Raw genomic sequence first — 72,089 nt, 5'->3', positions numbered from 1 at the left:
TTTTTAAGAATGATTTTAAGACTTTTGTTCTTTTTTTTTTAAAGACTAGCCAAAGGATGAGCAAGCAATGAGACTGACATCCCCTACAAATTAGAATTCTCCATTTGAGTCTAGAAACAGATGACAAGAAGAAATATATTTTTAATTCTCCCTGTTTTCACTAATTCCAATTGTCCCAGCATTGCCTCCACAATAAACCAACAAAGGCTACGTTTTAGGAACTTTGTATCTATCAATAATCAATCAACTGCTTACTATTTACTTGTTAGTATACCAAGCATTTTGCTAGTCAAGTCAATTAAAGTGTAATTGAGAAATTTTATGTACATACATATGTGTATATAAAATTTCTCAAGATTCTCAGTATTCTCAAGAATACTGTAATGGATTGCCTTTCCATTCTCCAGGGGTCTTCCTGACCCAGGGATCAAATCCATGTCTCCTGCATTGCAGGCAGACTCTTTACCATCTGAGATAGCAGGGAAACCCAATATTATATATATATATATGTATATATATGTATGTATTACATATATAAAATCAGACACTAATCTAAGAGCTTTCATATACTTGTTTTTTATAATCTTACCTCCCATTTTTGGTGTAACCATATGATTTACTATCTAAAGACGCTGTCAAAGACACTCTGACAGTAAAAGGGGGCACCATTAATAATTAATAATAACTAGTGAAAAGGAGCACCATTAATAATACTAGGACAACAAATATTAGCCAAGACTAGTGGGGATGTATGGTCATGCTATCTGTATTGCAGATGAGGAAACTGAAGTACAAAAAAGTTACGCCACTTACACAAAGACACAAGAGCTAGCAGATGGCAGACAAGTTGTGAACTCACTGTATTCGCCCGCAGCCACCACTCTACACCACGCTGAATTTGCCCTGTCTTCTGGGACCGAATCACAGGAACAAAGAGCCACCTGAATGTGTCCTTCAGCCACAGATGTGCCATCAGTACGGGCAGGTCCAGGCGTCCCAGACCTAAGAGGAATCGAGAGGATGCTCTCTGGTCCTGTTACACAGAGCCATGGTAGAAGAGGAGAGACCTATATTATAGTCCCAATCTGCCGTTCAGTCACTGCGTCCAGGGGACAAGTCACTTCCCCCCACTTTATCCTGGACCTTTACAGTCTGCAGTTAAGCCAACGCGCCTGCAGCACCGCCCACGTGACCCCAACAGTAACCATATATCCAGGATCTCACACACACAAAAATGATGGGAGTGGGATCCTCTGTTGCCTATGGATGGGCTCTAGAGTTCTTCTGTGGCTCCTGATTGAGGTGGTTTGGGTGACCTGTGGTGATCCTGGCCTGTAAGTATGTGAGAAGCCATAGGTGGGCAATCTTTCCAACAGAGAGTGGGGATAATCTGAGCCACAGCTACATTCTGGGCTCTTCACTAGTTCTGAAATCAGGTCCTGACCCCCTCATTAGACCGAGGTCCTGGTGCCCTCATCCCCTCCCCAGGACCACCTACAGGCCCTCACCTTGTACCCCAGCCTGTCCCCGCAGGTCTGACTCTGGATAGGCTGCACCAAGCTTGAGTTGCCTCAGTCTCCTTAGATCTGGCTCTTGGACGTCTGGCTTTACCGCACCCTTACCCTGACTATCCCTCTGTCTGGGTAGCTCTGTCTAGCTTTGACCTACAGGTGGCCTCAGTGGGTCCTTCCTCCCCATGTGAGTTTTCAGCATGGTTCATGGTCAGGGCTGACCAGCTACGACCACCCCCACATCCCCTGAGTTACCAAGTCCTGCTGAATTTACTTCCCAAGTAACCTAGATCCCATACCTCTCGTCTTCCCCTTAACGTGAGCTATACTTCTCAGCTAGTCTTCTAGCTCAAATCTCTTCTGTGCTTTGACTCTCATCCCCTTCATGAATTCCCCTGGCTCACCATGTCAAGAGTATGATTCTAAACCTATGTGTGAGTCCATCATCCTCTATGTGTGAACCTTCATTGTATTCCCAGCATAAAGACCAAATGCCCTAGCACCGTTTCAAGGCTTGCACTGACCAAGGGCCAACCTGCTTTAGAACCTTCTCACACTTTTGAATCCTCTCACACCCCTCCCTCCTGCTTTCTCAAAGTACCCCCTGGTGTTCCAGGTATGTGTAGTATTAAGCCCTGCTCCCCAAACACAGCATGCCTTCAACACCTCTCCTTTTTCAGGGCTGAGAATGCCAACCCTCCCTGTGATAAACTCAGAATCCTTCTAGCCCGTTGGGCATGCCTCAGATAGCGCAGATAAACAGTCCTCCTCACTCCCAGCCCCCATTAGAGCCTGTCCCTCACTGCCAAAGGATCCCAGTACTCTCTGATAAAGCTTATTTCACTGCTTTCGCAAACTGGCTGAGAGTGCAGTTCTGACAGTGCTTATCTGTCTCCCCAGAGAGGAAAGCTTTCCACATTTGCATCTCCCACAACACCCAGCCCCATGTACACCCCCTTAAAGGGGCTCTGTATGCATGCATAGGTTTGACCTTTAAGCCAGAACGAAAAACATCTTCGTACCTGGCCCCCTCCCCTCCTGATGAGCCCTGAGCCCTGGTAGCAACATGGTCCATCTGTGGGATTGGAACCTGAAGCAGCAGATGCAGCCAGCAGCAGGCACCTGGGAAGACTCATCAGATTTACTGAAGAAACCTGCTTAGAGATTTCCCTGGTGCCCCAGTGGTTAAGAACCCATCGGCCAATGCAGGGTACACCAGTTCAATCCCTGGTCCGGGAAGATCCCATATGTTGTGGGGCAACTAAACCTGTGTGCTACACTGCTGAAGCCCGCAGGCCTGGGAGCCAGTGCTCCACAAGAGAAGCCGCCTCAAGGAATAGCCCCTGCACCACAACTGGAGAGCAGCCCTGCTAACTGCAACTAGAGAAAGCCCACTCACAGCAACAGAGACCCAGTGAAGCCAAAAATAATAGATAAATAAGTAGAATTTTTTAAAAAAAGAAACCTGCTTAGAGGGGAGCCCTGGATGCTAATCAACCCCAAGACAGGGAAAGGAAGAATAAGAAAGACTCGCCTTGCTCTATGCGTGTGCCCCACTCCTTTGAAAGCTTTTCCCTGCCAGCAGCCAACCGAGGGAGTGGGAGTCTTGGCTGCTCAGTAGGTGTTGGAAGGTCCAGAGTTTTTCTCCATCTCCTCCCTCTCTCCAAAGCCCTGGCCCTCTTATATTTGTTGCAGTTTGGCTGCTAAGCCTTTTTCAAAGACATAGCATTAATTCTGCTTGCAGCACAAGTGGGATCAGGCATTTGGAAAAGAAAAGAAATATGGAATTCAGGAGCTGAGGCTGCCACACACAAAGACCATCGGGGAAGGCAAACCAAAGGGAGCCTTTATTTTTCTGTTGTTTCATTTTTCAACAGACCTAAGGTCACTGCAAGCAGTAGCCATTAGCCTAATTAGACCCCGGGAATGAGAAAACGGAGGGAGCACTCCAATGGGGGAACAGAGGGGAGGGGCAAAGACAGTAATTGAAGCCAAATAATGAATATTAAACTCTTGTAAGTAATGTTTAATTAAGTTATTCTACAATTGAGGCTTTTTGCAAATATTACCATGGGATTCAAAGGAGTACATTAAGTGCCTGGAAAAATCACTGAACAGAGAACACAGGCTGCCTTCTTTGCCTCTAGTCTGTGGCTCTGCTTAATCTGCACAGAAGTTCCATGAGCTAAAGGCTAAAGGAAGTCACATAAACACATGTCCCCAACTCCTTACTTTTGCCCATACACAGTTTCCACACCATCACATGGCCCTGCAGCTTATCACCATATTACAGTTGAAAACTTCTATTTGTCAAAAGATTGTATCAAAAGTGAAAAGGACAAGCCAAAACTTGAGAGGATTTTGCAAGCCACATCACCAAATTCAAGTTACATTTTTGAAAATATATAATGGTCTACTTACCCAACGGAAACATGGCAAAAGATATGAACAGGCAATTCACAGAAGAAAAAGATCTAGTTAAAATACAAAAAAAAAAAAAAAAATGTCAAGCTCACTTGACATCAGAAAAATGCACAATCTGAGATGCTACCATGTCATATCCATCAGATTAATGACAACAGAGAATTATTGTCTCATAATGCTAAGTGTTGGTGAGGATACGGAGAGATAGGAATGTGTGACTAACACACACTGGTATAGTTACACTAGAGAGCAATTTGGCACCCAACAGCAAAGCTGGTCGGTAGGCTATGATCTATAGGGTTGCAAAGAACCAGACACAACTGAAGTGAGTTTGCACACACGCACAGCAAAGTTTAAGATGTGTGTACTTAAAACCCAGGAGATCAATTAAAAGTGTATACTAGATTGTTAGAGAGATGTACAAAAATATTCAATGCAGCATTATTTATACAGCAGAAACTGGAAACAAACTCACGCCCATAAACAAGATAACGGGCATATAAATTGAGGAATCTTCACATAATGAAAAACTACTTAGGAGTGAAAGAAAATTAATATATGATATGAATAAATCTCTTAAACATAATTTTAAGTAAAACTCAAAACCTAAACAAAGTTTTTTAAAGTGGCAGAAGAATATAATACATTATGGTACAATTCAGGTAAAATTTAAAATCTACAGACCATAATATTTAGAGACACAAATACACATATGCTGAAGAATTGATGCCTTTTAACTGTGGTGCTGGAGAAGACTCTTGAAACTCCCTTGGACAGCAAAGAGATCAAACCAGACAACCTCAAGAGAGATCAACAGTGAGTATTCACTGCAAGGACTGATGCTGAAGCTGAAGCTCCGGTATTTTGGTCATCTGATATGAACAGACGACTCATTGGAAAAGCCCCCTATGCTGGGAAAGATTGAGGGCAGAAGGAGAAGAGGGCATCAGAAGATGAGATGGCTGGATGGCGTCACCAATGCAATGAATATGAACTTGGGCAAATTTTGGAAGATGGTGAGAGACAGGGAGTGCTGCAGTCCATGACGTGCAAAGAGTAGGACAAAACTGGGCTACCGAACAACAATAGCAATACATTCCTATGCCTTCAGTTATTTCATGATATTTTTAATTGGTAATGATCATATTTTTAAACAGGCCTCAACAAGATCCTATGCTCCTGGAAGAAGAGACTTGAAAATTCACCCGAGAATGGACGAGCAGGTATGATCAGGGAATAAAATGCAAGACACATTTGGGACACAATCCAGGTGAGGGAACTGAGGGCCATGAAATGTTGTTCTTTCTGAAATCTCTACCCAGAGAAGCACTTGAAGTTCAAGTGGACTGAAAGCCATTTGATCCTGGAGCAGGCACAAATCGGACAAGGAAAGTCAGCATGGTGCCCAACTCAGCCCTGCTAAGTAAGAGGACTTGAGGGTGGGAGACGGAATCCAGTGCCCAAGAAGGATCAGTTAGGTTTTTCTTGCCAACTGAATAGAGGCAAAACTCTAACTTTTCTGTACATTCAGAATTTAACCGATACATCCAGATTCAGCTGCCGCGAGTATGGCAGTATTTTCTGAGCGCCTACAGAGACCTCACTTTCTTATTAGAGCTTGAGAATTCCTAGCAAACATTAGTCTTGAAGATTCTCACCATTGGCCAGAAGAGATGCTGCAGACACAAAAATTGCCAACAGAAATATTTGAACCTCTTTTAGTTGGATTTACTAGATGAAGTCTTTGGGAGGAATTGCAATAAATTTATATTTTTTATAAAGGATAGCCATGATAAATACATCTTTAGCTGGACTTTAAAAATTCAGAGGATGGTATTATTATCCATAGAGGAATACCTACTGTCCTATTTATTTACTGAAAAAAAGAAGTAAAGAAAGCAGGCAGAAATTATAGTATTAGCTGACCTTGACTTTGCATAGCCCTCTCTCTATCCAAGCATGAACAATCCCAATTCTATAATTAGGGGACTGGTCTAGACCACAGGTCAGCTAAACTTGATCCATCACCTATTTCTCTATGACTTGCAAGAGAAGAATGCCTTTTGTATTTATAAATAATTTAAAAAATCAAAGGCAGAATATTTTGTGAGACATGAAAAGTATACATATATGTCAGTGTCCATAATACAGTTTGCTGTTGTTGTTTGCTAATATACACAATTTTAAGTGATTTTTATTCAAGTATAGTTGATTTACAATGTTGTATTAGTTTCTTCTGTACAGCAAAGTAAATCATATACATATATCAGTTCAGTTCAGTCATTCAGTCGGGTCCAACTCCATGCGACCCCATGAACCGCAGCACACAAGGCCTCCCTGTCCATCACCAACTCCCAGAGTCCACCCAAACCTATGTCCATCGAGTCGGTGATGCCATCCAAACATTTCATCCTCTGTCTTCCCCTTCTCCTCCTGCCCCCAGTCTTTCCCAGCATCAGGGTCTTTTCCAATGAGTCAGCTCTTCACATCAGGTGGCCAGTGTATTGAAGTTTCAGCTTCAGCATCAGTCCTTCCAATGAATATTCAGGACTGATTTCCTTTATGATGGACTGGTTGGATCTCCTTGCAGTCCAAGGGACTCTCAAGAGTCTTCTCCAACACCACAGTTCAAAGCATCAGTACTTTGATGCTCAGCTTTCTTTATAGTCCAACTCTCACATCCATACATGATCACTGGAAAAACCATTGCCTTGACTAAATAGACTTTGGTGACAAAGTAATGTCTCTGCTGTTTAATATGCTGTCTAGACTGGTCATAACTTTCCTTCAAAGAATAACAGTCTTTTAATTTCACGGCTGCAATCGCCATCTGCAGTGGTTTTGGAGCCCCCCAAAATAAAGTCTGACACTGTTTCCACTGTTTCCCCATCTATTTCCCATGAGGTGATGGGACCAGATGCCATGATCTTAGTTTTCTGAATGTTGAGTTTTAAGCCAGCTTTTTCACTCTCCTCTTTCACTTTCATCAAGAGGCATTTTAGTTCTTTTCACTTTCTGACATATGGGTGGTGTCACCTGCATATCTGAGGTTATTGATATTTCTCCCAGCAATCTTGATTCCAGCTTGTGCTTCCTCCAGCCCAGTGTTTCTCATGATGTACTCAGCATAGAAGTTAAATAAGCAGGGTGACAATATACAGCCTTGATGTAATCCTTTTCCTATTTGGAAGCAGTCTGTTGTTCCATGTCCAGTTCTAACTGTTGCTTCCTGACCTGCATACAGGTTTCTCAAGAGGCAGGTCAGGTGGTCTGGTATTCCCATCTCCTGAAGAATTTTCCATAGTTTATTGTGATCCACACAGTCAAAGGCTTTGGCATAGTCAGTAAAGCAGAAATAGATGTTTCCTGGAAATCTCTTGCTTTTTCGGTGATCCAGATAATGTTGGCAATTTGATCTCTGGTTCCTCTGCCTTTTCTAAATCCAGCTTGGAAGTTCACAGTTCACGTATTGATGAAGCCTGGCTTGGAGAATTTTGAGCATGACTTTACTAGCATGTGAGATGAGTGCAATTGTGCAGTAGTTTGAGCATTCTTTGGGATTACCTTTCTTTGGGATTGGAATGAAAACTGACCTTTTCCAGTCCTGTGGCCACTGCTGAGTTTTCCAAATTTGCTGGCATATTGAGTGCAGAACTTTCACAGCATCATCTTTTAGGATTTGAAATAGCTCAACTGGAATTCCATCACCTCCACTAGCTTTGTTCATAGTGATGCTTCCTAAGGCCCACCTGACTTCACATTCCAGGATGTCTGGCTCTAGGTGAGTGATCACACCATCGTGATTATCTGGGTCATGAAGATCTTTTTTGTACAGTTCTTCTGTGTATTCTTGCCAGCTCTTCTTAATATCTTCTGCTTCTGTTAGGTCCATAACATTTCTGTCCTTTATTGAGCCCATCTTTGCATGAAATGTTTCCTCAGTATCTCTAATTTTCTTGAAGAGATCTCTAGTATTTCCCATTCTATTGTTTTCCTCTATTTCTTTGCATTGATCACTGAGGAAGGCTTTCTTATCTCTCCTTGCTATTCTTTGGAACTCTGTATTCAAATGGGTATATCTTTCCTTTTCCCCTTTGCTTTTCATTTCCCTTCTTTTCACAGCTATCTGTAAGGTCTCCTCAGACAGCCATTTTGCTTTTTTGCATTTCTTTTCCATGGGGATGGTCTTGATCCCTGTCTCCTGTACAGTGTCACGAACTTCCATCCATAGTTCATCAGGTACTCTGTCTATCAGATCTAGTCCCTTCAATCTATTTCTCACTTCCACTGTATAGTCATAAGGGATTTGATTTAGGTCATACCTGAATGGTCTAGTAGTTTTCCCCACTTTCTTCAATTTAAGTCTAAATTTGGCAATAAGGAGTTCATGATCTGAGCCACAGTCAGCTCCCGGTCTTGTTTTTGCTGACTGTATAGAGCTTCTCTATACATCTTTGGTTGCAAAGAACATAATCAGTCTGATTTTGGTGTTGACCATCTGGTGATGTCCATGTGTAGAGTCTTCTCTTGTGTTGTTGGAAGAGGGTATTTGTTATGACCATTGCGTTCTCTTGCCAAAACTCTATTAGCCTTTGCCCTGCTTCATTCCGTACTCCAAGGCCGAATTTGCCTGTTTCTCCAGGTATTTTTTGACTTCCTACTTTTGCATTCCAGCCCCCTATAATGAAAAGGACATCTTTTCTGGGTGTTAGTTCTAGAAGGTCTTGTAGGTTTTAATAGAACTGTTCAACTTCAGCTTCTTCAGCATTACTGGTTGGGGTATAGACTTAGATTACCGTGATATTGAACGGTTTGCCTTGGAAACGAACAGGGATCATTCTGCCATTTTTGAGATTGCATTCCAAGTACTGCATTAAGGACTCTTTTGTTGACTATGATGGCTACTCCATTTCTTCTAAGGGATTCCTGCCCACAGTAGTAGATATAATGGTTATCTGAGTTAAATTCACCCAATCCAGTTCAATTTAGTTGGTTGATTCCTAGAATGTCGATGTTCACTCTTGTCATCTCCTGTTTGACCACTTCCAATTTGCCTTGATTCATGGACCTTACATTCCAGGTTCCTATGAAATATTGCTCTTTACAACATCAAACCTTGCTTCTATCACCAGTCCCATCCACAGCTGGGTGTTGTTTTTGCTTTGGCTCCATCCCTTCATTCATATATATATATATACTCTTTTTTATATCCTTTTCCCATATTACAGAGTATTGAGTAGAGTTCCCTGTGCTGTACAGTAGGTCCTTATGAGTTATCTATTTTATATACAGCAGTGTGTATGTGTTAATCCCAATTTATCCTTCCCTCTCCCCCTTGGTGACCCTTAATTTGTATTGTGCTTGGCTGCTTCTGCACTTTACTGGCAGAATTGAGGGGATGGGATAGAGACTGTAGTCTCTATATTTACGGTTGGACTCTTTAGAAAAAAAGATTTATCAATCCCTGGTCTACAGTTCAGTTCAGTTCAATCGCTCAGTCGTGTCCGACTCTTTGCAACCTCGTGAATCGCAACACGCCAGGCCTCCCTGCCCATCACCAACTCCCAGAGTTTATTCAAACTCATGCCCATCGAGTCAGTGATGCCATCCAGCCATCTCATCCTCTATTGTCCCCTTCTCCTCCTGCTCCCAATGCCTCCCAGCATCAGGGTCTTTTCCAAGGACCACACAGTTGCACTCATTTCACACGCTAGTAAAGTAATGCTCAAAATTCTCCAAGCCAGGCTTCAGCAATATGTGAACCATGAACTTCCAGATGATCAAGCTGGATTTAGAAAAGACAGAGGAACCAGAGATCAAATTGCCAACATTTGCTGGATCATCGAAAAAGCAAGAGAGTTCCAGAAAAACATCTATTTCTGCTTTATTGACTACGCCAAAGCCTTCGACTGTGTGGACCACAATAAACTATGCAAAATTCTTCAAGAGATGGCAATACCAGACTGCCTGACCTACCTCTTGAGAAACCTGTATGCAGGTCAGGAAGCAACAGTTAGAACTGGACATGGAACAACAGACTGCTTCCAAATAGGAAAAGGAGTACGTCAAGGTTGTATATTGTCACCCTGCTTATTTAACTTCTATGCAGAGTACATCATGAGAAACGCTGGGCTGGAAGAAGCACAAGCTGGAATCAAGATTGCCAGGAGAAATATCAATAACCTCAGATATGCAGATGACACCACCCTTATGTCAGAAAGTGAAGAGGAACTAAAAAGCCTCTTGATGAAAGTGAAAGAGGAGAGTGAAAAAGTTGGCTTAAAGCTTAACATTCAGAAAACAAAGATCATGGCATCTAGTCCCATCACCTCATGGGAAATAGATGAGAAGAGTGGAACTGTTTCCACTCAGTGGAAACAGTGTCAGACTTTATTTTGGGGGGCTCCAAAATCACTGCAGATGGTGACTGCAGCCGTGAAATTAAAAGACGATTACTCCTTGGAAGGAAAGTTATGACCAACCTAGATAGCATGTTAAAAAGCAGAGACATTACTTTGCCAACAAAGATCCGTCTAGTCAAGGCTATGGTTTTTTCAGTGGTCATGTATGGATGTGAGATTTGGACTGTGAAGAAAGCTGAGCGCCAAAAAATTGATGCTTTTGAACTGTGGTGTTGGAGAAGACTCTTGAGAGTCCCTTGGACTGCAAGGAGATCCAACCGGTCCATCCTAAAGGAGATCAGTCCTGGGTGTTCTTTGGAAGGACTGATGTTCAAGCTGAAACTCCAGTACTTTGGCCACCTCATGCGAAGAGTTGACTCATTGGTCTACAGTAGCAATGTCAAAAAAAAAAAAAAATACAATGCCAGCCAGATATGAAATGTAAAAGTTTCCATTTGCCACATTAAAGAAAAAAAGAAAAAGAGCTGAAATCAATTGTAATGATACATCAGATCTAACTCAATCTATCCCACAAATCCAATGTGTAATCAATATAAAGAATTTGGGGTGAGATATTTTACATTATTTTTTTCCTGCTAAGTCTCCAAAATTGGATGTGCATTTCATACTTCCAGTGCATCTCAATTTGGCCAGCTACATTCCAAGTGCTCAGTGGCCTCATGAGGTCAAAGGGTACTGTGCCAGGCAGCATAGAGTCAGATTACCTCTGAGGTCCTTTTCAGTTTAACATTATAAGATCTAAAATATGTATCAGCTTAAAAAAACAAGATTTCCCTTTTGGCTCAGATGGTAAAGAAGCTGCCTGAAATGCAGGAAACCCAGTTTGGATCCCTGAGTCAGGAAGAACCCCTGGAGAAGGGAATGGTTACCCACTCCAGGATTCTTGCCTGGAGAATCCCATGGACAATAGGAGCCTGGCGGGTACAGTAGTCTATGGGGTTGCAAAGAGTCGGACATGACTGAGTGACTAACACACACATAGAACAAAACAAAACACAAGAAATATCTCCATTCTCCAGGTTCCAATTAGAGTTACACACCTTAAAACCTTTCCTGATTCCTTCAGTACATACAGCCCTCAACTCAAGGCAGCATCACTTTTACCAATGGAGACTGCCCTCCAACCTTGAATCTTTCAGAGACCTGAACCCACAGGAGTAACAGGGCTGTTTCCAAGTAGCTGCTGCCCCTCCTCACTCCAGGCTTCATTGCTCACTGAATGACCTCTGCTCCTCCCTCTCACTTTGCTGTGTCTTCATTCTTTATGGCACCTCTCTGTGCTCCTCCTGGGGGTCTTGGCTTGGGTTTTCTCCACCTCCCCCACCCTGGGGAGACCTTAAAAGGCCTTCTGGAAGCCTCCTTCCAGCCCTGTCGAAACAGCCAGGACCTCTTAGAAGAGGAGGTACATCAGGAGTAACATAGGAATGTGAGGATAAAGGGCTTCCGAGGTGGCAAGTGGGCAAAGAACCCACCTGCCAATGCAGGAGACAAAAGAGGTGCAGGTTCGATCACTGGGCTGAGAAGATCCCTTCGAGGAGGACATGGCAACCCACTCCAGTATTCTTGCCTGGAGAATCTCATAGACAGAGGAGTCTGGTGGGCTATAGTTCATAGGATCACAAAAAGTCATCACGACTGAAGTGACTTAGCATGCACACACATGAAGATAAAACCTAAGTGGACCAAGGGATTAAGAAAAAAAAAAAAAATACTCTGAAGGATGATTCAGAAAATTTGGAATTAAGGGAATTGAGGAAATTAAGGAATTTGAGCATTAAGGAAAGCTTTTGAGAAGACATTTTTGAGAAAGCGATAGCAGAATTCCTGGGATTCCTAACCAAGGAGGACCACTGGTTATGAGTTGAGGGAGAGAGTTGGAAATTGAAACAGAATCCAGAAAAGCAGGTTGGGACCCCAGGAAGACTGGGCTGTGGCTCCTGCAGAGCTTCAAAGGCAGCTGGCACAACAGTCCTGAGTGGGAGGTGGAACACATCACCAAAGCCTGAAGCCTTCCTTAGTCATCAGGACCCAGAGCAGGAGATGGGGCTGAAAGGGAGAAATGGGATTTGATGCTTCAAAGCTGAGTTTCTTCAGAAAGTGCATCTAAATTTTTCCCATGTCCCCGATCCTGGAGGAGTGATGAAATGACCTCTGTGCAACACCGAAGTGGGCTGGGCTAGAAAAAGGGAATTATCAGAGGTGGGCTAATCAAGCATATCTCAAAAAGTAAAATACATTATTATTATAAAAACAAATGCCCATTATAATTTGTTTCAACAAATTATACATTGTTGTTGTTCCTCAGTCACTCAGTTGTGTCCGACTCTTTGTGACCCCATGGACTGTAGCACACCAGACTTCCCTGTCCTTCACCATTTCCTGGAGTTAGCTCAAACTCGTGTCTATTGAGTCAGTGATGCCATCCAGCCATCTCATCCTCTGTCTTCCTGTTCTCCTCCTGCCTTCCATCTTTCCCAGCATCAAGGTCTTTTCCCATGAGTCAGCTCTTCACATCAGGTGGCCAAAATATTGGAGTTTCAGCTTCAGTATCAGTCCTTCCAATGAATATTCAGGGTTGATTTCCTTTCGGATTGACTGGTTTCATCTCCTTGCTGTCTAAGGGACTCTCAAGAGTCTTCTAGCACCACAATTTGAAAGCATCAATTCTTTGGCACTCAGCCTTCTTTACGGTCCAACTCTCACATCCGTACATGACTACTGGAAAAACCAAACTGTACACAGAAGTATAGTAAAAATAGAAGCTATCTAAAGTTTCTTGGCCCAGAAATAGTGATTTGGAGGCCATTCTTCATTCCTGTCTTGATGTATCTGCATTACTGAATAGAATCATATCCTACAAGCTCATTTTCTCATAAATATCATCTGTGTGTGTGTATGTGTGTGTGTGTGTGTGTGTTTATTTTAGTTAGGGGGGAGACTTGAGAAGACTTACTCCTTTCCTTTCTCCTCCCAACCCATATACTTATATAAGAAAGGTTCTCATTATTTTACAAAAAAGATCATTTTTACACACTTTTCTGCATTCTGTTTGTTTCACACTTTGTATAAATTTCTCCAGATTATTGGATTGAGAGTTCATTCATTTTTAATGTCTGCATAATATTTATGGTATGGGTGTACTGTAATTTATTCAATTATCCCTACTGATGGGCACTCCCTTTGAAACAACTTTGCATATATACTCTTACTCACCACCACTTTTATTTCCATGAGATAAATTCCCATAAGTGGGAGTGCTGGATAGAAGGGGATATGCATTTTTTAATTTTACTAGCTATTGCCAGATTGTTTTCTAAAAAGACTGAAACAGTTTACATTTCCTTTAGCAACGTATGTGTAAATTCCCTCTGCCCTGTGTCTCCTCCACCGGTAGATATTATTGGTCTTCCTGTTTGCCAGTCTGAGAGTAAAGTGATAATTCAAAATTCTACTTTTGTTTGCATTTCTCTGACTTGCAGTAAAGTTTGAGCATTTTTTAAATGTATTTGTTGGCCCTTAGACTTGCTCTTCTGTGAGCCGCCTGTACAAGTCCTTCACGTGTTTCTCTGTTTGGTTACCTTTAAGAGCGTTTTGTGTATTATAGCTATGACTCCTTTATCAATGTGACTTTTTCCTGAATTCATCACTTGGCTCCATTCTTACTTTACACTAAACTTCTGTGCACTGTTTGAGCCAGGGGATGGGATAAGAGTCAGAGATTCGGGCCTTTCCTGGTGGCCTAGCCATGAAGACTCCGAACTCCCAATGCAGGGGACCAGGGTTCAGTCGGTCAAGGAACTAGATCCCACATGCTGAACTAAAGACTTCACATACCACAATTAAAGATCCCAGATGCAGCAACTAAGACCCAGCACAGTCAAATAAAATCAATTAATTAAAATTTTAAAAAGAATCAGCGATTTTAAGGGTACATAGAACAGATAACATCACGCTCCAGATCCCCTCTGAGGATGGTGAATTTGTTGGCTCAGGATGACAGAACAAAGAGCCACAGACTGGAGGCTTATACAACAGAAACTTACTTTCTCACAGTTCTAGAGCCTGGAAATCCAAGGCCTAGGTGCCAGAGGGTAGGTTTCTGGTGAAGCCTCTCTTCCCAGCTTGCGGATGGCCACAGTCTTGGTGTGTCCTCACAAAACCACTCTTCTGTGCTTGTGAGGAGAAAAAGAGTGATCTCTGGTGCCTCTTTTCTCTTAAGGATAGCAGTTCTATTGGATCAGGGCCCCACCCTTAGAAAATCATTTAACCTTAATTACTTCCTTAACCTCAGATATGCAGATGACACCACCCTTATGGCAGAAAGTGAAGAGGAACTAAAAAGCCTCTTGATGAAAGTGAAAGAGGAGAGTGAAAAGGTTGGCTTAAAGCTCAACATTCAGAAAACTAAGATCATGGCATCCGATACCATCACTTCATGGCAAATAGATGGGGAAACAGTGGAAATAGTGGCTGACTTTATTTTTGGGGGCTCCAAAACCACTGCAGATGGTCATTGCAGCCATGAAATTAAAAGACACTTACTCTCTGGAAGGAAAGTTATGACCAACCTAGACAGCATATTAAAAAGCAGAGACATTGCTTTGTCGACAACAGTCCATTTAGTCAAGGCTATGGTTTTTCCAGTGGTCATGTATAGATGTGAGAGTTGGACTATAAAGAAAGCTGAGCACCGAAGAATTGATGCTTTTGAACTATGGTGTTGGAGAAGACTCTTGAGAGTCCCTTGGACTGCAAGGAGATCCAACCAGTCCATCCTAAAGGAGATCAGTCCTGGGTGTTCATTGGAAGGACTGATGTTGAAGCTGAAACTCCAATACTTTGGCCACCTGATGAGAAGAGCTGACTCATTGGAAAAGACCCTGATGCTGGGAAAGATGGAGGGCAGGAGGAGAAGGAGATGACAGAGAATGAGATAGCTGGATGGCATCACCGACTCAATGGACATGGGTTTGGGTGAACTCCAGGAGTTGGTAATGGACAGGAAGGCCTGGTATGCTGCAGTTCATGGGGGTCACAAGGAGTCGGACACAACTGAGCGACTGATCTGACTGACTTCCTTTAAGGCCCCATCTCCATATACATAGTCTCATTGGAAGTTAAGGTGTCAATATCTAAAGTTGATGGTGCACACAATTCAGTTTCTGATGCATGGGTTCTACAGAAATGAATAAACTCAGAGGGAAAATGTGGGCTTCCCAGGTGGCACAGTGGTATAGAATCTGCCTGCCAATCCAGGAGATGAAAGAGACACTGGTTTGATCCCTAGGTCAGGAAGATCCCCTGGAGCAGGAAACAGAAACCCACTCCAGTATTCTTGCCTGAAAATTCCATGGACAGAGGAGCCTGGCAGGCTACAGTCCACAGGGTGGCAAAGAGCTGGGCATGACTGAGCACACAGAGGAAATATGTCATCTGAGTGACATTCATTCTTGCAGCAACTTCCATGGTCTAGCAGGACAACAAAGCAGCTGGATAATCCCCATTCCTCCAAAAAATGGCACAGAAATAGCAGAGGAGCCCCTGACCTGACGGGACCAGGGACAGAAAGCAATCTTGTCTCATCAGAAGCCTGCCTTCCAGGGGCCCAGCACCAGGGCAGGGGAGTAGCCACGCCTGGGTGGAAACCTGTGGGAATAGATGCCTAAAGGGCCATAAGCCTTGGCTCTGGGTTAATTCCCTAGCACGTAGGTGGGGAGTAGGGGGCAGGGGACCACCAACTGACTGGACTTTAGCTTTCTTCATTCTGGCAGAAAAGAGTCCATTTGGTGCAGCCAGAGCACAATCAAGGACCACATGTAGCAGAACGAAGCCCAGATGAGACCGTGCAGCCCCCGAGCCGGGCAGCGCTGGTCCTGGGCGAGGAACAAAGGCTCAAGGAGGGCTGATGTCTAGCCTTCATCTCTCTTTCTAGGCCCTCCGAGTAGGCACTTCTATCTGCAGCTCCATCCTATTTAGCACCCCTTCGCCTCCTCACTTCAACTCCTCTAAGAGCCATGGCGGGAAACGACCTTAATTGGAAATGAGGACCTCAGCTCCTTCTGCCAAGATTCCCTCGAAGGAACACACAGCAAATTGCTCACATGGACTCCTTTAACCTGACCCTCCCACTTATTTCCCATTAAGGTGGGTACTTAAATGCGGTTATTTGTGGCTGTCAGGCAGAGTCGAGAGCCCACCTGCTTGGGGATGCAGCCGCCCGCTGTGCCACACCAGTGCCCGGGTCCTATCCCAGGGGGCACATGCCAACCCCTGTTCACATTTGAGATCACAGGCACAAGTCAGGAGAACTGGGTGGATTACACACCTGAGGTTTCATATCCTGATTCTCAGACTCTATAATGCTGGATAGTATTGACCCCACACCATGAGATGGAGGAGACACACAAGCACCACCTCACCTAGATGTGTGGTAGGAATATAGTACAGAGGAGAGAAGGGCAAGGGGACCCAAGGCCTGGGTGCTGCCATCCCGGGTCCTGCTGTGACTGAACAGTCGTGTGATATTTCACACCCCATCCCCGTTCTAGGACTTGACTTCCCTTCTTCAGTCCTGCCGATATCCAGGTGGCACAGTGGTGAAGGAACCGCCTGCCAATGCAGGAGATGCAGGAGACAGGGGTACAGTCCCTGGGTGGGAAGTTCCCCTGGAGGAGGAAATGGAAACCCACTCCAGCATTCTTGCTTGGGAAATTCCATGGAGAGAGGAGCCTGGCGGGCTACAGTCCGTGGGGTCACAAAGAGTCGGACACAGCTGAGCAACTGAGCACACATACACGCTAAGCCTTAGGAGGGCTGAACGTACTGCTTTTATAGATTAGGTATCTCTGTTGGTTTTGTTATGACCTTCGTTTCAGATAGTATTGTTTTGTTACTAGCATTGTCACGTTGGAGCTCAGGTCCTTGGAGAAAACTGAAGGTGACTGGTTTTTGTTTTCTTCTTTTGGATCAAATGCCTCCCTGGCTTTTTATTTCCTGGAGTTTCACTTCTGAGCACTCAAAAGTGTTAGCGTTCCTTGGATGCAAGCACCAACAATTACATCTGGAGCTGTTCTCTCTTAATAGTCTGCCCTCCTCTGAGAAGTTTATCAGTTCTCTTGGAGAGTCCCCGCCGTGCCATTAGCATTGATATGGATGTCACAATTGGCACGGCGTCTTTATCTTTGGAAAATGCAGAGCAAGGAAAGCAAGCCAGATCACTTGGTCCCCCCTTGGAGCTACAAACTGATTTTATTTGTGAAACTGGCTTAATTTAATCACTGGGACAAGTGATCCAGCCGATGTTCTCATGCAAGCTGGTGACAGGCCAGCCTTCCTCCTTGCTCTCCCAGGCACACATGGGAACAAGCTAAACTCATCACGCTGTCCTCCCTCCACACAATCTACCCACAAATGAGAAAATGCCATCTGTGCAATGCATGCATCCATGCTCAGTCGTGTCTGACTCTTTTCAACCCCAGGGACTTTAGCCCACCAGGCTCCTCTGTCCAAGGGATTTCACAAGCAAGAATACTTGAGTGTGTTGCCCTTTCCTCCTCTCAGGGATCTTCCTGACCCAGCGTCAAACCCATGTCTCCTGCTTCACCTGCACTGGCAGGCAGATTCGTTACCGCTGTGCCCCCTGGGAAGCACATCTGGGCAGTAGTCCTGAGGGAACACCTTAGTGGGGCACTTTATGTAAGGGACAGAGAGCAGAAATATGGGGAAGACTTAAGGGCAGCCAGAGACACGGCACCAGGTAATTTAACATGAATCTCCTATATCCTTACAGCATCATGTCATTGACAAGGCATTTATGGGCACACCATATCTTTCAGTCTCTCACATCTCAAGGGCACACACTGTTACTTCTCCTGAGATGGCCCCATCTGTGCGCCTGCTAACACCTTATGCCAACGTGGTCAACTTCTCCTCCTTCCCAGAGAAATCTCTGACAACCCCTTCTACGTTAGGAACCTCTTAGGACTTCCCTGGTGGTCCAGTGGTTAATATCCATGTTTCTGATGCAGGGAGTAGCGGTTCAATCCCTGATCCAGGAACTATGATGCCACATGTCCCAATGTGACTAAAAGGTGAAAACTTTAAAAACAAGGAAATAAATAAATTAGGAACCTCTCCCGCCATTATTCTCCATCTTAACACTCTATTTGTTTTTATAGAACCTAATTATTTTTTGTGTATTTATTTACCTCTTGATTACCTGTGTTTCCCACTGAATGATAAACTTCTTAAAAGAAAAGAATCCAGTCTGTTTTTTTCATCTTGGATTACCAGTCCCCAACAATGTCTAGCATACAGTCAGCACTCAACAAATATGTGTTGAATAAATCAACTTGATTTTCACAACAACTCTGCAGTTATAGCCATTTTGAAAATAAAGAAACTGAGGCTCCTAGAGGTTAGGTGACTTGCATGTTGCTAATAGCTAGTAAGTGGCAGACCCAGGATTCCCATCTCATTCTATGCCCTGTTTATATTACGTTCTTTGAGATAGCCATTCCCTGTGATATGACTTGACCTCTGAACTTGAATATAGCTCCCAGCCTCAGGAAAAGGAGGGAGATTTTGATACACATGCACACACAGGCCTTTGACCTAATCCCTAGCTTATTAGCCACAAAGGACCAGGTAGTGAATTTCACTCTATCATATGTTCCATACTCACATTGTCTGACTTACAAATGACCATGTGAGAACAATTAGCATTTCCAGGGCCTTGAAGATGGGAACACACAAAGGAAAGATGACAGAATGTTACAATTAGAAGGGACATTTTGCATATAGGGAAACTGAGGCTCCATCGAATGGGAATGATTTGCCCAAGGTCATTATAGAACCAGCATCAGGTCTCCTCATTCTTGGTCCAGTAGCCATTTCCATAAAATCAATCACAGTGAACACACAATAAATTGTATCTTAGACATTGTCTAATCACTGATCATCAATGCTGATATCTTTCTTCATCTGGCTTTTCAAAGTTTAATCACAGAAAAGTGTGTATAGGAAAGCTTGCTCTGATTTTGTGAGAATGTTTCATATGTGAAAGTTGGGCTTCAGGTGTTTTTTGCAAGTTGCTAAGTATTTGTGTTAGGCTATTGCTTCAAGCCTACATCTTTTTCTTATTCTCCCAACTCAGCCTCTCACATTAACACAGTAAGTAGCAAGCATTGCTCCTATGCATTGTTAAGAGATGTGCCCAGCCTCCCAACTGATCAATGTTCTTTCTCCAATAAAAAAGTTAAGGGCTTCCCTGGTGATCCAGTGGTTAAGAATCCTCCTGCCAGCATAAGGGACACTGGTTCGATCCCTGCTCTGGGAAGATCCACATGCTACAAGGCAACTAAGCCTATGCACCACAATTACTGAAACCCTCACACCCTAGAGGCAGTGCTCTACAATAAAGAGAAGCCACCGCAATGAGAAGCCCACACATCACAATTAGAGAGTAGCCCCTGCTCACCACAACCAGAGATAGCCTGAGTGCACAGCAGCAAAGACCCAGGGAAGCCAAAAATAAAATAAGTGAACAAATAAATCTTTCTTTAAAACGCTAAAAAGATGACATGTATATGCTGGGAAGACTCTGGTCTAGAGATGCAAAAGAAGTTTTTGCACAAACTCAGGTGTCCTAGGTTAAAGAATTGGAAATTAAAAGGAAAGTTAAGAGGAAGATTATCAGAAAAAGAATTCCAGAGACTTTCCTCCAAAAGTATAAGCAAAGAATACTACCAAGATAGAGACTGGCTCTGGTGGCTGGAGACAGAGGACCAGACTTAACCCACACGCCAGAAAGGGGCTTGGAGTCAGATTTCAGATCCATTCTAGAAACAAGCATCACTCAGCTCATGCACAAGTCTCTGGCCATGCCCTACAGAGGCTGGCATGGTGTACATGGACAGTCCATGGCTACACAGGCCATCTCGCACATGTGTGTGCACATACCCACATAGGTATACACATGTACACATATGTGCACACTCAGTCACATGTCCTGTTCTCTTGCTCATGATTCCCCCTGTGCTTGGAGCAGCCTCTCCCACTTGGTGCTCTGGAAAGCCTCTTGAAGACTCAGCTTCCATGGCCTCTTCCCCAGGCACCTTCCCTGGTTCCTTCCATCTCTTCCTGGGACGCCTCCCATGTTCTGAGTGCCCATAACAGCTCCCTGCACTCACCCGCATGACCGCCCAGCATCCTGCCACAGTTACCCACCTGCACAAGTGGCTTCCCCACCAGACTCAGCTCCTTGCGACTCAGGGCCGTGTCTTGCATGTCCTTGTGTCTCCATCACATGGTGCTGAGTCCCCTGCACATGGTTGTTAGATGGTTAAATGAATGGATTTCCTTGCTTGAGAGTGGAGATGCTAGGATCGTCTCCCAGACTCTACTACATAACATGACACATTTTATCAGAAATCCTGACAACATTAACACTTGTCACACAACCAGGGGATTTTCACCCCAATTAAATATGGCTGTGGAGTCCAGTTAAATAATGGGAGGTAAAACAGAAAGATAATAGGGAAGGAAGGACACTGTATTTGTGTCTTCAGTCAGTTCAGTTCAGTTCAGTAGCTCAGTCATGTCCGACTCTTTGCGACCCCATGAATTGCAGCACACCAGGTCTCCCTGTCCATCACCAACTCCCAGAATTTACTCAAACTCATGTCCATCAAGTCAGTGATGCCATCCAGTCATCTTATCCTCTGTCGTCCCTTTCTCCTCCTGTCCCCAATCCCTCCCAGCATCGGGGTCTTTTCCAATGAGTCAGCTCTTTGCATCAGGTGGCCAAAGTATTGGAATTTTAGCTTCAACATCAGTCTTTCCAATGAACACCCAAGACTGATCTCCTTTAGGATGGACTGGTTGGATCTCCTTGCAGTCCAAGGGACTCTCAAGAGTCTTCTCCAACACCACACTTCAAAAGCATCAATTCTTTGGCGCTCAGCTTTCTTCACAGTCCAGGGCCAACTTAACAAGTACCAACTGGGGACTTAACCAATAGAAATGTCTTTTCTCATAGTTCTAGAAACCGGAAGTTCATGATCAAGGTGTGAGAAGGGTTGCTTCCTCTTGGGCGCTGTCAGGGAGAATCTGGTCCAGGTCTCTCCTACAGTTGCTGGTGCTTGGCTGGCCATCATTTGCCCTCCTTGCTCAGATCTCTGCTTTCACATGTCACCGTCTGTGTCACCTCACAGTCTGTCTCTGTGTGTATCTGCCTCTGTCTCCTAATTTCTTCCCTTTTTTTAATTATATAACTGATTTACAATATTGTTAGTTTTAGGTGTACAGAAAAGTGATAGAGTAAAAAACATATATGTATATGTGTGTGTGTGTGTGTGTGTGTGTGTGTAGGAATCCTATAGGAAGGATTCCTATATGTATATATAAACATATGATTCCCAGATGGCTCAGAGGGTAAAGTGAGGGTCAGAGGGTAAAGAATCTGCCTACAGTGGAGGAGACCCAGATTTGATCCATGGGTCGGGAAGATGCCCTGGAAAAGGGAATGGCTCTCCACCCCAGTATTCTTGCCTGGAGAATCCCATGGACAGAGGAGCCTGGCGGGCTACCGTCCATGGAGTTGCAAAGAGTTGGACATGACTGAGCAACTAGCGCTTTCACTTTCGTATGTACACACACACACACACACACACACACATACATACACACTCTTTCAGCTTCTTTCCATTATTCAGTTGCTACAAGATACTGAGTTGAGTTCCCTGTGCTATGCAGTAGGACCTTATGGCTTATCTATCCTATATACAGTAGTGTGTATCTGTTAATCCCACACTCCTAATTTATCCCTCCCCTTCCTTTTTATGTAAGGATACCAGTCATATTCTCGGAGAAGGCAATGGCACCCCACTCCAGTACTCTTGCCTGGAAAATCCCATGGACAGAGGAGCCTGGTTGCTAAGAGTTGGACATTACTGAGTGACTTCACTTTCACTTTTCACTTTCATGCATTGTAGAAGGAAATGGCAACCCACTCCAGTGTTCTTGCGTGGAGAATCCCAGGGACGGGGGACCCTGGTGGGCTGCCATCTATGGGGTCACACAGAGTCAGGCATGGCTGAAGCGACTTAGGAGAAGCAGCGGCAGTGACCTCATGTTAGCTTGATTACTTCGGTAAAGAGCCCATTTCCTAATAAGATCACATTCTGAGATACAGAGGGTCAGGGCTTCAGCATACCTTGGAGGGGACACAATTCAACCTATAAGTCCATACTCAAAACGGGCAGACCAGAGGCATAGAGTCTTAGTTCTTTGACCATTCTGTCTCATTTTCCTCTGGTAAAACTGTGGAAGAATTTGTGCTGGTACTGTTGTGGACTTGACAAAGTGTTTTCTGTTTTTATGATTTCTTCCTTCCCGCACGTCCTTGCCCCACTCTGTGGAAGCCTCTCCTATTAGTTCACTGTAACCTGGCTGCCGCAGAGCAATCCCTCCCAGAATACTTGCATGTTCATTTAGATTCTTAAAGGTGGGATGGGCTTCCCTGGTGGCTCAGTGGTAAAGCGTCCACCTGCCAATGTAGGAGATGAAGATTCAACCCCTGGTCCAGGAAGATCCCCTGGAGAATGGGGCTGGGAACCCACTCCAGTATTCTTGCCGAGAAATCCCATGGACACAGAAGCCTGTTGGGCTATAGTCCATGGGGCTGTAAAAGAGTCAGACGTGACTCAGCAACTGAACAACAACAGAAGATGGAATAGATTTTAAGATCCAAGGATGCCCCCCCCCCCCACCCATGATGGTGGTGTTCCAGACACAGTAGTGGAAGAGGTATGGGAGGAAGGCGGGTGTGAGTGAGAGACAGAGCGCTAGACTTAGGAACATCAGGACAGCCCAGCTGTGTTCCCTGCCTCCGTCCTCCTGGGGCCATCATGAGGTCAAGGGAAATCCCAAGCGACAGTATAGGAGAGGATCCAGAGGAACAGACTGTGGGTGCAGCTAGGCGTAGTGCCTGGAGTTGCAAGGGCCGCCATGTGAGATTTGTTCAAACCACACAACTACATACACAGTGGATGGAGAGAAACACCAGGTCCCATTGTGGGCCATTAGCTTGGGGCATAGCTGTCAGCAAGAACATGGCCTGAGGTCTGGATACAGGCTCTAGTCCAGCACCTCCACTAACCTGCCGTGTGAAACTGGACCATCTCTTCCTGACTCCATAGACTCACCTTCCCCATCAGTAGGATAGAGACTAGAATGAGGCAGAGGTGGGATTGCAAGGCTGATCTGTAGACCCTTCTCATTTGTACACCCAGCTCCAACATCCCCTCCTTGCCAAGAAAAACCATCAACACAGTAGCAAATGGGGAGAGGACAGCAAAAGCCAGCCAAGCCTTCATCTGCTCGCTCACTCTAAACAGAAATCACTTACCCTAAACGGCAATCAGTCCCCGATGGCCTCCTTTCCAAACGCCCGTGTATGACAATGAGTGATTTGTAACAACATCCAATCAGGCGCACCTAACCTTCCTGTAATTGCCTGTCCTTTTCAGCGTTCTTAAAAGCTTTCCAGTGGAAGAGAACAGAAGCTCCTTGTCAGAAAGAGGCTATTATACAGAGGAGAGAGACAACCCCCCATTCCCTTCCTCCCTTCCAGCCCAGGCATGCACCCTTCAGTCCCCACACCCAGCAGAGGGAATCAGGAATCAGCATCTGCCTGACGTCACCATGGAAGCGGCACCCGCCTGCTGGTGTAAGCCACCAGCTATTCCCATCCCCACCCAGCTCCCTTCTTGACACTCAGAACCCTGAAGGCCAGAGCAGCTCATGGCAGGCCATGCAGGTTTCCAGGTTTGCTTTCAGGCTGGAAGAGGTGACCTCAGCAGCATTTTTAGTTCACACTGAGCATCGCTATAAAAATAAGCAAGACAGGATACCGGAAAGGTCCAGGCTCTTGCCCTGAGGTTATAAGGGCCAAGGCAGCACTCGCCCCAGCAGGCTGGGATGCTGGACACGCCATGCATCCATGCTGGTGTGTGTGCTCTGAACAAAAGGATGGCAGCCTACTGCTGGTCTGCGAGTGCCAGGAGTCTCAGGGGTTCTCTCAGACCCACCACCAGCTCCTCTCCAGAGATGCCGGATAAGACTGAGGGCAGGATATCACACAGCTCAGCACCAGGATTTAGAAGTCTACCAAGTCACAGTCAAAAAGGGCACAAGAATGAGGCTGGAGGGTCCTGGGGGCTAAAACTACGGGTTGAAATTCTCCGTGTAGAGGAAAGTCAGTGGGACTATGCAGCAAACTCAGTTGCTACATCACGTCTGTTTTGAAAACAGGAGATGTCTCACTCTCCCATCCACACGCGCTGTGCATGTGTGTTAGTCACTCATATCCCACTGTTTGTGACCCCATGGACTGTGGACCCCAGACTCCTCTGTCCGTGGGATCTGCCAGGCAAGAATACCAGGGTAGGGTGCCACTCCCTTCTCCCCATGCACACCATGCTCACTCTGAATCCCTTGACTTGACTTTGAATTTACGTGCTCATCCAACAGATGTTTGTGGAACATCTTCTGGGTGAGAAGGGCCGTGCTAGGCAGGCACTACAGAGATGGAGACACACCCGTGACATGGGTATTGCCTAGCTTGCTGTCCGCTGGGGAGTGTGTTGGGGGTCAGGGAAGCCTTATTCAGGTGACTGATGACTGGTCTAGAGTGATTCAGTTTACAGGGGGATCACAGGGAGGAGAGATGGTGTCAGTGACCCTGGTGGGGTGGGAGTGTGGAAGTCAGGAAGTCGGGTGATGGGTAAGAAAAGGAAGGGGGGGATGGCAAGAGGTTTGGGCAGTGGGTAAAAAAGAAGGGGGATGGCAACAGGTTGGATTTCCAAGAAGGATATGACTGGGGGCAGCATGGAGGGTGTGGCCAGCAAGGTATGTGGGTGTCAGGGCATGTGGGGGTATAAATGCCCTCTGAAGGGTCTGAATCACCACATCATAGAGCTTCAGAGCCAGAAGATTTTAGAAAAGTTGTCTGGTCCAGCTTTTCACCTGTGGCTGAGGTGGCCCCTCACCCATATGTTAGGAAGCTGGACTGTTGTTTTTCCCTCATTGAGCCCAGTCTCCTACAAAGAGAGAGACTGTGTAAGTTCTCTAACAGACCACGTCTCACACTGGTTTAGACCCTAGACCGAGACCCAGCAGGGAGTTGGAAATGGCATCTGCTCCCAGGCCTACTGACTGGCTGATCTTCCAAGAGAATAGAAAACCGCTTCCTTTAGGGGCAACACATTGCTCCTTTGCCCCTTATCCCACAGCTCTTGGAAGGTAGAGAGGGAAAAATTGCCCAATTTCCTTTTGAACAGGGCCCTACTATCGCTTCTTTCTTGTGCTAGGCTGGGATGGCTTCATTCCAGATGACGCTGAGCATGCACACATGCACACACAAACACACACACATGTGCACACCTGAACTTGCCACACACGTGCACACACAAATGCAATGCTCCCACACATCAACACAGAAGTGGGAGAATTCTGCATGTGTTTCTAAAATGGGCTCTGTGCCCTAACCATTGTCCAAGCACTAAATCTCTAATAGTCTCGTGTCCTCAAAATACAGGTCAAACTGACATCAGCAAGAATCCTCCCCCAACCCTGTGCGTGCATGTACATGCACACACATGCACGTGTAATGTGACAAACAGAGCAAAGAGCCTGGAGGAGAGAGGAAGGATAGACAGATGGTCCAAAACAGAAAGTGATTGGTGATGCAAAGAAAACCAGGCCTGGAATGACAGACAGACTAACCAACAGAGAGTAACACGTACCCAGACGAATGAAAGCAAGGGCCAGGACAGTGACTGACGGAGTAGACGCTGCTTTCCTACCGGAGCCGTGAGCTCCCGCAGACCTCATGCAGACGTGCAGCCCTGCTCTGCTCGCCAAGAATGGCCCAAATGAAGGGAATCTGTCCCTCCAGTCTTTGCAAAACAGTAACTATTTTACCACCAGACTAGACCTCCCTCCTGAATATGCTTCTCAGCCTCCACCTCCCAAATCACACTCCTTTCACCAGCGCTGGAGGTCAGTGAGTCCTGGGTCCTCCTACCTGTTCCAGGAGAGAGAGGCAGTCCACAATGTCCCTCCCCCCAGCACCCCCTGCCCATCTGCTGTTTCCCTCAGCCTCTCCTCACTTCCACTCTATGGGATGCTGAGGAAACTGTTTTCTCAGCAACTCAGACCAAAATATCCTCTCTGCCGCCAATTCAATCCTACTCTTACCTTTTGGTCCACCTCCTTTCAGAACACTTCCCTGGAATTTCCCTGGTGGTCCAGTGGTTAAGACTTCCCACTTCCAATGCAAGAGGCCTGGGTTCTATCCCTTGTCAGGAAATTAAGATCCCATATGTCATGTGGCATGACCAAAATATAAACTAAAAATTAAAAGGGACCACCTCCGCCACTTGCTCGCCGGCTAGCCCAGCCCACACCAGCCTGCCTCCCCAGCCCCAGGCATGGCACAGGGTGCATTGAAGAGCTCACATCTGGTAACTCCCTGCTTCTCCCCTCGACTCAGCGTCAGACCATGGGACCCTGTGGATAGGGCCCCCGGATCTGCTTCTCCGTGCCTATCCCCCCACCCAGCCTTTAGGAACTGCCTTGCTTCTGCTCCAAGCTTAAGAAGCATCTGTGAATGAACCGACTGATAAAAGGAGCTGATATTTCCCCAAAACGTTGCCTTTTATCCAAAGCCCTGTGGACGCATGAGGGAATTTCTCTTCCCTCATCATCTTTTCTCACATGAAAAGTTTACCGTTTCAGTCTAGTTCCTTTATGAGCGCAGTCCTTCCACCTACCGCCTGCCTCAAGCATCAGAGCAGCATCGTTACCAGTCCATGCCCTGCACACCTCACCACCATCAGGTCCCTGGTGTCTCTGGAAGAAAACAACTCCAACAGTTTCACAGAGGAGCCCATGGCAGGCCCAGCATGCACTAAACTGCAAAACGCTTAATACGCTTTGAGGGACTTCCCTGGTGGTCCAGTGGTTAAGACTTCGTGCAGCCAGTGCAGGGAGTGTGGGTTCAATCCCTCATCGAGGAACTAAGATCTCACATGCTATGAAGAGTGGCCAAAAGATAAAAATAAATGAAGGTGACCCCATCCAAAAAAATCCTTTGATATTTTCCCACCACCATCCATTTTCTGTTTTTCCCTACCAGCTACAGGTAGCCCACACTCCCCTTCCACTCTAACCATCATTCATTCCATCTTGGTAGGAAGTGGCCTGACTAACTCATTTCCCCCTCACACCCACAACTGCACCTCTTTGCCACGTCCTGAATTCTGCCCAGATCAGTCCTGTATTCCTAGAACCATGCATGGTTATTGGAATTAGTCCACAAGAAAGAAATGTGGCAGGATGAAAGAAAAGGATGGAAGGAAGGGAATGGGGAGGAAAAGAAGAAGGAAGAAAAGAAAGGAAGGAGGGAGGGAAGCAATGGACCAAGGAATGAAGTTTTGGCTGAACTCCAAGTAGAAATCCATCTCTCTACCTGGCCCAGGACAGATGTCATCTGAACAACGGCATCAAACCCTTTAAGCGCGTCTCTCTGTTCCTCAGTGTCCTCATCTTGACTGATGCTGATAAAATAGGACCTGCCTCAGAGGGCCCTGGTAAAGCTTAAATAACTTACTGTGCACACAGCTTTGGGAGTAGCACCTGCCACACAGTAAACAATCACGCATTAGCCGCTGTCTTTATCAGTCTCATCATCATGGGAATGGACTGTGCGGGCCACACAGGCCCACACCTGGTTGCAAGAGGCAGCCTTGTCCCGTTAGCAGAGTCCTGCTCCAGGTGACGGGCCGGGCCGGCGGGAGCGTCTTCACCGTGTTTGGCCGTCTCCTGCTGTGAGCCCCTGACTGTGTGGCGCATGGGGGCTCGCTGGGTACCGCTCTGTGCTTCCTGGTGTGATGACTTCACGGGGAACTGACTGCAGATGCTCAACCACAATCATGCTTCACTGATGCCTCTTTGTTGGAAATCAAAGAACAGGTGAGCAAAGCTTCCAGATAACTGAAACTGATGTTCTTAAGCATAAACTTACTTTCTTTGTTTTTTCTTTTCTTTTTTTCCTTCTTTCCTTTTCTTCCTTTCCTTCCTTCTTCCCTTCTATCATTCTTTCTTTCTTTCTTTCTCATCCTATCACTTTTTTCTTTCTTTTTTCTTTCCTTCCTTTCTTTTTTTTTCTTTCATTCTTTTCTTCCTGCCTTCCTTTCCCTCTTTCTTTTTCTTCTTCTTCCTTCCTTCCTTTCTTTCCTTCTGTCATTTGGGTAAAAGTAATTCCCCACACATTCTGACTTCATCATGACTCCATCATTGTTCAGCTCAGGCAGCCGCTCAGGTGTAGTGGAAATGACACTGGACCCCAAATCAAGATGCTCTGCAGTTTGGTCCCCTCCGGTCCCATCACCCAGCCACTGTCACAAATAAAAGGCATTGTGTCTGTGAAAGTGCTAACAGTCGAGTACTCACAGACGGCCCCAGAGAGTTCTGGAGGCTTCGGCGCCGTTTACTCTGCACTAAACAGTCCCGCCCACCATGCCGAGCTGCAGTTCTCCAACTCTTCCCTGCTGTCGGCTTTTCCGGGTGGAGTGCCCCCAGTGCCTTCCAGCTCTGCTTCTCTTACAGCTCTCCTCACGCTGTGACCCCTTCCTACCAACCACGCAGTCCTAACCTGCCCGTCCCTTTCCAGCCAGTCGTCCTGTCCCCAGGGATGGCCCCATGAGCGCCCAGAGACCCTCCGGCAACTCAGGAGCTACCTGTACAATCCAGACCACGAGGGGCTGTCCATCTGTTATCTGAAGCCCTCTGCCTGTCCCTCCCAACAAGGCCAAGGCCACTACTCAGAGCAAGTGTTCAGGATGAAAAAAACAGGGGACTTTATCTCATTCTGCCACAAAGAAAGCCGTTACCAAACCACTCAGCTAAAAAGGAGGAGTTCACCAGACACACAAACCCCAATGAGCATCTCCTTGCTTTCTGAGACTTTTTCCACTCCTTACACGCAATTCTGAAACTAGGAAAGTGACTGGGTCTTCAAGTAGGTTAAAAATCTCCCTGGGAGATAAGGCCTCAGGCCAGAGCTCGCGGCAGCCTCCCCATCTGCGGCTGCCACAGGCTGTGTTTGTAGCCCGCTTGCTGTGGGACATCAGTCCTGAGAGGAACCTAGGCCTCCTCTCTTGGAAACCAGGATCAGCCTGGGAAGGAGTCCTGTCCAGACTCCCCTACATTCTCAGAGGATTCGGGGTCTGAAGCCCCTGGGACTGCAAAGGCTCCTGGAGCCCTGCTGGGAACCTGGCCTGGGCTGAGGTCAGGCTGATACATCAGGCTGCAGCCATCCATCTGCTTGGCCTTTCTGATCAAAGCCATCACAGCCACTGTGTCGGCACCTTTATGCTATGAGGTGCTCTGGGGGCCCCAAATTTATTTTAATTTTCAATGTAGAGAGTGGTCATTTTCCTAAATAGGATGAAACTCTCTGCTTTCAAAAACAGAATGCACAGAGCACAAATTAGTCTTTTTGGTTATTCACCCACATGATTGTGATGGAAGCACCGTGAAGATGGAGACTTTTGTGTCTCTGCTCCCTGCCGTATCCTCGGTGCCTAGAACCATGCCTGGCATCTGCAAGATGCTCAGGAAACATGAGCAAGGCACCTTCCCAGGCAGGGCTCTGGGCACCAGAGGACAGATGGGTAGATTTCTCTCCTCCTGGCAGAGCTCACAGTCCAGTCTGTGAAGTTTACACTCGATTGGAATGACTCCACAACACAGGCTGCCCACTAGGGAACTTTTTGAGCCACAGCATCTGTGTTTTAACATCTGTCTTCCCTTTCTCTTTGCTGGACTGTCAGTTGTCACTTAAATTGCATCGAATTGTAAACAGGGTTTGAAGTTGAGATCATTCTCAAGAAGGGCAGGTGTGTGGCTAGACAGCACCTCTCCATCACAACACAGAGCCTCGCATGCCTCTCCCCATTCATTCCAGCTGGTGGTGCTGACTGAAAAGAAGACCTTCAAACCTTCAATCCAATACAAGAGTCATGTTTTGCAGGTGAGGAAACTGAGCTCCGAAAGTGAAGTGACACCTCAGGTCAAGCAGCACAGGGAAGCAGAGATAAGACCAGTGTTCAGGTCTTCTGAGCCCTAGCCTAGGACTCAAGGCTCCAAGCAGCTGTGAGCCTGCTTCTCTCATCCTGGCCACAGACTCACCCTAATTTTCTATTGGATGGGGATAGGGTAGGGAAGATAAATGAGCTTATTAAAATTATTCCTAGAGTGGAAAATATATAGACATTGTTCCTACTTGCTCAACATCATATGTCATCAGGAAAATGAAAATTAAGTTAATGAGCCACCACTACACACCTATTGGAATGACCCAAATCCAAAACACTGACAGCATCAAATGTTGGCAAGAACGTGGAGCAACAGGAACTCTCACCTGTTGCTAGTGGTAACGCAAAATGGTACAGCCACTTTGAAAGAAAGTTTGGCAGTCTCTTAAAAAAACTAAACTTATTCTTACCACACCATCCAGCAATTGCACTGCTTTCTATTTATCCAAATGAGCTGGAAAATCATGCCCACACAAAGGCCCACACATAAGTTTAAAGAAGCTTTACCTATAATTGTCAAAACTTGGAAGCAAATATGATATTCAACAGGGGAGTGGATAAACAAACCGTAATACATACAGACAATGGAATATTATTCAGCAATAAAAAGAAATGTGCTATCCAGTCATGAAAAGACATGGAGGAAACTTACATGCCTATGAGTATGTGAAAAAAACCAATCTGAAAAGGTGACATGCTATATGATTTCAGCCTTATGACATTATGGAAAAGGTAAGACTACCAGAGAGAGACATAAAAAGATTCACAGCTGCCAGGAGGTTGCAAAGGAGAGAAAAGATAGATAAATTCACAGAACACAGGGGATCTTTGGGGCAGTGAAACTATTATTCTGTTTGATACTGTAATGGTAGATACATGACATTACATATTTTTCCAAACCCATAGAAAGTACAATATCAAGAGTGAAGCTAATGTCAAGTAAGGGCTGTAGTTAAAAATAATGGTTCAATATTGTCTCATTAATTGTAAAAAATGTACCACCCTAATGCAAAATGTTGATAGGGAAAACCAAGAAGAGAAAGAGGAAACGATATATGGCAGCTCACTGTACTTTCTACTCAATTTTTTTAAACCTAAAAGTGATCTAGAAAATAAAGGCTTTTAACTTAAAAAAAAAAAAAAAAAAAACTATGCCTAGAGTGAAAATATAGAGGCACTGTCTTCTTAGTAAAATCATGAGTTTTGTCCCTGGGTCAGTGACACTCACTGGGAGCAGGAGATGGGCTGATTGATCTCTGTCATCTGGTCCAGCCACCGTGAGTGTCAGGGTCTGAGTGTTAACTTGAATGGAGTTCTTGATTCTAAGTACCCTGGACCTGGTACTAAGCCAGGCTGACGCTGAACAGAGAAGTTGTGATCTGGGGTCGTCAGGGCTGTGTTTTAAGAGTCCTTTCCACTCCATCAGTTGACAGAGGAGAGTGTGTGGACCATGTCTCAGCATCCTCTATATCATGGAAATAACTCCGGATGCCTGATCTGAATCCCACTGCCAGGCTCGCCCCCTCCTCTCCTTGCTCTAGCCTTAGGGATCCTTGGTAAATGCCAAGAGTCCTTCAGCATCAGAATGCAACCTGTTGGGGGGATTGAAAGTAAGACCTCCACAGCAGAAGCCACTCAGGGACACGAGGCAACCTCTGGGCTAACAGATTGACACAGCATCACGTGCAGGCACAGGCGATAAAAGACTCATCATTTCACTAAAGCCCTCTTTATTCACCCTGTACTTTTCCACACATTTCATTTCCCATCATGGCTGACTGCCTTGAGCATTCATGTGAAAACAGCAGATTTTTGCCTGTGTGTGTTACTCCCTGTCTCCTCCCAATAATGCAGTTTATTGGATTCTCAGAAATGACAGAAACACTTGGTGTGTTCATGAGGGAGGAATAAACAGAAAGGGAAGTAAAATAACCAGTGACACAGACAGGGAAAGGGGCTGGGGCCTGTCATTTGCTGGGAACAGTGAATTCAAAGCAGTCATGGGTCAGTAGAAGGGTCCCTGGCGAAGACCTCATTTAACAGATGAGGAAACTGAGGCCCAGAGAGGTGAGTTCTCCCAGGCTCTCTGTGTGGAGGAGGATGACTGCTGTTGGCTCTTTATTGATTTCTTTCTTTTTTAACCAGAAACAATTAGAAAATAATATATTTTTTTTTAATTTTTGTTTTATATTGGCATACAGCTGTGTCAGGAAGATTCCCTGGAGTAGGAAATGGTGACCCACTCCAGTATTCTTGCCTGGAGAATCCCATGGACAGAGGGACTTGGTGGGCTACAGTCCACGGGGTCACAGAGTCAGATGCTACTGAGCAACTGAGCACTTATGAGCACACATGCACAGCTGATTAACAACGTTGTATTAGTTTCAGGTGTACAACAGAATGATTCAGTTCTACACACATATGTATCTATTCTTTTTCAAACTCTTTTCCCATTTAGATCATGTGCTAAGTCACTTCAGTAGTGTCCAACCCTATGGACAATATCCCCCAGGCTCCTCTGTCCATGGGGTTCTCCAGGCAAGAATACTGGAGTGGGTTGCCATGCCCTCCTCCAGGGGATCGTCCCAACCCAGGGATCGAACCCACATCCTTTACTGTCCGGCATTGGCAGGCACCAGGCATTGCTAGCGTCACCAAGGAAGCCCTCCATTTAGGTCACTACAGAGTATTGATCAGAGTTCCTTGTGCTATACAGTTGGTCTTTGTTGTATACCTGTTTTAAATATAGCAATATGTACTTGTCAAATATGGGTTCCTTTCTTATCAAGGCCAAAAAGCACAAGGAAATATTTTAAGCAGGGCCGAAGAATATGGGATTTCATATTATGGGGTTGTAACAACAGGTCACTGATACCGTTTCTCATCAGGGTCTTTCTGAGTCATTCCTTTCTCACTCACACAGTAGAAGGCCCACAGGTCAGTAGAATGAGAGGTCAAATGTGAAAAAGGAGGACAGAAACAGCATACTTGGGGAACCATGATGGCAGGTCCAGTGTGTGGCTGGGAACATTGCACGTGTTAATTCCAGTTCCCAAGATATTCCTCTGAAAATCTTTCTAGAACAGACTCTGTGGTCCCAAAGTAGGATACCCCAGGAAAGATATATCATAAGAGCCAGTCTTGATTGAAGGCTTATTATTTGCTACATGTTAAGCACTTAAATGGTGGCCCAGCGTTAAAGACTTTGCCTACCAATGCAGGAGATGAAAGTTTGATTCCTGGGTTGGGAAGATTCCCTGGAGGAGGAAATGGCAACCCACTCCAATATTCTTGCCTGGAGAATTCCATGGACAGAGAAACCTGGAGAATTACAGTCCATGGGGTCACAAAGAGTCAGACACAACTAAGCAACCACGTACATCAGATACACAAGCACTTAAATCCTTTAACTCATTTAAATCTCACAAGAGGGAACTTCCCTGGTGATCCAGTGGTTAAGACTTTGCCTTCCAGTGCAAAGGGTGCAAGTTCAATCACTGGTAGGGGAGCTAAGATCTCACATGCCTTTTGGCCAAAAAAACAAAGCATAAAACAGAAGCAATATTGTAACAAATTCAAGAAAGACTTTAAAAATGGTCCAAGTCCAAAAAAAAAAAATCTTTAAAAAAATAAATCTCACAATGAACTTAAGAGGTAAGGATGGTTATTCTCTCTTTTTCCAGATTACATAACTGAGGCACCCAAAGGACATGGGGACTTCCTTGAGGTCACAAAGCTAGTCAGCCATGGGTGGGACTGAGTGTTATCCCGGAAGTCTTGCCTCAGAGCTGAGGGCCTGCATGCCTCCCTAGCTTTTGAAATGTCCACTCACATCAAGCCAGGCATGGCGTGAGTATCTTCCACAAACGGAGCCCAGATGGGCTCTTTTTAAGAGCTCCTCCTACATCCTCTCATTTGGTTATCACAATATCCTGCAAAGCGGGCAGAACAGATACTTGTCCCCATTTAACAAAATAAGAAGAACGAAGTAGTAAATCCCTGGTCACCCAACTGACAGCTGGCTGTGCACAGCTGAAGGTCTAGGCGACTCCACTTCATGGCTGCTCACCCTACCCCACCTGTCCCCAACTCCCCTGAACCCAGGACGTGCCTCAAGAGAATTTCCGAGTCTAATAGCAGCCCCACTCAACTCCAAGTGGAAATCCTGTCCAAATTTCGAGAGAAGGGGAAGAGAGCCTTATAACAAACAGCCACTCCCATCTGAGTGCCCAGTTATTTCTCAGGTTTCCTATATAGGCGCTGCGACTCAACAAGATTTGCTCCAGGAGCTATATCCTAGTTGACTTCCTTTGGACTGGTTCTGGGAGAGACCATGGGAGAAGAAATCATTCATCCTCTCCCCAAACCTCTGCTCTTTCCTCCTCTCTGCACCTTCCCCGGACTTACCTCCTCTTTCCTTTTCCTCCCAGTCACACAGCTTTTGAACAACCCCCACCAGCACAATGTGTTAGTAATTGTTCAGTGAGGGTGACATTTAGATTCACAGTCCTGGAAGAAATCGCATGGATTTGGATTCACCAGAACACTAAATTTAACCAACCCTGAGGGGCCACGGGGTGGGCAGGGGGAAGTAGGGGAGGAGGAGATTTCAGCCTGGGACTAGTCCTGCAAAATGCAGGTGCTGCCTCAGCCTGGGCTGCCCTTCCCCACTCAGCAGGAAGTGGGGAAATGGAGCTTCAATCAGCCCACATTCACCTTTCCCTATTGTCAGGTGCTTGCTCTGAAAGCCCCTAATCATTTCTTTTATTGTCTGACTTAACACAAAGCAGAGCAAAGCAGTGTCAAAGCTGAACGTCTCTCAGCAGAAAGCCCCAAGGTATGTTGATATATGTGTATAGATATATGAATATATGCACGCCATCTCTCTCTCTAACACACACACACGCAGACACACATACACACACACCTCGATTAAGAAGGATGTGGTGAAGGGAAGCATGCAGAACAGAATCCCCACACCCAGGCTTACACCTTCTCCTATAAAATGAGAACAGTGAGGAAGAAACCCTGATTTTCATCTCCCCAACTCCTAAACGTCCTCCTTAATGAGACTTTCCCAAGACTTGCTTTGACAATGGATGTCCAGTGTGCCTTTGTGCTAATCTGTGGAGCATGTATAGCCTAAGCATTCTTAGAATTCAGAATCACCAGGATTTTTTTGCATTGCCTCAGTGTCTCCTTTCCGCCAAGGGATGTGAAGTGCTGGCAAAGTAACTTCAACTTTATCTCCTTCCTCTGTTCTCCAGAGATGGGGATTGACATATATACACTATCGATACTATGTATAAAATAGGTAATTAATAAGAAGAACCTACGGTATAGCACAGGGAATTCTATTCAATGCTCTAGGGTGACCTAAATCCCAAAAAGAAGGGATACGTGTATACATATAGCTGATTCACTCTGCTGTACAGTAGGAATTAAGACTATACTGTAGAACAACTATAGAGTTAGCTGCTCAGTCATGTCTGACTCCTTGTGACCCCATAGACTGTAGTCCACCAGTCTCCTCTGTCCATCAAATTCTCCAAGCAAGAATACTGAAGTGGGTTGCTATGCCCTCTCCAGGGGATCTTCTCGACCCAGGGATCAAACACGGGTCTCCTGCATTTCAGGCAGATTATTTACCATCTGCCTGAGGGAAGCCCAAAAAGCAACTATACTCCAATAAAAATTAAAAAACAACAGTCGTGGAACTTAGGCAGGACTCTTAAAAATAAAAAGAGGTTAGATCTGCCTGTAAGATTTAGGGAAATAAATCAATGACCTACAAATATTTGCCTTTCATGCGGAAACACTTAAGCCCCCATAAAGCATAATACCCTGGGCTATTTTGTTGTGTAATAAGATGCAAAGCGGGAACCAGATGTAGCAGAGTGAAACAAACTATTGTCTTAACAGCTGGAACCAGGATGCCTCCTAGAGAGGGAACAGTCTTTGCTTAGGAAAGTACTTCTTGGAAGACATGGTGCAGATGATGGATTGCTCTAACGTCCCCAGCTCCCCATGCTGTGTGCAGCCATGTCCGTCTGCAGAGCTTCCCACACTGACTCCAGGCAGGGCTGTGTGAATGGGAAAAGAGCAAAGAGATGGGAGCAGAGGCTGGAAAAAGTCCTGCACATCTTCACTCTTTCCTATCCTGCCTGCCCACCATCATGACAGCATGCCAAGGACTGGCCTGAGAGTGGATGAGAGACACATAGAAGAAAGTCAAAGGCATCCTTGACCCACCAAGAGGGCCCACAAGCTGACCATCTACACATGAACATTCCCAGCCAAGGTCAGCAGGACCACCCAGCTGATCCATAGACTCATAAGAAATAAGAAATGATTGTTGTCAAAGACATGGAATTTGGGGGGTGGTTTGTTACACAGCACTAATTAATACACTTGGCTTGGAAAGTAAGTCCCAGAAGGCACTGGATCACAGGGATTGAAAGATATCATTAAACTGCAAGGAACAAGAGTTGGGAATAAGGGAAGAGCAGAGTAGAGAAAGAAAGGCAGGAAGGAAGAGGGGAAGGCCAAGGGAAATGGTAATTCAAGATGGCTAATGTTCAATTCTAAATTGTTACTCCAATATAGGCTTCTGTGGTGGCTCAGACAGTAAAGAATCTGCCTGTAATTCAGATCCGCTTGCCAATGCAGAAGACATGGGTTCGATCCCTGGGTTGGGAAGATCTCCTGAAGAAGGGAATGGCTACCACTCCAGGATTCTTGCCTGGAAAATCTCATGGACAGAAGAGCCTGGTGGACTACAGTGTATGGGGTCACAAAGAGTCAGACATGAATGAGTGACTTTCACTTTCACTCCAATATATCCATCTTTCATTCAGTAAAATCTGCCTCCTACATAAAGACTTGTGGATGTGAGTGGATGAGTGTTTACACATCTGTGTAACTCATAGAAAGAGCATGAGTTCCATGTCTGAGCCAATACGAGATGGAGGAGAAACACTGAGAGGACCCACAGCTCATTTGGTGACAGCACAGGCTTGGGGACTGTGGGAATGTCCGTCCTTCAGGGATTTGCAGAAGTCTTGGGGAAAGCATTGGGCTCCTTCTGAACGTGGAACAGGAGTTCATGCCGATCTTATCTCAGGTAGGCGCGCCAGCTGACTTCCAGGGTAAGGACCGGACACATGTTCTTAGGACCCTTCATGTGAGCTCCCTGCTGGATGGAACACGATTTAAAAAATACCCATTTCTGAGTTCCCACTTCTCCTAGCTCATCCTCATACATCAATGCAGTACATGCACACACAGAGCATAGCACAGCACAAAGATTCGATATCCATGAGCCTCTCCTGGGCTTCTCGGAAGCCTCCCAAGTCAAGGGGAACTCACCATGAAGCTAATAGAGCTTAAGCTTCAAAGCTTCTCACGTCCACAATCCATTCCAAAGTTCAATATCCAAATTTATTCACAAAATTCTGTATTCTTTTTCTTAAAAGATCACAGTAGCCTGAAGCACCACAAAGCTTGGATCCACCTCTCCTCTAACAGCTTCGATCAAACATCTAGCTCTCACACCAGGCTATTCTCACTTTGAGCCACACACAGACTCTGTGACCATGGGGTTCTACTCAGGAATAAGCAGGTGGGCGTGCACCTCACCAGACCCCGCCATTAAGAGCGAGGTACCTGGGCTTTCCAGATGGCGCTAGTGGTAAAAGAGCCTGTCTGCCAGTGAAGGAGATGTAAGACACATGGGTCCAACCCCTGGCTAGAGAAGATCCCCTGGAGGAGGGCACAGCCACCCACTCCAGTATACTTTCCTGGAGAATCCCATGGACAGAGGATCCCGGCGGGCTACAGTCCATGAGGTCACACAGAGTCAGACACAATTGAGCGACTTAGCACACACGCACGCACCTGGACCCCCACCCCTGCCCCATATGTCTGCTGACAACATGGAGTCATCCTCCTTTGTTGTCATGGTTAAGACTTTAAAAAAATCCCCATCCACAGGTAGTAGAAAAAGACAGGTCCTAGAACACCATCAGAGACAAAGTCAGAAATCCACGGTCACTTTTTTTTTCTCCTTCCCTTCCCTCCATCATTATCTCTTCTTCCCTCTTTCGTTTTAACCACTCCACATCCTCCAGGACCATCTCCTCCCTCTACATAGCTTTAAGCACATCTGCCTGCTAAACAGAAACCTACGTCTCAACACAACAAAAAGTCATCTGTCCAAACACATCTGAACATCCTCCTGTTTACCTCCTGCAGAAGAATAACACAGCTCACCACCTTGGCATTCAGTCCAGAGACCATGGAAATAAAAGCTTCTTCCCCTGGGTTCACCCCCACAGTCAACCAATTACAAAGGCTTTCCCACTTTCCATTGGAAACATGCCTCCAGCCTGTCCACTCCCAGTCTGTACTGTGATCACCTGTGCTTGGGCCTGGATTATCATCCCTGGCCTGGCTCCAGCCCCACTCCCCTCCAATTCATCCTCCACCCTGAGCCAGGGTGATAGCTCTAAGATGAACATGTAACTCTGATTCCCCCATACCCTCTTCAGTGGTCCAGCACCAACCACCACCATCTGAGCTCCCTTATTAGGCATCAGAGGTCTTCCAAGATTCCCCCCAACACCAACCACCACCATCACCCCATCCAGCAGCCTCAACTCTCCCTTCAGCCCTCATAACTCCCTCTGGTATCCCAACCTCCATGACTGTTATCATTTCCTGTCTCCTGGCTGTTTCTCTATCGTGAGGTTCTTTGTGAGCTTCCTCTATCCCCTTCTGTTTATCTAGACTTTTCTGATGCCCAGCACACCCCCTTCCCAGGTGACTGCTCATTCACTCCCTCAAGCGCTGGCTTTCATCTGTACCATTGCCTTTCTTGCACCTGGTAGTCAATAACAGCTGTGTAAATCACACAGCGCTGGGGGTCTCCTGGTGCTTACCATTGGCTTAAGCCCCAATTTGTGGCCAGTGGAAATCCAAAAACCAACTTTAGATTTCTATGAATTCCTGGGAAGCTACATCTTCATGGTCACCCATGGTTATGGGCTTTTACCTTTATTGAATGAACAGAAGAAAAAAATAAATATCTCCACAGGCATTAATGAGTATTGACTACTCTGAATGTCCTTAGGCCATCCACACCAGGAAATTTCCATTACCTCTTCACTCCCAGGGAGTCCACTGACTAATAGCCACTCCTTGGCTCCTCTTCCGGCCCCCTCCCCTAGCTTCTCCCATCAGATTCCCTTTAGGAACCCCCAATTTTTTCCTCCTTTATTGTGCAAAACCCTGCTTCATGGTCTGACAGCCTAGGTCTGACAGCCAAACTCTGCTGCAAGATCATAGTCACGCCATGAAGCCCACAAGACCCATCTCTAAGGCTGTAAAAAGCAAAATTAATTCCCTTTCAAACTGTCCATCTCCTCCACAGACTATGCCCTCCCACCAGCAGAACAGGCTTTATTCACCTTGATATCCCCAGGGTTTAGCACAGCATCTGACACATAACATGCCAGCAACAAATGTTTGCTGAATTAATAAATGAACACATTCATAAATGATTCTGCAGCCCAACCCACCCTCACTGTCTGGTTGCCTGACCCTCGGAAGAAGTGATACAGCATGAATGGTGGATGGAAGGCTGGAGAAGGTGGGTTCAAGATGGTTCAAATTTCCTTCCTGCTTCCTCCTGGACCTCACATCCCCCTCCTGAAGACTGGCCTCTTTCCCATCAGATGCATCATTTCTGCCACCTTCAGTGGTGGATCAGCATATTTCTGCATGAAATAAATGTTATTTTCTGGTGCACCCAGGTTTCATTAGTCTTCCTGTCAGAAAGAATCAAAGAAGAGGCAATGAGAGCCTGGCAGAAAGGGGCTTCTTGCTTACAGCAGGCAGAAAAGGTACCCAAGGATAAAGAGGGAGGAAGGGAGAGAGACAGAAAACTCACTTCCTCATTTAATCAAGTCGAAACACGGATTATATGAGGTTGAAAAACAGTCACCTTGTTCTCGCCCCAGTCTCTTGCTCTGTCTGGGGCTATAAAACCCTTTGCGATTTTATCTTTTCATAAACTTTTATTGAATCTGATGTTCAAGGGGCCATGGAAGATCATCCAATTAAACTCCCCCCACTAATCCTACTCTTAAACCCCAGCACTAAACTGATGGGAGATTAAAAGCTAATAAAGATGACAAATGAGAGGTGATCTGCAGGTTGATAAGTGAAATGGAGTCCGGTGGGGATTGGCCAGAAACGAGCCAGGCTTGATTCTAGAAAACCAAGGAGCAGAGGAGGCTTTCACGGTGGCAAATTCAAAGAGCTCTGAAAAACAACATGGATGCCCATGGCAAGGTCCTGCTCAGGGATGCTGTGATCCTGGGCTAAGACAGGCTGCCCAGGACTATGTGATACAGCAGGAAGTGGGTTGGACTTGGCACAGACAACCTGGTCTAAAATACCAACTTGCTGTCACTAACTGTGTGTTACAACAGAACCAGGGTCATGTTAACTTGCCATTCCTAATACAAATACTATCATAACAACAGCCATACAGTGGCCCCTTGAACGGCACCAACCACATGCCAGATATCATCATATGAATGTAAGTCACGTATGAGTGTGAAAGGAGTGTTACCCCATTTTACACACTGGAAAACTAAGGCTCCCATGGTCCCACAGTTAGTGGCAGAGTCAACATTACAGTCTTTCTGAGAAAATCATCCCACTTCATGTGGTTGTGTTGATGATTTAATGATGGTTCTGGATTCACTGTCGCCACCCCCAGGTAACTTTGTTCCTCACCTTAGGACTCATGCCTTGGGATTTTAACATCTCAAAAGAATCCATATATTCCTCACCACCACCACTCCAAAATGCAATTTTTAACTACAGGGTAAGTGAAAAATTGTTAATATCCATGCCAGATAGTTTATATCAATTTATTTAATCATTCCACAGGCATCTATGAAAACCTTTCTTTGCAAGACTCTTTTATAAATATGTATCAAACTAATCCTCACATCAGCCCTGAGAAGTAGGAATTATTTTCTCATTTTAATTAATGAGTACACAGAGGCTTAGAGCATCTGAATGATTCTCCTGGGATCACAAAGCTGATAGTGACAGGGATGAAATTCAGACCCACATGGACTTGACACTTGAGTCTGACTCCTCCCTCTGCTCCATGTGGCCCTGGTTAGCATGCAGTCTGTGGGTAGGAGTGAGACCCGTGACTGTGTGGAACAGACACACTGTCATGGTAGTTTCCCCAGAGGGCATTTCAAGAATGGATTCGCGGAAAGCACAGCATTTCTTTTCTGGGCTTTCAGCGGTGCTGAGTTGTGGATGTTGTAGAGAGGGACATTCCAGGTGAAAGAACAATGTGAGCAAATGTAAGGGAGAAAACAATGGAGCCTTTGTGGGGGGAGGTGTTTGGAAGACCCCAGTTTGGTTGCATTCTGTAAATTTCAAGAAGAGAAGACATGACATTTAATGAATGTTGGGTGAAGTCAGGAGCACCTTGTATGCTCCTGGAGAAGCAGTAAGAAGGCAAGTTAAAAGCAGCCTATCACACCACCTTTCCTTCCTTCTCAAGGGACCACATCATTTGCTGTTGTTCTTCAATCACTAAGCCATGCCCAACTCTTTGTGACCCCATGGACTGCCAATTCAGGACCACATCATAGGCCACCTGAAAAACAAACAAGTATGACAGCTCTTCTCACAGCTGACAGAAAAGGCAAGTTCCCAGGGTGGAGTAGGAGGAGCTGGAAGTCGGGGGACAGGGCGGGGCTCAGCCACTCCCAGCCCCCACGTCCTTTCACATGCCCCTTTGTCCCTAAGAGAACAAAAGGGCTGAAGGAATGAGCTCTCCTGGGTAATTCCATCAGCATTTAGTGAAGAATTCACATCGGCTTAAACCTCCAGGCCTCTGCAGTATTCTGAATAATCCTAGCCCACATGCGGTTGAATCTTAGAGAGGAATGGTGTAATAGTTAATTTTATGACTTGACTGGATCAGGGGATGCCCAGATCTCTGGTAAGATGGCATTTCTTTTTTTTTTTGTTTTTTATTGGGTTTTGTCATACATTGAAGATGTCATTTCTGTGTGTGCCTGTGAGGTTGCTAACCCAGAAAAGATTAGCATTTGAATTTGTAGACTGAATTGAACAAAAAGGTAGAGGAAGAAAAGATTCCCTCTCCCCCCGACCTCCCCCCCAACACACACCCCTGCCTGACAACAGGAATTGGAGCACTGATCTCCAGCTGCCCTCAGTGCCCAGGTCTTTGAACTAACCCATCAGCCTCCCAGGGTCTCTGTAGACTGTGGAAATTCTCAGTCTCCATAATCACTTATAATATGAGCCAGCTCCTTATAATAAATGTCTCTCTAGATATGTTTGTGTTTGTTTGTGTGTGTATGCACACACAGACAGATGAAGATGGAGATGATTGTGGAGATGGAGGAGATGCAGATGTGGATGCAGAGATGGGATAGACAGAGAGATCCTATCAGTTCTGTTTCTTAGGAGAATCCAAATGCAGATTTGGGTATTAGGATTGGTTCTAAACCAATTCAAAGGAATTCTAAGGATGAGTTTCCTGAATTGGTTCTGGGGTTTCTTGAACAGACCCTCTTATCCCATTAGATTTAAAGAGACTAATGACTCTATTTCCAGTAGTAAAAAGAGCACTTAGAGTTCATAACAAACAAACTACCTTCTTCTGAGGCTCCACCAGGTACCGAGTTCTTTCACTCCTTGAATCTCATTTTTTCATCACAGATATACAATGTAGCTTTGATTAATCTCACTTTTCCAGACAACAAAAAAAGCACAACTAAGGCTCAGAGAGTAAGAGACTTCAAGGACACACAGCTGGTTCAAGTCTCATTTGTCAGCGTGAACTTTTTTCACTACATCAGTTGTTCTCAGTCCTGGCCAGTCATTAGAATAACCCAGAGACCCCACCCCAGGCAAGTCTCTGGCAGTGCAGTCCAGGCCTTGGCAGATTTTAGAAGCCCCTCAGGCAATTTGATTTGCAGCCAAGATTGACAACCACTGAGCAAAAGTTGCTTTTCTCAAAGACAACAGCCTTGAGTCCACTCACCGAAATGCCATACCCCACCTTAGCCTCACCTACCAAGGAAACCCAGCCCATGCCTGACTCTTTTTACAAGTTAATATTCATTTCATCACATTTAATTAACACAGGGAGACTGGAGCTGTCTCAGCATCGCACCCAGCTAGCAGGAGCCCGTGCCTCCCTCGGAGTTCAATCACAACACTGTCTTACACAATTAGCTTCCTCACTCCTGATCTGAAGGGTCTGTGCCCATAAATATCAACCAATTTTATTGATATTTGTAATTAAAACCACCAAACGGGTCACACTTGGTTGAGCAACTTTGCAACACACACATCCATAATGGGAACATGAGCATATTTGTATGTGACATTCAATAGATCATAATCCTAGGCATTTCTCATTTTCAGAACATCCTGTGGGTACCAGCTAATTAAGGCCAGTGTGTCTCCTGGGACAAGGGCGTTCTTTTGACATACCTCTTTGATTGTCTTTGTTCCTGAAGTTTCAGGAAATCTGAGGGCTCAGAAAGTGGGGAGCAGGCTAAAAACCACAGGGAGCAAACAGAGGCTCTTCATCTGATCTTGCCCATCTTTCAAGTTCCATCTTACCATAGCTTCTCTTTTGCAGCCTCCTGAGGAAAAAAAAAGAAAATTAACCAATGGAAATAAGAAGGTGGCACTAGTGGTCAAGAACCTGCCTGCCAATGCAGGAGACAGAAGAGATGCAGTTTTTATCCCTGGGTTGGGAAGATCCCCTGGATGAGGGCATGGAAACCCACTCCGGTTTTCTTGCCTGGAGAATCCCATGGACAGGGGAGCCTGGTGGGCTATAGTCCATTGGACTGCAAAGAGTTGGACATGACTGAAGTGACTTAGCACTCACACCAAGCCTCCCCAGAGGCTCTAAGTCTATTTCTCTAGGTTTTTCTCTCTTGGCTTGACTGGTCCCTTCCATCCAAAAAAATAGGTGGACAAAGTCTGATTCATCCCTTGGTTCAAAATTTTAGCAGCTGGAGCATTAGGTGCCAACATCCAGTGCCATGTCCTTGTCTCTATGTTGTCCTAGTTGTAGCTACCCCCACAGGTTGTTTGGGGATCCTAACTGGGTGGATTTTACCAAGAAATTACCGATAGGGTGATCCACAAGCTGGGCGGAGAGCCAGAGCAAAGCATTGCTAATGGTTAAGAAGTGATAGGCATGTTTGAACTTGGGGAACAAAATGAAGCAGGGCAAAGGCTACCAGAGTTTTGCCAAGATAGCACACTGATCATAGCAAACACCCTTTCCCAACAACACAAGACACAACTCTACACATGGACATCACCAGATGGTTAATACTGAAATCAGACTGATTATCTTCTTTGCAGCCAAAAAGAAGGCAGGAGGAGAAGGGGATGACAGAGGATATGATGTGGTTGGAGGACATCGCCAACTCAATGGACATGAGTTTGAGCAAACTCTGGGAGATAGTGAAGGACAGAGAGGTCTGGCGTGCTGCAGTCCACTGGGTCACAAAGAGTCGGACACAACTGAGTTTCTGAACAACAACTAGTATAATAGAACAGAAGTCATGGCCACTCACAGGACCAGCAGAGACCCAGGTTATCAGCTCTGTTCACCTTTCATTTTCCCTTTCAAACCTCATCACTCACATATACCCAGGGAGATTTAAGACCTTTTTCCCCAAATCCCCTAACAGCACTCTTACAAGAAACAATCAGTCTTCGAGAGAGTTACTAGGAAGTCATTCTATCCCAAAGGACAGGCTCTTGAGTGCCAGAGTGGGAAAATTATTCCTCTGGTGACTTAAAACATATCCCTTCATTTCCAAACCCCTCAAGGGTAGAAGGGAATTCCAGGGACAGCAGGAAGACTAGTGGAGAGAGAGAGCACGGGGATGGATGAAAGCAGACTGCTAGGCAATGTTAGAGTGATAGCATTTTTACTGTGTAATGACTGATGCCCCACCTGCTTTCCCAAATGATCTGAGACAGTTACAGTAATAGGCTCATATCCAATAAGGCTATTAACGTAGAAATAAGGAGGACATATAAACATCTGAAGAGGTTGACATTGAGTAGCCAAGTTTCCCATTATCCCAAGAGCCAAGGTAGGAACAGTGGGTCTAAGTGAGAATGAGGTGTTTCATTGATCACAAGACAACTAACTCAATTATTAGGGGTTAACGATCCAATCTGCGTTTAATCTCTGAGTCTTTGGAACCAGATCTTTCTCTCTCCTGCTGCCTAACTATGAAGAGTTTCACTGTCCAGCAAGTATCTCACCAACCATGGCTATGAGAAGGCATGAAATCAGAGGCTTTGAGAGCCAGAAAGGACTTTCTACATCACTGAGGAAAGCTTTCTACTAAGTCCAGGAGTTCTTTTCAGAGCAGCTGTATCAGAGTTGTACAATATCTGCTTGAATACCTCTAAAGACAGGGCACTCGTTACCTGATAATTTATTTCTCCTGAGAATCCTTTCTACAGCTACACAATTTGCATCATTAGTTAGAAGTCTCTTTCCTAGATAAAAACAAACCTACCCCTTTGGAAAAAACTACCAGTCACTTCCAAACCTGATTGAACTTCAAAATTACCTGGGATGCCTTTGAAAAGAGATTCTGGTAGGAGTATTAATTTTACGAAATTATCAATATTATAAATATTAAGGAAACAGTGTGACATTATCTGCTAAAGCTGAGCACGTGACTTTACAATCCTCCTCTTGGGTGCACACCTACCATAAATATTTGCACACACACACCAGAGACCAAAATATTCTCAGCATTATTCACAATAGTCAAAAACTGCAAACAACAAGTCCATCAGCAGTAGAATGGGTAAATTTGGATGTATTCAGAAAATTGAATATTCTAGAGCACAGCTGTCCAAAAGCATTTTCTGTGATGATGAAAATGCTATGTTCTACTGTGTCTAATATGGTAGCTTCTTACATGTGGCTATGAAAATGTGGCTCATGCCAAAGAGGAACTGGGTTTTTAATTTTATTTCATTTTAATCAGTTTAAATTGAAATAGCAACATGCTCTTAATGACTACTGCATTGGATAGCATGGTGTAGTGAACAGAACGGAGGAAAAGAGCACATTTTAACTATGTGTAATAACACGAATGAATATCATCCAGTAAAAGAAACCAGACCCTTAAGAACAAATACAGTGTGATTGCTGTTGTTCAGTCACTAAGTCATGTCTGATTCTGTGATCTTATGAACTGTAGCCTTCAAGTCTCCTCTGTCCATGGGGTTTTCCAGGCAAGAATACTGAAGTGGGTTGCCATTTCCTTCTCCAGGGGATCTTCCCAACCCAGGGATCGAACCCACGTCTTTTTCATTGGCAGGTGGATTCAGTGTGATTACGTTTATAAAAAGCTCAAAATAGGTAAAACTGGGCTAAGTGTTTCAAGACAAAAAATTAAACAACAAATTTAGGGGTTCAAGCTTAAGTGGTAAAACTTTGGATGGGAAGCAAAGAGTAGAATCACAGGGTAAGCTTTTGGAAACTGGCCAGGTCCTATTATTTAGTGATGACACTAGTGTTCACTTTGTGATAAATCACCAAGGTATTTATTTTTTTGTTTGTTTGGGGTGCTTATCTACATATGCTTTATATTTCACAATTTTAAAAAATGATTAAAATATAAACTACCTTTGCAACTTTTCTGTAAATCAAAAATTATCCCCAAATTAAATATTTATCTTTTTAAAATAGAGATTTTCAATGCCCTACTCCAGATTTGTTGAATTAGAGTTTCTAGAAATGGCTTCAGGCATCCATATTTTTAAAAACCCTGGGGATTGGAACTATACCCAATATGTTGTAATAGCCTATATTAGAAAAGAATACGAAAAAGAAAAAAACATATGTGTGTGTGTTGTTATTGTTGTTTAGTCGCTAAGTCGTGTCTGACTCTGCGACCCCACGGACTGTAGCATGCCAGGCTCCCCTGTCCATGGGATTCTCCAGGCAAGAATACTGGAGTGGGTTGCCATTTCCTTCTCCAGGGGATCTTCCCGACCCAGACATTGAACCCACGTCTCCTGCGTGCCCTGCATTGGCAGGCTGATTCTATACCACCTGGCCACCTGGGAAGCCCCAATGTGTTTGCGTGTATGAATTACTCTGCTCTACACTTGGAACAAACATAGCATTGTAAATTAACTGTACTTCAAGTAAGAAAAAAAAAAGCCCTGGGGAAATTCTCTTGCAGGGCCAGATAGAGAAGTGTTGCTTTCTCCTCTATGTAGAGACTTCTCCAAAGCTAAATGGCCCCAGAATCTTCTTCCATTCCTAGAATGCTTCAGTTTCCACTCCCTGAACACCCAACATCCCTTAGGGAATCACTGTGGAGAATGACCTACCAAATTACCTGGCCAGAGCATGGTACTGTAGCTTCATTCTTCACACAAGCCAGCAGCCATTTCAGCTGTTTACAGCTGTGTGGATAGCTGGAGAAGGATGGAAGGGGAGAAGCCTTGAGGATGACTAACAGGTAAGGTGAACTCTGATGCCTAAAATGAGTCTTAAGAATCTCAACACAACTGGGGGAAAATTTGGGAGACCTGGGTTCGATCCCTGGTTGGTAAGATCCCCTGAAGGAGGGCATGGCAACCCACTCCAGCAGTCTTGCCTGGAGAATCCCCATGGACAGAGGAGCCTGGAAGGCTACAATCCATGGAATCACAAAGAGTCAGACATGACTGAGCGACTAAGGACACAGCAAAGGACGTATAGTATAACCTCTTAAACTCCCACTAGATTTTCCTATGTTGATTTTTGCCCTTGGCCCACATTTATTTGTCTTTACATCATGTAGATCAATTTTCACTTGCACAAATCAATTGCTAACCCCAATACAAAGCTATAGAATCAATTGCTAACTTCTCATTCTAAAGCTGCTTAAAAATTCTACATCTCACAATTTTATTTTAAAACCATTTAAAAACATACAGCAAAAGTTTTATGTATGGCATTTTGCTTTTAAAATCCCTGTAATATTCCACTGTGCTATTGACATTTATACTATTAAATATAAATTTTATCTCAATAAATAAAATATATTTACAATAGAAATTTAAATTAGCCAGTTTGTTCTTTAACTGGATGCTAAGGTATAAACTGAAATGCTCTTTTTTTTTTAATGCATGTTTTCTTCAGAGGAGGAAAATCTTTTTAAAAACTTACCCCCAGTTCTGTTCTTTATTGGGTAAGTTGCATTGGACATCATGAGGCTTTTTTTCCTGGTTTTATTGAGAAATCATTGTCATACATCACTGTGTAAGTCTGAGGCACAGGGCAGGATGGTTTGATTTACATGCATTGTTGTTGTTCAGTCTCTCAGTTGTGTCTGACTCTTTGCAACCCCATGGACTGCAGCACACCAGGCTTCCCTGTCCTTCACTGTCTCCTGGAGTTTGCTCAAACTCGTGTCCATTGAGTCGATGATGCCATCCAGCCATGTCATCCTCTGTTGCCCCCTCCTCCTCCTGCCCTCAATCTTTCCCAGCATTCGCATCAGGTGGCCAAACTATTGGAGCTTCAACTTCAGCATCAGTCCTTCCAGTGAATCTTCAGGGTTGATTTCTTTTAGGATTGACTGGTTTGATCTTGCAGTCCAAGGGACTCTCAAGAGTCTTCTCCAGCACAATTTGAAAACATCAGTTCTTTGGTGCTCAGCCTTCTTTATGGTCCAACTTTCACATCCATACATGACTACTGGAAAAATCATAGCTTTGATTATAGCCTTTGTTGGCAAGGTAATGTCTCTACTTTTTAATATGCTGCCCAGGTTTGCCATAGCTTTTCTTCCAAGGAGCAAGGGTCTTTTAATTTCATGGCGGCAGTGATTCTGGAAACCAAGAAAATAAAATCTGTCACTATTCTCACTTTTTCCCCAGTGATTTGCCATGAAGTGATGGGACCCAATGCCATGATTTTTGTTTTTTGAATGTTGACTTTTAAGCCAGCTTTTTCACTCTCCTCTCTCACCCTCATCAAGAGGCTGTTTAGTTCCTCTTTGTTTTTTGCCATTAAAGTGGTGTCATCTGCATATCTGAGATTATTGATGTTTCTCCCAGCAGTCTTGACTCCATCTTGGGCTTCATCTAGCTCAGCATTTCATATGATGAACTATGAATATAAGTTAAATAAGCAGGGTGATAGTATACAGCCTTGACGTACTCCTTTCCCAATTTGGAACCAGTCCATTGTTCCATATCTGGTTCTAACTGTTGAACCTTAACCTGCATACAGATTTCTCAAGAGGCAGGTAAGGTAGTCTGATATTCCCATCTCTTTAAGAATTTTCCACAGTTTGTTGTGATCCACACAGTCAAAGGTTTTTGCATCGTCAATGAAGCAGAAGTAGATGTTTTTCTGGAATCCTCTTGTTTTTTCTATGATCCAATGAATGTTGGCAATTTGAATCTCTGTTTTATCTGCCTTTTCTAAATCCAGCTTGTACATCTGGACGATCTCAGTTCATGTGCTGTTAAGCCTAGCTTGAAGCATTCTGTCATTACCTTGCTAGCATATGAAATGAGTGCAATTGTGCACACATTAAGAAAGGATTACCCCAATGGGTTCAACCCAACATTCATCTCTCACATAGATAGAATGGAAAGAAAATAAACAAGGAACAGAAAAAGGAAAAATGCTCTGCTTGTGATGACAATCCCCAGAATCCACTCTTCTGACTCCTCTCCTATGTACTGAACAGGAGCGTTAGCTATAGTCACCATGCTGTACACTATATCCATGGGACTTATTTATCTTGCAACTGAAAGTTTGTACCTTTTGAACACTTTCTTCCATCCCTGCTCCCCCCACCCTCTGCCTCTGGTAACCACAAGTCTGATCTCTTTCTCTCTGACTCTGGTGTGCTTTTTTTTTAAATTCCACATGTCAGTGAGATTGGACAGTATTTGTTTTTCTCTGTCTGATTTATCTCACTAGCACAATGCCTTCAGGGTTTATCCATGTGCCAAAAATGATTGGATTTCCTCATTTTATGGCTAATATTCCACTGTGTGTGTACACACACATATACACACATATAAACACTCATCTTTGTCCATTCATCCAGTGATGGACAGTTGGGTCATTTCCATGTCTTGGCTATTGTAAGTAATTCTGCTGTGAACATGGGGGTACAACTATCTTTTCAAATTAGTATTTTTTTCCTTTGAATATATTCCCATATGTGGAACTGCTGGATCATGATATAGTGCTATTTTTAATTTTTTGAGGATCCTCTATACTGTTTTCCATAGTGACTGCACCAATTTATATATCCACCAACAGTGTAAAAGAGTCCCTTTTCTCTACATGCACACTAACATTTGTTGTCTCATCTTTTTCATGATGCCCATTCTAACAGTTTTGAGGTGGTATCTCATTGTGGTTTTAATTTGCATTTCCCTAATGACTATTGGTGTTGAGCATATTTTCAAATATCTGTTGGGCTTCTGCATATCTTCTTCAGAGAAGCATCTATTCAGGCTTTTGACTCATTTTTAATTGGGTTATTTAGGGTTCTTGCTATTGAATTACATGATTTATTCATACATTTTGGATATCAATCCCTTATCAAACATGATTTGCAAGTATTTTTCCCACTCTGCAGGTTGTCTTTTCCCTTGAATCTTTAATTTGATGTCAGTCAACTTTTTGTTTTTTGCTTTATTGCTTGTGCTTTAAAAAATCATATCAAAAAAATTATTACTAAGACTCATGTCATGGAGTTTTATTCCTATATTTTCTTCTAAGAGTTTCATGGTTTCAGGTCTTGCATTTAAGACTTTCCATCCATTTCAAGTTAAATTTCATGAATGATGTAAGACAGGATTACACCTTTGCTTCCAGTTTTATCAAGAAATAGTTAACATACATAACCACATCAGTTGAAGATGTACTGAACAACGGTTTTATTTACATATATTGAGAAATTACTACCACAATAGATTTCATTCCCATCCATCATCTCATATGGATACAACAAAAAGAAAAGAAAAAATATTCTCCTAGTATGAGAACTCTTAGGATCTGATCTCCTTTAACAACGACTGGTTCTTTTTAGAGAGAATCCCAGAAATTGCCAAAAGAAAGACTGACCTATCCAAGTGACAGCATTATCACGCAGCCCTCATCTTCACCAAGTTTCTAAACGTGATTGTGGCAATATTGCTCTTCTCATATGTATTCCCTTTTTATTTTGTTATTGGAGTACAATTATTTTACAATGGTGGGATAGTTTCGGCTGTACAACAAACTGGACCAGCTATGTGTATGCAGACACCCCTCTCTCCTGACCCTCCACCCCACCTTCCACTCCGCTAGGTCATCTCAGAGTGCTGCGCTGAGCTCCCCGTGCTACAAGCAGCTTCCCATTACTCGGATCACTATGCCACTTCTTTATCCAGAGAGGAAGCAAGGCTGATTACATTATAAATCTATTACTATATATTAGGAGAAGAGGCAAGAGGCAAGAAGTTAGTGATCTCATTTTTTATAAAATTTTTAAAAATCAGACATAATAACAAGATCTCTTTCTCTAATACATGGTGCCTAAAATGATTTCTAAAGTGAAAAATATATTTGAAATTATTTTCATGGGACTTCATTATAATTCAGAAATTCTGTTTGATCAGAAAACTTATTGCATATAACATTGTTAAAACCATAACAAAAAATTGTACTTTTCACTTTAAGCACTACATTGCTTGTGCTTTCATTAATGTCAAAGATATATGTTTTGATCTTTCTGTAAAACCAGTCCATGAATTAATAGACACAATCCTGATGATCAATGTACATATTATAAAATAACCTATCACAAGAAATAGTTAAAATGCAAACTGTAAATTCTTTATCCCTTTTTCTTTATCCTTTCTTGAGTCTTTGAGCAAATTTCTTATTCCCTCTGATCCACAGTTTTCTCACATGTAAAATCACATTAATAATAGTATTTGCCTTATAGAAAAGATCTTAGCCTAATACTTGGCACAGAACAGCGATTTAATTCTTTCTTATTTTTTTTCCTTCCTTCCCTCCTTCCCTCTCTCCTTTTAAGATAGAGATTTGGGGACCTAAACACAAGATTATTGTTCAAGATAAAATTATATAATACTTGTGACAGCATTTGTGAAGTATAAATTAGTACCTACCTTTTTAGAAATTATTAGATTTGGACCATAAAGAAGGCTGAGCACCAAAGAATTGATGTTTTTGATTGTAGTGATAGAGAAGACTCTTGCAGAGTCCCTTGAACAGCAAGATCAAACCAGTCAATCCTAAAGGAAGTCAACCCTGAATATTCATTGGAAGGACTGATGTTGAAGCTGAAATTCCATTACTTGGGCCAACTGATGTGAAGAGCCGACTCATTGAAAAAGACCCTCATGCTGGGAAAGATTGAAGGCAAAAGAAGAAGGGTGCATGCGGCAGAGGATGAGATGGTTAGATAGCATCCGCGACTCAATGGAAATGAATTTGAATACATCCCGGGAGACAGTGGAGGACAGAGGAGCCTGGTGTGCTGCAGTTCATGGGGTCGCAAAGAGTCGGGCACAACTTAGCAGCTGAACAACAACAAATTATTATTTAGAATGTGTAAAACTTCAAATATGTAATTAATAAAAACTAATATTCATTGATTATCCAGGATGTTCCAGGGACTTTTGACTACTTTGCAGGCATTTTTTCATTTAATTCCCATGGGAACCTAGTGGAACAGGTACTATGATTTGCTCACTTTCACAGATGAGGAAACTGTGATTCAAAATACTAGTTAATATAGAGAAGGTCATGTGCCTAGCAAGCAGTGAAGTCAGGACTGAAATTCAGACACTAAGAGTGCAGAGGTTTTCCTCCTAGCAAGCATGCCATGCCACCTAATTAGTCATTGCATTTGCCATCACGTCATTAACTGCTGTGATGAGGGCCACTGCCTGTTGTTCCAAAAGCTTAGGCAATAGGTGTGTACACAGCAGAACACAAGCAAGGCAATAGTTAATGTAAAAGATTCTATGAAATTCTTATGGAAAAAGAATCTCATCTGTTCCTGCTGTCCCCGGCCTCAGTTAACCATCAGACTGTGGTCATGTCACGTTGTAAGTCTGGTGGATCCACTGGGTGGCCCGATGCATGAGAAGTGCTCGTTTTTCCTGTGGCCTGCTTGCTCCCATCCACCCTGAAATGAAGTTTGTCTTGCGTTCAGTTAGCTGCTTCCTTCAAGCCCTTCCACTGGGTGAGCTTTTCCCAGATCAGTCCCAGCAAAGCCACCAATGCTGGGGGCCTCTCCACCTGTCCTTTCCTCTTGGAAGCTACAGGTATCAGGAAGGCAGGGTTGAGCAGGAGGGGCAAGATAAGGGATTCCTCTGAGAGACAGGTGATGGATTATACCCTAGCCAGACACCTTGGAGGGCTCATTCTAGGAAAGTCAACAAGAGCAAGGAGCAGCAGGCAGTAAATAAATAATCATGTCTCTCCTGGGACCTTCAAATAAACTCTGAAGCAAGTAGGTGGGGTCACCACTCTGCCCAAGGCCAAAGCCTCCATGGACACCATAGTCACATGCTTCCTAGAGTCTTCTATCGTGTGGCCAATAGGCAGCTCCATAGGCGGGGTGGGTTTTTTGTTTTTTTTTTTAATGGTATATTATTTATTTATAAACAGAGGATAATTGCTTTACAATAGTGTGTTGATTTCTGGCATACATCATGGGCAGGTTTTCTTATTCCCATTTTTAGAGGAAGAAATTAAGGCCAAGAGAAGTGTTGGGTCTCTAGGCTGCCTCTCCTGGCCCAGCTACGTGCTGTTACAGCCACAACACCAGCTGCCCTGATGGCCTCTGTCAACAGACCTGGCCTTAGAGTCATAAAAATGTCCTGTAAAGACCGACTGAGCAGTGAACAGAGACTAACCTTCTCTAGTAACAGGGAGAACTCAGATGATGCCAGGAAGCAGGGCTTTGGCAATTATGGTGGCCTCCATGGCTGGCTTCCAAACACCATAGCAGGAGTCCAGTTGAGTTTAGAGCATCAGGAAAAGCATCTGTGAAAAACATGGGGAGAGAAAGCCAGACCGCATGGAGTAACATTCAGAGAAGGCAGAGCGGGACCTAATTAAGCCTAATTGTGTAAGCACTGCCATGCTTTCTAGAGAGAGGGGTGCCAAGGTCTCATGTTCCCTTCCACTCCAGCAGCCCAGAGATTTCCACCTGAAGGTCGCTCTCATTAACACTGCCCACAAGAGCCATCTGTCTCCACATCCAGCTGTTGCAATCATAGGACCTGTTCCCGAGCATTTTAGACCTGTGAATAAATGTGTGCATGTGTGTGTGTGTGTGTGTGTGTGTGTGTGTGTGCATGCGCGCGTGTGTCAGTGCAGGACGACATCCAGGTGGGTGTCTGTGCCCAAGTTCGGGTGCCTCTGCATCCAGACATGAGCCATTTGTTTCTGGTAGTTTACATGCTTACAGTCAAAATTAATGGAATCAAGTTGAGATTCAGATGACATCACGCTGGTGACTCACGTCTTGATAGATGGATAGATCCAGCCCTCCTCCACCCTGTATTCGTTTCAAGGTAACCTTGATTTGTCACACAGCCTCCAGGGAATGCCAAGAAGGAGGCTTTTTCATAGACATTTGGCTTGGCTATCCAAAGTTAGCAATCGTGGCCTGTGGGGAGAAGAGGAGGGCAAGGATCAAAGGTCAAGGCTAGTCTGCCCCAGGGGCCGAGGGGTGAACTAATTAGTGGAGTCATCCATTGCTGGGCCAGCCAACATCCTGCAGGGGAGGGGACTCCCAGGGGCAATCTCAATGTAGACTGCGTTGCTCTGGCTCCCTGGACATGACCTTTCTTCAGCAATATTTTTCTTGCACAGCCTTTCCCCTTGGAAAATGAACATGTATTGAGAAGTAAATGGTGAGAACAACTGGAGAGCCTGGCAACAACAGAACAGGGGTGCAATTATGCAATCATTTCCGCTACTCGAAGGTCTTAGAGGGAAATCTTCATTGGGAAAATGCAAAGAAGAGAGGATGACTCACACTCTATTGAAACGCAACCCGCCCCTGAATGTGTGTGTCCAGAGGTCAGGCTGACATGGCTGCACAGCCTCCAGTTCTCAAAGTCCAAAGGTAGCCACCAAAACCTTCTCTCCTTCTCTCCCTGCCTAGCATTTTCCTTCCTTGTGCCAGCTCCTTCCTCTGCCTGGAGTTTGCAAAGGTATTCCATCCCGCAAATTTAACTGCAGACACAGGGCCAGGTTTTGGGGGAAGGGTTGTTGTTGCTGTTTTCATTTTAGGTTTTTTTGGGGGGATATAATTGCTTAACAATATTGTGCTACTTTCTGCTATACAACAGAAAGTGTATATATGTATATATGTATATACATGTATATATGAAGTATATATACATGTATACATATAATCCCCTCCCTCTTGAACCTCCTTCCTGATCTCAGCACCCTGATCTCAACCCTCTAGGTCATCATAGAGTGCTGACCTGAGCTTCCTGTTCTATACAGCAGCTTCCCACAAGCTATCTATTTTACACATGGAAGTATATATTTGTCAATCCCAATCTCCCAATTCATCCCACCCCCACCCCAAAAAATGTCCACACATCAAAAGACACATGCACCCCAATGCTCATTGCAGTACTATTTACAATAGCCAGGACATGGAAGCAACCTTAATGTCCATCCACAGGTGAACGAATAAAGAAGACATGATACATATATACAAAGGAATACCACTCAGCCATAAAAAGGAACAGAACTGGGTCATTTGTAGAGACGTCGAGGGATCCAGAGACTGTCATACATAGTGAATTAAGTCAGAAAGAGAAAAACAAATATTATATATTAACGAGAATATGTGAATTCTAAAGAATGGGACAGATGAATCCGTTTGCAAGGAGGGGCTGTTAGAGACAATCTTGAATAGAGACAAGGTCAGGTTAACCAGGGGCTTCCCCAGTGGTTCAGTGGTAAAGAATCCACTTGCAAGGCAGGAGACATGTTTTCGATCCCTGGGTCGGGAAGATCCCCTGGAGAAGGGCATGGCAACCCACTCCAGTATTCTTGCCTGGAGAATCCCATGGACAGAGGAGCCTGGTGGGCTACAGTCCATGGGGTCACACAGAGTCGGACACGACTGGAGCAGCTAAGCACACACAGCACGCAGGCTTAACCAAACAATCTGGGTTGTTTCAAGAAAGCTGCTTGTTGGTTTGCTTTTCAGAATGATCTGGCTCTAGAAGCCCACTCTGAGTGAGCATGGGGCAAGCATCAGCCTTTTGGGCTGTCAAATTTGTCCTCAACAGCAGGTGGACAGGACACAGAAACTCTGTCTTCCAGAATTTGGAGATCTCTTATTGACCATCCTGTTCAGTCTTCTCTCCTGACAGGTGGGCACACAGAAAAATGAAACAGTCACACAGATAGAGTGAGTGGCGGATGAAGGATGAGTGCTCTGGGCTCCCAAGATCACCAGCCAGGAGTGCGTCCTCTCATGCTGCTCTCGATTCTTGAAGCTCTCCTCCCTCTGCTTAGCAGGTATGCTAATACTACAGCATTTGCAAAGTGTAAGGTGCTCCCTCCAGCAAATCCAGAAAAATGTCAAACCCTGTTTTACTAGCAAAGCAGGGAGCAGATAAATTATGTGAAGATGAGCCCCAGGGGATGTGTATAAGGTAAGGGACATGTCTATGTCATACACAAGATCACTGACCAAGGCAGGAAGACTGTGGATGCCAGTCCTTGGAAATCTGGCTCCATCACTCCACCCTCCATCTGAGAATGGCTCTTACCACTCTGAAGCAAGATGGCAACCTCTGCTCTTCGTCCAGTGGACAAAGTCATCTACAAGGCACGTGTTCCCAGGCCCTCTCATTTCTTCTTCCCACCATTTGGTCACCACTCCACTTCTGCCTCAAATGTCGCATGAGTCTCTGCCTCTCTGCTGTTCAGGTCTCTGATCCAAAATCACCCCCACCCCATTTTCCCTGAACCTCACCCCATTCTCTGCACCTGAACCCATCTCATGTGTCAAAAATCCCACTGTGTTTGCCAAGTCCTACATCCTCCCTGAAGTCTTCCTTAGTCCCTCCACTAAAGCATGTATTTTCCCTTCTCCCTGTGTTTTTAACTCTTTGTATGCCCGTCATCATGGGATAAGTGGTTCAGTCCAGAATAGCATTCTTCAATGTATGACAAAAACCACTACAATATTGTAAGGTAATTAGCCTCCAACTAATAAAAATAAATGGAAAAAAAAATAAAAAACAGAATAGCATTCTTGAAGGGAAGCTCCTAATGTGACTTAGCCATCTATAGAGGCTCTAGAATGTTAAGTCTGATAGTCAGTAGCATTCAGTTGGGTCACCTAGAACCACATACACACCTTTCTTTCACTTAGGATTTTTTTTAGTTTTTTATTTTGTATTGGAGTATAGCCGATTAACAATACCGTGGTAGTTTCAGGTGGACAGCAAAGGGACTCAGCCATAGATACACGTGTATCTATTCTCCCCCAAGTGCCCCTCCTATCTAGGCTGCCGCACAGCATTAAGCAGAGTTCCCTGTGCTATACAGTAGTTCCTTGTTGGCTGTGTGTGTGTTAGTGACTCAGTCATGTCTGACTCTTTACAACCCCATAGACTATAGTCCGCCAGGCTCCTCTGTCCAGGGGATTCTCCAGGCAAGAATACTGGAGTGGGTTGCCATGCCCTCCTCCAGGGATCTTCCCGACCCAGGGATCGAACCCGAGTCTCCTGAATTGCAGGGGGATTCCTTACCACCTAAGCCACTGGAGAAGCCTCTTGTTGGAAATCCAGTTTAAATATGGCAATTTGTATGTGTCCATCCCGAACTCCCTAACTAACCCTTTCCCCTTCCCTTCCCCCTGGCAATCATAAGTTTTGGAAATAACAAATGGATTGGTCAAAAATGAACTTATGCAAACTCTGAAGTCATACCATGCTCATGAACATAACTGCTCAGAAACAGAGTTCCCCTCTTCTCTCCCTCATAGCATGCTTCTGTCTCTTTTACTCCAAACGCAATTCCAGAAAAATTGACCAAGGACTTGTTATAGGGACTGCACTGGGGTAAGCAATAAAGGGGCTTAGAACTTGGTTTTAAGGTTCCCAAGCCTTTTCAGACAATAAATAAATTCATTTCCAAATGGGCTTCCCAGGTGGCACAGTGGTAACGAATCCGCCTGGCTATTGCAGGAGGTGCAAGAGGTGTGGATTCGATCCCTGGGTCAGGAACAGCCCTGGAGGAGGAAACGGCAACCTACTCAATATTCATGGCTGGAGAATCCCATGGACAGAGGAGCTTGGTGAACTACAGTCCATGGGGTTAAAAGAGTTGGACATGAGATCGTACCTGCACATTATGGATGAAAGATGCCCCCACCCGCAGGGATATTTTCATTTTGGCAGGAAAATCCTGGTACCAGTGACTCTCAACCCAAAAGAAAAGACACCCAGTGCTGGCTATTCAGACCCTGGAGTAGGCCAGTTGATGACACATTTGGGACAAGAGCTGCTTTTTGGTTTCTTCAAGTTTTTTTAAGGCAGCACTTTACTCTCTCATATATCACTCTTCCCTGGACGTCGGGCGCTCTGACCTCCAAGCACACACCCGTGAAAGAAGGCCCCGCTCCATGCAATGACTGCACCTAGCACTCTTTCCTCCTTTATTCCCTAAGACGGTAGTCAAGAATGATCCTCAGTGGCTGGGCTCCCACAAAAGCTCTCTCCAAGGGCAAGCAGGACATCCACCAGGTGCCTCGCCCTCAATGCAGCCCCTGCCAACCGCTCAGTCCTCTGATTACAGGAAGAAATTGCTTCCTCCTGCTTCCTAACCAAAGCCCTCCTCTGACCCTAATAACAGGGCTGGTGAAATCAGCAATTCCATTTACACAGCCAGAACCACACACACTAAAATCAGCAGGTCAACCACAGAGCTGCATTTAGCAAAGGCAGGTAAGATTTAAGAAGAGAAATGACTTAGAATGGTGAGCGAGGAGGCATTCAGCCATGAACTTGACTTCATAATGTTGTCCAAAGCCAGCCCTGATGATCAGTTTTACGCTCCTTGATAATAATACCAACATTTAAGTTGCTTCTATCATCCTCCATAATGAAGCTGTTCTTTTCTAAATGTATCATTGACGAGCACTCTCACCCACAACATCTCATTTAACCCTCACAGCAATCCTATAAGGTGAGTGCTGTCATATTCCAGAGAAAGACCGTGCAACCCTGGAAACAGCACAGATCTTAGAGGCAGAGCCTCAGCTTAAGTCCTAGTCCTGTCTTTGCTCTGGGCAATTCTGCCCCTCAGGTAATAAAAAACTCCACTTGAAGGCTTCTTGGAGCTTCAGGACAATCAGGTGCTCGGCTCCTCTCCGCCTAGGGGAGTCTTAACAGTTCTTGTTTAGTTGCTAAGTTGTGTGAGACCCCATGGATTGTAGCCCTCCAGGCTCCTCTGCCCATGGGGTTTCCCAGGCAAGAATAGGACTTGAGACAGTCCAAGTTCCTAGGACTGTGACGAGGAGGTGTGCTGGGGCTTTGCTCCTTTAAACGTGTACTTGTCAGTAGGCCTGCCTTCTATTAAGGACGCCCAGGTAAGTATCCTTCTCTCTGCTGCTAATGACTGTTTATTGTCCTCTGTGGGCGTGGTCACAACAGACCATTGGTCTGGCAAACTCATTCAGGTCAGAAAGAATGGCTTTAGAGCAATCACTCTAAAACTAAAATCATCTTCACAGGAAAACATCCGGCAGCATCCGACTGTCCCAACAATTCTGTACCACAGTTCAAATTGTTAGCAGGGAATAGAATGTGTCAATAATGCATCTTGGTGGTTTTAACCAGGAAGCTACATTGCACAGAATTTAAAATTCTAGTGGGCAGTATTTCTCAAAGAGTGTTTCAAGGATTCCCCCCAAAGGAGATCTGAAATGGGTTGATTTCTGTCCCCCTTAAATGATAAATCGTAGTGTTAACCCTAAGCGTCCCTGGTGGCTCAGTGGTAAAGAATCTGCCTGCCAGTGCAAGAGATGTGGATTCAATCCCTGGGTCAGGAAGATCCCCTGGGGAAGGAAAAGGCAACCCGCTCTCAGTATTACTGGCTGGGAAATCCCATGGTCAGAGAAGCCGGGCTGGCTACAGTCCATGAGATCTCGAAGAGTTGGAGACAACTGAGTGACTAAACAGAACAAGTGTTAATCCTGGTACCTACCTGTGAACGTGACCTTATTAGGAAACAGGGTCTTTGTAGATGTAACCAAGTTAAGATGAGGTCACAGTGGATGGAGCAAGGTGGGCCTAGCTCAGTATCACCGGTATCCTTAGAAGAAGAGGAGAGAGACACAAAAGGGAGGGCACTTGGTGGGACGGGGCTGCAAGCCAGGGATAACAAGGGCTGCAGGCACCACTAGATGCTAAGAGAAGAGCATAGAACAGGCTCTTTCTAAAAGCCTTGAAGAGAGCATGGCCCTGCTGACACCTTCATTTTGGACTGTGGGAGAACTGTAAGAGAACTGCTGTTTTAAGTCACTCAGTTTATGGTATTAAGTTGCAGCCATCCCAGGAAACAAATGCGAGGTCTACATAAGCTTTTAAAAATGAAGAGTTCACCAGTGCCTTTCAAGCCAGGGAAATTTTTGTTAAATATCCCACCATAAAACAGTTAAATCATAATCTCTGAGGGGTGGGTATTTTTAAAGTATTTCTTTAGAGCACCCAGGAAATTCTGATGCACAAAACAAAATTGAAAAATTTCCTTACCTATAAATTTCCTAGCACTGCTTATATGCTGTGGATTACTTTACTAAGAGAAGATATTTAGGACGCAGAATTTCTCAAGGTTTCTGGACCACAGAAACTTTTAACATCTTCTTCAAGACACACATGTAGCAGATTGGAAAACACAACTATCTTTTATTGGGCTTTTTATAGTCTCAGTGGGTTAACACCTGCTTTGAAAGCTTCCCAGGCCAGAATTATTGCTGTGATGCTTTATATTACAGAACTTCTCCTTCTTTCACCTACATGTTCATGTTCTAGAATAGATCAGGTCTTCTTACAGAGGAAGTGTGAAAGTACTGGGTCCATTTATCCAGTCACATTTCTTGAGGAGACTCTTGTATTATTTTCATTTAATAATCCTTGAAATTGTCCTCTATTTGATTGCCAAAGCATATGGCACTGTCTTTAAATGCTAACACTGGCTAACTGTGCTCATTCTGATCAAGATATGATTTCAAATAGGCTGTGTTCATTCTGTGTCAGACATAGTTGCAAAAGTATTGTGTGTGTGTGTGCACACACCTACATTTGTTTATGCAAGATGTCCCAAAGCTCACGCATTCCATTATCTCATTAGACAGGTATCCTTTTATAATTGAAGTAGAGTTGATTCACAATGTTATGTTTGTTTCAGGTGTACAACAAAGTGGTTCATGTGTGTGTGTGCGTGTGTGTGTGTGTGCGTGCATGTGCGTGCGTGTGTGTGCATGTGCGTGCGTGTGCGTGCATGTGTATGTGTGTGCCTTGTGTGTGTGTGCTCAGTCACTTCAGTCATATCTGACTGCAACCTTACAGACTGTAGCCTGCCAGGCTCCTCTGTCCACAGGATACTCCAGGTAAGAATACTGGAATGGGCTGCCATGCCCTCCTCCAAGGGATCTTCCCAACCCTGGAATCGAACCTGGATCTCCTGTGTTGCAGGCTAATTCTTTACCTCTGACCCACGGGGACATATATATAATGCATATATGTATAGTGGAGGACAGGGAAGCCTGGTGTGCTGCAGTCCATGGGATCACAGAATCAGACTTAGTGACTGAACAACAAACAACAAAAATATAAAATACATGTGTATGAAGTCTTTTTCAGATTTTTTTCCATTATAGGTTATTACAAGATATTGAATATAGTTTCCTGTGCTATGCTGTAGGACCTTGTTTTTTTTATATTTTTTATATGGTGGTGTGTATCAGCTCATCCCAAACTTCTAATTTATCCCTCATCCCTCTTTCCTCTTTGGTAACCATAAGTTTGTTTTCTATGTCTGTGAGTCTATTTCTGTTTTGTAAACTTTTATGGCTCTCAAATCAGAAAAACTTGTACTACTGCTAAGCAAATTTTTTTAATCTTTGAACATTATTAATCCTGAGATGATTTTCCACTTCACACTGGCCATGAGAATCTTAAACTCAACTTAGCATCTTATCTCTAGAAATCACTGATAACATAAGACATGCATCTGTGTGTCCAAATACTATTTTGGATAACTTCAGCTATTCGCCATTCAACTCAGACAACAAGCATCCCTTTGCTATTTCTGGGAAGCATTGTTACAGGAGGAAAAAATAAAAAAGGAACAAAAAGTGCCGAGACTCAGCTTCTGAGCTTCAGAGGCAACTCCTGAGTCTCATAGAAGAGAGAACAGAGGAGAAGATACATTTTTAAGTCTCAACTAGCGTGTCTGTATCAAATGCCACAGCCCTTAAGGGATCATGGCATAAAGTTTATGCTATAAATTATAAATTTGGAAGCTACTGATAAAGTGCCAGACTACCCTGTTCTGACCAGCTGATGCTTCCACCGGCTGGAGGATGGGAGTGCGTGGGGGGAGTAGAGGGGACAAGCTGCTGAATATACAGGCTCCATTCTGCAGTTTCCCAGCTGGCGCTAACGGTAAAGAACCCACATTGCCAGTGCCGGGGACAGAAGAGACATGGGTTGGACCCCTGGGTCAGGAAGATCCCTGGAGGAGGGCATAGCAACCCACTCCAGTACTCTTGCCTGGAGAATCCTATGGGCAGAGGAGCCTAGCAGGCTACAATCCATAGGGTCACAAAGGAGTCGGACTGAAACTGAAATGACAGCATAGCATAGCATAGTCTGCAACCTGCCCTCCCCCTCCCCTAGCCCAAAGCCAACAGGACAACAGATCCAGAAGAAGCAGAAACCTGGGTGCAGCCTAGGAGGAGCTACTCAGCGGGGTCCCCCACCTCTCCTGCCTGCCTGCCAGGGCAACCCCACAGCAGAAAGGGCCTGGGACAGCCCCCCGAGGCCTTGCTGTCTAGAGTGATGGAGGATCAGGTCCCAAGTACTCCTCTATTTCCTTTTTTTCATTTTAATTGGCAGATAATTACTTTACAATATTGTGATGGTTTTTGCCATACATCAACATGAATTGGCCATAGGCATACATGTGTCCCTTCACTTATGAACTCCCCTCCCACCTCCCTCCCCACCCCATCCCTCCAGGCTGTCACTGAACACCGGCTTTGGGTGCCCTGCGTCATCCATCAAACTCCCACTGGCTATCTATTTTACGTATGGTAACACATAGTTTTCAATGCTACTCTTTCAATTTGTCCCATCCTCTCCTCCTCCCACTGAGTGCAAAAGCTGTTCTCAATGACTGCGTCTCCTTTGCTGCCCTGCACTAGAATCATCAGTACCATCTACCTAGAGCCTATTGTACAGAGTAAAGTAAGTCAGGAAGAGAAAGACAAATATTGCATTTTAATGCACATATATGAAGTCTATTCTTAAACATAGTTGACGCAGGGCAGAAGCCCCAGAGAGGCACAGTGTCTCAGAAAACAGGTGCTCGAGCTAATTCTAGCAGACTGCTATCAGAAACCAGGTGGCAACACCTCCAGAAAAGCAAGGATGACTTTCTCAGGCCACAAAAGCAGGTGTGCAAATACGCAAGGTTTTTAAACTTCCATAACTCATCTCATGTTCTAACCCAAGTCTCTGTACTGCCGACTAGTGAAAATTTTGTTGTTGTTGAGCCGCCAAGTCATGTCCAACTCTATGCGACCCCATGGACTATATAGCCCACCAGGCTCCTCTTCCATGGGATTTCCCAGGCAAGAATATGGAGTGGGTTGTCATTTCCTTCTCCAGGGGATCTTCCCGACCGAGGGATCAAACCAGTGTCTTCTGCATTGGCAGACGGATTCTCTACCACTGAGCCACCAGGGAAGCCCAGTGAAAATTTGCTTCTAGTCAATTCAGGGTCCTTCCAACCCATGGGGCATATTTTCCCTCCACTGCTTGTTTCACTGAGGAGTCGATGTTGTGGGGTGCTGGGCATAGTGCCTTGGCCACCTCAGGCTGCTATAACAAATCATAGGCTGGAGGCCTGAAACCACAGACGTTTCTTCCTCAGAGCTCTAGAGGCTGTGACGTCCAAGAGCGAGGTGCTGGCACATCCAACTTCCAGCGAGGGCCCCTTCCTGGCTTCCAGGTAGACCCACCTTTCAGTGTGATCAAGTGACCTTTCTGTGAATAGGAAGAGAGAGAGCTCTCTTCGTCTCATAAACACATTACTCCCAGGAACTCCCTGGAGGCCCAGAGGTTTTCACTGCCATGGTTCAATCCCTAGTCAGGGAACTAAGATCCCACAAGCCACAGAGCTCAGCAAAAAACCCAGAAACCCAGCAAACAAAGCCCACTCCTGGGAAGATGCCGGGCAGCCCAGGGAGCTCAGCGTGTTCTGTGATGACCCAGACGGGGGATGGAGGGGTGGGAGGGAGGCCTCTGGGGGAGCGGGCGTGTGTATGCAGATGGCTGATTCACTTCACTGCACGGCAGAAACTAACATTGTAAAGAAATTATACTCCAATAAAAAATAAAAATAAATAAAATATCATATTAACAAATAAAAAATCATGGCATGGAAACAGCAATCCAGGAGAACAGAGGAACACAGGTAACTTACGGTGGAAATGGAGTGATCCAAGGAAGTAAATTTCAAGACAGTTTCTTAACCAGAAATAACTACTGAAACCAATGTGAGGCGTCTGGTCATACTCAGCATTACCATACTCACCGTTTTTCTCAGTCAGCATTCACCCTCATTGGTGGGGAAATGGGACAACCTTGCTGCTTGACAATCTGCAAAGAGATAGTGATCTGAAGAGTTTATCAAACATTTCTTTTAAATTTTTCACTTCTATTTAGTGAGTTATTGGGCCAGTCTCCATTTTTGAACCTAGGTCCCCAAGCAAAGTGGGAATGATAGAGGGAGACAGAAACTTGTGACTTTATTGTAGAACTGATGTTCCCTGAGCTGCAGACATTAATTTTTGTTTTCACCCAGACATTTTTTTTATTGAAGTATAGTTACTTTATAAAGATGTGGTACACACATATAATGGAATATTTGTTGTTGCTATTTTTTAGTTGCTAAGTCATATCCGACTCTCTTGAGATCCCATGGACTGTAGCCCTCCGGACTTCTCTGTCCATGGGATTTCCCAGGCAAGAATACTGGAGTGGGTTGTCATGCCCTCCTCCAGGGGATCTTCCCAACCCAGGGATCAAACCTGTGTCTCCGGCATTGGCAGGTGGATTCTTTACCACTGAGTCACAGGGAAGCCCATAATGGTGTACTACTCAGCCATAGTAGTACTATAAAAAACATTAAACTGGGTCATTTGTAGAGATGTGGATGGACCTCGAGTCTGTCATACAGAGCAAAGTAAATTAGAAAGAGAAAAACAAATATCATATATTAATGCATGTATGTGGAAACTAGAAAAATGATACAAGTGAACTTATCTGTAGGGCAGGAATGGAAACACATATGCAGAGAACAGACATGTGGAGGCGGAGGGGAAGGAAAGGTGGGATGAACTGGGAAGTTAGATTTGACATAAATACAGTACCGCAAGTATCAAATATCAAATACATGTACTAGGTAATGAAACGCATTGATTATTGCAAGTGAAGAGCCGCCATGCACCCTCTAGCCTTTTAGCATCAGGGTTTACAGAGGAGTCAAAGTCATCCAACAAGGAAAAAAGAAGGGGAGCCTTATCCTATGGGTGCCATGGAGAAATTAGCAACAAGTTAGAGGTTAGGCCAGCACTAGAACCATATGTCTGCTCCCTTGATCTCTCATGCAAGGTGTCTACCTCTGCACACAGTCAAACACACGAGAACTAAGCACAGCCCCATGTTTCTATGACAGCTTTCTAATGTAACCAGCCAACTCCAGCTCATGAGACTGAGCTGAACAAAGACATATCTGAGCCAATTATGATTTCTGGGCACTGACATGAGTGTAGGAATGACAAAACAAAATGTCCAGGGAAAGATTGGATGCAGCCAGGTGATCTGTGTGTTCTCCAGACCTACCACACCCCAAAGAGAGTCTCACTTTTTAGCTGCTCCTCACTGACCGGCCTCTGAAATTTTGAAGGCTTCCAAAGCTGTCCCAGTTTCTTTTTAGATCTACCTGAGATAAGTGTTTCTGATGTACCATCTCTGCAGTTTTAGCTGGGCCCAGCGAGGCCTCTTTCCTCTTTCATCCTGGCCACCTTCATGACTGGGAACCAGCTCTGAGGCTGGCACTAGGATGCTTGGGTTTTATTTCTCTGAAATAAATTAACCCCGAAAAATGACATATAAATAGAACATTGAGTGAGGCAGGTAATTGCAAGGCTTCCCCTGAAACACAATCATTTGCAAATCTCTATCAAATGAGAATAGAAAATTTCCCTCCAAGAGGAAGTGAAGACAGGGATATGACCTAACTCTGTGACTAGAATCTCGATTCCAGTATCACAGGTCCCACTGGCGAGCTTTTTCTAGGAACCTGAGAAGTATAGAAATTATTCTGGAAATTGGAAATTATCCTGGAAAGTAGCCCATCATCCTCTTTCCCCAAGGAAAAGCCTTAAAGCTCTGTCCCTGCTTATGGACAAGGATAATGGTGATTATCACCATCAACATCATCAACCCACTGTTGTCATAAGGTCTCCCAGGTGGACCAAGTCTCTGAAAGGGAAGAGGAGGTACCTCTATCAACCCGACAAAGCAGGGAGTGTCTCACGCTCTGCCATTTACTGTCACAAGTAAAAACATTGGGCTTCCCTGGTGGCTCAGGCGGTAAAGAATCTGCCTGCCAAAGCAGGAGACAGGAGATGCAATTTCAATCCCTGTGTCAGGAAGGCTCCCTGGAATAGGAAATGGCAACCCACTCCAGTATTCTTGCCTGGGAAATCCCATGGACAAAGGAGCCTAGCAGGTACAGTCCATGGGGTTGCAAAGAGTCAGACACAACTGAGCATGAAGTGGTCTCTGTTATGCCCAATGTCCGAATCCCCGAGCGGGAAGAGAGAAGGCTTCCAAGACAATGCAACTCACAGGAAGGGAAGTTTATTACTGACTCGAGCTAGGTGCGAGTGGTGCGAGTCGGAGAGCCGGGAGCCCAAGCTGTTACACAAATTTATAGGGTGAGAAGCGGATTGGTTACACGTAGGGTGAGAAGCGGATTGGTTACACGTTTGCAAAGCAATTTCATTGGTTAATACTTTTGCTTGCGTGGGACTTTCCTGGGGGTTTCCGCCGCGTTCCTAATTTCCTAATTGGCAAACATCGGTGAAAGCTAATTGGTCCTAATTGGCAAACAGTGGTCATTGTTAAGCGAAAGCTACCTGATAATAGGAAGGCCTACTCCTGATCTAAGTTGCGTTACTTCTGCTCGCCTCACAGTCTCTTACTTGGAATTCAGACTCAAAAAACCAGAGACTGGCTCAATAACTCCCCAAATGCCTTGGAGTAGTCAGGCACTGAGAGAAGTTAACAAGTAGAAGTTTATCCAAATGTGATCGTGATCATCCAGTTCTTTAAACTCAAAAAAAAAAAAAAAAGTCAAATGGATGAAGTCTGAATCTGATTGTCACAGAGCGTCAGTGGTATGCAGTTTGATTATTTATGCATATCTCTACTTGATACCTTTTCTAAAGTCATGTAAACTGGTAATTTATCACAGCAACATGTGTGCCTGTGTACTCAGTCACTCAGTCGTGTCTGACTCTGCGACCCCGTGGACTGCAGCTCACCAGGCTCCTCTGTCCATGGGACTCTTCAGGCAAGAACACTGGAGTGGGTTGCCATTCCCTTCTCCAGGGGATCTTCCCGACCCGGGGACTGAACCAGAGTCTCCTGAGGCTCCTGCACTGGCAGGCGGGTTCTTCATCACTGAGCCACCTGGGAAGCCTGCAGTAGCATGAAGTGGGATTAAATAGAGCCTTTAGTAGCAATCTATGGTATTAATAAATCCTGATTTCTCCACTCTGGGCTAGCTCTGGAGCTGAGTTCCTCAATGGTCAAGAGTATTATGAAACTGGAGACTTTCCCTGGAAAGGGAAGATGAAGACGAGGAGGAGGAGAAGCCTGAGGAGAAGGAGAAGAAAAAGAAGAAAAACTATTCCTAGTGAAAGGGATCCCTGTTAAATAATCCAGAGACTGGTGCCTCAGAAGTAGGTGGAAAAAGAAGCCATGAAATCCAGTCTAAAGATAAATGCCTTGTGAAAAAAGCCAAACCTACTCTCAGACCTGGGACTTTCCAGATGGTACGGTTGGTAAAGAACCTGCCTGCAACGCAGGAGACTGCAAGAGATGCAGTTCGATCCCTGGGTCGGAAAGATCCCTTGGAGTAGGAAACGGCAACCAACTCCAGCATTCTTGCCTGAGAAATCTCATGGACCGAGGAGCCTGGCAGGCTGCAGTCCATGGGGTTGCAAACAGTTGGACGTGACATAGCAACTAAACAACATAGTTGCTTTACAAAGTTGTGTTAGTCTCTGCAGGGTGGCAAATTGAGTCAGCTATGTGTTTACCTATATCCCTTCTTTCTTGGATTTCCTTCCCACTTAGGTCAGCACAGAGCACTGAGCAGAGTTCTCTGAGCTCTACAGGAGATTCATTAGTTACCTATATTATACACAGCAGAGTGTATATGTCTGACTACCCTCTACCTCCTTTCTAGATTTAATACCTATATGGAGGGAGAAACATTAGACAGGTGATACAGAGATAGATAGACAGATAGGTAGAATGAACTTTGGTCTCATTACTGTAGAAAAATCAGAAAGAATAAGAAGTACTACTCACCTCCTCTTCTTCCTCTCAAGAAACTATGTAAGGCTCTGAATCCTAGAAACTGTGCTTCTCTTATCCACAAAATAAGGTTAAAAGACCTTTGTTTTTAAAACTCATGTGATCTTGGAGACCAGAAAACCAAAAAAAGAGATGTCTGCAAAGAGGACTAGTACTAGGGCTTGGGATTGGGTCAGCAGAGAGAGGCATGACACAGGCAGACCTTTGAGAAGGTCTGAAAGATTCAAGACTAGAAGGGCACAGAGACTTGTGGTTTCTGGGAGTAGCAAGCTCTATTTCCTGCTCACTTGCATGCACATAGGAGGTGTCAGGACCTCAGAGGGCAATGCCTCTGTCGGCTGCATCAAGGTGATTAGAACTAAGTATGGGTCTCAGTAAAGGCGGCGTGTGCCAGCTAGCATAGAGGCAGCCAAACTTCAAGGGACTGTGTGGGTTTGAAAACTGGACAGTGTCATCTGAACTAAAGCCCAGAGGGTGCCCAGAAAATAGTCTGCACTTTTTAAGATTTTATGACTCACAACTCAAAGAAGGCATAGAGCAGAGGGGAATGGAGCCCCAGTTGTGGCTAAGATTGAATTTTCCATTGGTGTGGCAGGATGTGGGCTCAGAATAAATTAAAGAGTTAGAGGGAAGAAAACTTTCTTTATATCTCATGTTATATGTAGAGTAAAATTCATCTCCACTAAATAGAATTGAGCTCTGCCCCACATACAACCCAACCACACTTGGATTATACTTTTTGGTTCAGTCCCTGCATGATAGCTGGCAGCATCCCAGTTGGTTCAGATCCTGTGCTGAGCTCCCAAACAGCCATGAACAGCCCAGCCTGGCTGGTCCCAGACATTCCAAGGCAGATCTACCTTTAAAATGCGTGCATGTGTGCTCAGGGGTGTCCAACTGTTTGCGACCCCATGGGCTGTAGCCCACCAGGCTCCTCTGTCCGTGGGATTTCCCAGGCAAGAATAATACTGGAGTGAGTTGCCATTTCCTTCTCCAGGGGATCTTTTCAACCTGGGGATCAAACCCAAGTCTCCTGCATTGCAGGCTTTACCGCCGAACCACTGGGGAAGCCTAAACCATCACTGCCACTGCTGCTGCTAAGTCACTTCAGTCATGTCCAACTCTGTGCAACCCCGTAGATGGCAGCCCACCAGGCTCCCCCCTCCCTGGCATTCTCCAGGCAAGAACACTGGAGTGGGTTGCCATTTCCTTCCCCAATGCATGAAAGTGAAAAGTGAAAGTGAAGTCGCTCAGCCGTGTCTGACTCTCAGCAACCCCATGGACTGCAGCCTACCAGGCTCCTCTGTCCATGGGATTTTCCAGGCAAGAGTACTGGAGTGGGGTGCCATTGCCTTCTCCAAAACCATCACTAGTTAGAAGTTTCATGGGTTAATCCCTTACTATACTGTGGCTTTATAAGGTCAGAGTCTCAAAGCTTTGTCATGAATGCTATCCACCAAGGCCCTCAGCTCTGAGCTGGCACTGAATGCTCAAATGTACCTCCCTATTTGAGCCACCATTCCTGCCTCAAATCTGCAAACTGCAGCCCTCGAACAGCTTGGTTTAGCCCCTGTATTTGTCATCTGTAAGGACCGAATCTGATATGAGATTACAAAGTAATAAGGCTGACTTTTAAACACATCACAGATCCTATGAATCCAGATGAGCACTGGCTTTCACTGATTTCACCGTGGGAGGCTGGCCACACACGTACTACAGTGAGGCTGTCACTCCAGGCACCACGACTGGAATTTCTCTTTGGAAACTGCCTGCAGGGACAATTAGACAATTACAGAGGGAAACAGAAAATCAGTCCCACCACTCGGTGGCACTAATGGCTCTCAAGTGTGGTTCACTGTTCATGTGTCAAGCCTCCCCAGCCCATGTCCTCTTCCAGGGCATGTGTCTTATACATCACTACATAGCCCAGGCAATGTACAGAATCCAGTATGCAGGAAAAACTTCATAAATGCTTGGTAAATAAACAGTGGGCTCCTTACTGGCCCAGGGATTATTTTTTTTTTCCTTCCCCCTCTTTTTTTCCACCTTCTCCACTGTTGTTGTTTTTGTTCAGTCACTAAGTCGTGTCTGACTCTTTGCGACCCCATGCACTACAGCCCACCTGGCTCCTCTGTCCACGGGATTCTCCAGGCAAGAATACTGGAATGGATTGCCACTTCCTTCTCCATGCGAATCTTCCAGACCCAGGGATTGAACACGTGTCTCCTGCTTTGGCAGGCAGATTCTTTACCACTGAGCCACCTGCAAAGACTATCTTCTCCATTAAATGCTCATTATTTATCCATATCCTCTTTTTCTGGCTGCAGAAGTCACAACAAAAAATTTCAAGGAGGGAGCTAGAATTGACCACAAAGCATAGAGCGACTGAGGCTTCTGTATCCATGAGGATAGGCTGGGCTAGGCTATGTCATGGTAAGCAACAAACCCCAAATCTCAACACTTTAAAATGGTGAAAGTTCATTGCTAGCTCATTGTACTGG

This window comes from Dama dama, chromosome 16 (assembly GCF_033118175.1).
Source record: "Dama dama isolate Ldn47 chromosome 16, ASM3311817v1, whole genome shotgun sequence".
NCBI lineage: Eukaryota > Metazoa > Chordata > Mammalia > Artiodactyla > Cervidae > Dama > Dama dama.
This window is presented reverse-complemented; position numbering follows the sequence as displayed.